We start from the raw sequence: 72,089 nt of genomic DNA on the forward strand, positions 1-72,089 counted from the left end.
CTGGGTGATAGCTTAAAGGGATTCTTGAACATCAATTGAGCCTTACATGCACAAGTGGTCCTGAATTTGACCCTCCACACCACATGCCCCTACCACTGCTTGGTGTGGCCCAAGAGCCTCAGAAGCTTCATAAGGTGACTCTGGTGATTCCCAGAGCCTTTAGACAGTACTGCATTACTGGGTTAAGCATTGAACCATCCAGCCCACATGACCAATATCAATGGGAGAGGCTCTCAGATTCCTGAACATTTCTTGGGTGGTTCTTGACAAAGGAAAATGATGTTTTCACCAGTTTTCTTCAGATCCAACATAAATATTTAATAGAACCTCTTTCACAGAAGTTGAAAATTACTGCCATTAATCTTATGTGTAAAAGAAAAATAGTAGCATTATGCGTTCCATATATAAAGGAGAATTTTAAGTGTATAACACTTACAGATTTATAATCAGATCAAAGATAATTCAGAGGTTCGTCACCTGCCTTGCATGCAGTCAACCCTGGTTCAATTTCAAGCACCTTATGTTTCCCTGAGCATGACTAGAAGTGATCCCTGAGCATAGGGCTGGAAATAAGTCCTGAGTGCCACCAAGTTGCGACCAACCTTGTGCCCCCCACTCCCCACCAAAGACAGATCCACAATATGTAATTATTATTATAAACTTATTTATTCAGAAGCCAAGTCTCAGAGATGCACATAATTTCTTAGATCAGTCAGTAGACAGGAAATATAAGAAATAGAAAAGATTTTCATCCACTATACTCCTTTCTGCAAATGTTCTTTATATTTACTTGCCGTTTGCCCAGTCATAACTTTCAAAACAACAGAAAAGGAATAATCCGCCCAAATAAGTATTATCTCTCTTCAAGAAAAAATTCATTAATGCTTGAAGGTGGTTACCATATAACATGATAGTCTTTTCTTCTTAAAATAAATTTTCTTTCTCTGTTAGCTCATTTTTTACTTGACATGTGGCTAGTTTTATGATGTGTCCACTCATCAACCTGATCATTTTTTCTGGACATGTTCCCATTTGTCCATGCCTCTTTCTAAAATTTATTGTCTTGAAATGATCAAAACACTCTTGTTATGTCAATGCTGAGCACAAAGCAGACCATTTAGAGGTCTAACTTTTAACTGGGAATAATGAGAAATTGCTGTATCTTGGCTGAACTCAAGTACCAGGAAGAGAAAAAAAACTTAGAAAAAAATATCCCTTTTCAGTTGGGTCATAATATTCTGTTTCTGACAGAAGGTGGTCCAAAATAACCACCACTTCCACTGAATTCTGAGGATATAAATATGTTGGTTATTCTGCAAGAAGGCACCAATGCTGAACCCAGGAAGTTCATGGGACAGTCACTGTAGATGGTGATTTTTCTTGAATTTACAAACAAACCTACTTTTACTACTAATGATAGGAAAATATTGCTGCATGTTTCCTTGGCATAACTCACAAGTCCCACGATTTAATGCTAACCACAAACTTTATAGCTATGGATTGTTATATTCATTTTGTGTATAATGAATTGAGAGATGGAAGAGTATAAGGACATTTATTTACCTTTACAATAGAGATCTACTAGATCCGCATAGCTGGTTACTTGAAGCATCTTAATTATGAGGTTCTACTCAAGGGTTTATACATTATTTATTGTCATGTCAATTGCCTCACTGGATTTGGAAGAATGATATCCACCCATAGTTCCCTAGTTCCCAATATTTGAGCTCCTGCATCCTTTCCTCATCTTCAGATGTATGCTGTATCTAGAGATGCCTATGAAATAAATACTGTATAACAAAAGTGATGAAATAAAATTTTCAAAATTAACATAGTATCTTTTATCTGAGATATTCCTTCTCTCTTTTGACTCACTTGATCTGAGGAAAGTGATCTGCAGTGTTGTGAACTAGCAGTCCTGTGGAAAGTTCCACCAAGCAAACGGACTGAATGAAATCACCTATACTCATGTCTCTCACCCACCAGGCATCCAGTATGCTCTAAGCATTGTTGCTAGCATTGAGCTTATTATTATTATTTTTTGCTTTTTGTGTCACACCGAGTGATGCACAGGGATTACTCATGGCTCTGCACTCAGGAATTACTCCTGGTGGTGCTCCAGGGACCATATGGGATGCTGGGAATTGAACCCAGGTTGGCTGTGTGCAAGGCAAATGCCCTACCCGCTGTGCTATCACTCCAGACCCTGAGCTTACATTATGCCACACTAATCACAATCTTTTCTTGTTTGCTTGTTTCCAGTTTAAGTTAACTCTTTTTTAAAAAAAAATATTAATTCATTGGAGTTTATAGCTTGCAATATTGTTTACAGTGGTTTCTCCTGCACAAATTCTAACACCAACCCATCACCAGTCTACCCATATCTCTTCCCCATGGACCCCAATGTCACTCCCTTCAAATATTTAATATTTTCATTCATGTTGGGGCATGCCCATCAGTGCTCAGGGCTTACTCCTGTCACTGTGCTCATAGATCACTCTTCAGTGGTGCTTGGGGACCAAATACAGTGCTGATGATCAAAGCCTGAATTTCCCATGCGCAAGCAAGCACCTTATCTGCAATACTATTTCTCTAGACCTAGACATGTATTATTTTTGCACCTTTAAAGGGAGAAAAAGGTTTTTTAACCAATATAGCTCAACATGTATATAGAGTGAACCTCGGAATTATTAAGAATGAGAAAATGTCTTCTGGTTTTGCTTAGATAGAAAACAGTAAGGAAATTTCTCTGGAAAAAAAAACCTAAGAATTGGGTTTCGACAATACCCAGAGGGTCTATTTCTTAGCATCTACCCGAGTCCAAAAATAATATTTTAAAAAGAATGTACATCCCTATGTCCATTGCTGCACAGTAACTAAGAATTGGAAATAGCCCAAGTGCCCCCAAACAGGTGAAACCATGTGATTTGCCAGCTGTGTGCATGGAGCTAACGCACATCATGCTAAGTGAAGTCAGTCCCAGTGTGAGGGTCAGTAAGGTAGCTTAGCAGGCCGAGCGTCTGCTTTGTGTATGAACGGTCTGTTTTCAATCCTTGACACCACATGGATCCCCGAGGAATGGCTGGGAGAAAAATGTAACCCTTGAATACTGCTTTGTGTAGCCTAAAAATAGAAAAATCTTAATGTGGGCCAGAGAGATAGTACAGTGGATAGGGAACTTGACCAGTCCAGGGTTTTTCTGGTTTTAATCACAGGCACTATATGCGGTCCCCAGGCACTCTCAGGAGTGATTTCTGAGCACAGAAGCAGAAGTAAACCCTGAGCACTGATGGGCATGCTTCAACATTAAGGAAAATATTAAATATTTGAAGGGTGTGGCATTGGTTTGTTGGAGAAGGGACATGGGTAGACAATGATGGTTTGGTATTGGAATTTGTGCATGAGAAATAGTGGTAAACAATATTCAGGCCATAAACTCCAATGAATTAATAAAAAAAGAGTTAACTTAAACTAAAAACAAGAAAATACTGTTTGATGTTTCCCCAAACAAACAAAAAGCATTTCTATATCTTTCTATTATTATTGATACAATAAAGATAATTCAAATGTAAATATGTAGTCTTAATAAACATGGACTTTTTAAATTCCTACTTTAAAGAATAAAAGATTTCAGACTGAAATGCTAGCTTTTTGAACACTTTTTCATGTCTTTTTTCGTAAGTGTATTCCCAGTACTGCTCAGGTTAATGCATTTTTATATAATTGGCATGCAAATTGTTTTTTAAGATTAAAATGAACATCTATGACCCACAGGCCAATGAAAACTTTCCTGTTCTTCTGAAAAGCAGAGGTAAGAAATAAAGGTGGTAAGAAATTAGAACATTCAATTTGGTCAAATGCCACTTGCCATATGTATTCATGCATTCTAGCTTTTATCAAAAGTGAGGTCAGCAGTAAATTCTAATCAAATTTGGCAATGCTAGGGTGAGTATTTTATAATTCTTAAGCAGCTGCTAAAATTTACACAACAAAGATTTTCTCTATTATATCAATTTTGAAAATAAATAATAAAAATCCTTCTTTATTCAAAATACATTAAAATAAAAATAAATGGAAAGTGTACAACTGATGAAAGATAACCAGTGAAAATATACCTATATAAACAATGGCATAAGGTTTAAATAGACAAATGTCTCAATTAAAATGTAGATTCAGGGGCTGGAGCGATAGCACAGCAGGTAGGGTGTTTGCCTTGCACGCGGCCAACCAGGGTTTGATTCCCAGCATCCCATATGGTCCCCCGAGCACCGCCAGGAGAAATTCCTGAGTGCAGAGCCAGGAGTAAAACACTGTACATCACTGGGTGTGACCCAAAAAGCAAAAATTTTTAAAAAATGTAGATTCAGAATAAAAAGCAAAGGCTGCTCATAAACTCCTTCAATTAATTCACTAAATATGGATATGCATATATTATTGAAAAGAAAAGGATGAAAATATGCTAAAATAAATTAAAGGAAAGCAGTAATAGCCATGTGAATACAAATAGATACAATACTAGGTACAGAAATGAATTGAAATTATTATATAACACAATTATTATACTGAAGACACTTTATTTTATTTAATGATATAAAAAGGTAAAGGTAAAAGTCCTCCCGTTGATCATCGATTTGCTCGAGCGGGCCCAGTAACGTCTCCATTGGAGACTTTGTTGTTACTGTGTCTGGCATATTGAATACATCACGGGGAGCTTGCCAGGCTCTGCCGTGTGGGTGAGATACTCTCGGTAGCTTGCCGGGCTCTCCAAGAGAGGCAGAGGAATCGAACTTGGGTCGGCCATGTTGGCTGCGTGCAAGGCAAAAGCCCCTACCGCTGTGCAATGCTCAATAAATTTAAAGACAAATATTGAGGACCAACTTCAACTTTCATGCATTAATACATATTCCTATCCTAATACTTTTAACTCTTTTAACTCCTTTTCTGAAGAAAAACAAAAAAGAACAAATTAACGATAGCTTAGACTTTTATTAGATAAAACTTAATATGCCTTAATTGGCAACAGTGGTAAATATTTTGAGTAGGTAAGCATGCCAATGAAATTGTTATTGTTTAAAAAACTATTCATTATACAAGATACAATGATAGCAGATAATGAATGGATGCTAAATGCACAAAAACTGAGAAGAATTTTAGGGATAATTTTCATTCATTATTTTTTATTGAATCACCATGAGATACAGTTACAAAGTTGTTCAAAATTGGGTTTTACTCATACAAATAATTTTCTTCCAGGGAATTTAAAGCTACTGAAATACCAGCAAACATTAAAAATAAATTTTATTTTTAAAGAATAACAAGTATAATGGTTATTAAAGTATTTTTTCCATTTTTTTGCTTTTGGAAGCCAAAATGTCTATTGTCCTCTAATATCTATCTTCTGTTTTGTTCTTTGAGTCATTTTCTTAAGATTAACCTACAGCTGTTTTGGTGAAATAACTTTATTTAATCTTTCTTATGACTAGATCACAGATCACAGATCACAGATCATCCTGTTATTCGTCGATTGCCTCGAGCAGGCCCCAGTAACGTCTCCTTCATCCTAGCCCTGAGATTATATTCAAGGCTCTTTAGGAGAATGAGACCCATCATTGTTACTGGTATTTGGCATATTGGGTATGCCACGGGGAGTTTGCCAGACTCTGCCGTGTGGGCAGGCTACATTCGGTAGCCTGCCAGTTTGTCAAAGTAGGAATGAGATGTCATAATAAGATATCGCGCAGCCGCGAATGCGGCTGCGCGGTTCCAGGAGCTGGATTTTATAGTCTCAGAGTCTTGGCCGCTGATGGGATTACATGGCTCCAAGGGGCCAGTTGGTGGGTGTGACCCCCACCTACTGGAATTTGGAGGATCTAGGTGGAGGATGCTCGACTCCAATCCGAGTAGGCTTGGAGATCTCGGCCCCGGAACCCACGTGGCTTTGTCCCTCTGCCGGTACCTTCAGGTGTGCGGAGACTGGTCTCAGCATGGTGGTGGCTGGTCCTTGAGGTCTTCGGCTGCCGGGGCCCTTATGACTAGGTAAAGGTAAAGGTAAAGGCCCTCCCGTTGATCGTCGATTTGCTCGAGCGGGCCCAGTAACGTCTCCATTGGAGACTTTGTTGTTACTGTGTCTGGCATATCTCCCTTTTGAAATTGCAAGAGTCATTTCTTCAATTATTTATAGGAATCCTATTACTATTTTTTTTACATACTGCAGTGTCAATAACATATCTATCATTGCAACTACACCCAACCTGACCTCCTTCCAGTGAACCTCAATGGTAAATCACTTTCACAGTAACACTGTCTCAGAGTACCTACTTCCATATGTGAGGCAATTTAAAAATCATCATCTGAGAGTTTTAAAAAAATAATCAAAACCCTCCATTTATTGAATAAGTGTGAATCAATTGGCATTCACTTCAAATTATCTGGGGCACATAATTTTTATATTTTAATCAAGTACTTGGATTTGGAAAAAAACTCTATAATTTGTAAGAGAAACTTTAAAAATACATAATTAAGAATTCCTTTAGATAATAGTATTTAACTCAAATACAGTCAGCCTCTTCAGCACCATGATCAAATTGTTCAATTTTAGCTGTATTCCACATGGGATAGTTGAGCACCATTTTCCCAGGGAATTTTTTTTAGGTCTTTGAGTAGACATCATTTATGATATAGTATAAACACAGAGACAACTAAATAACAGTATTACTTTATTTTTACTGAAACCATTTTGAAGTGTTTTTAAGAAAGCCCACATTGTTTCCATTTTTTTCATTATAACTCTCTTGCTTTAAGCTTAACATTCATTTGCATAAAATTGGACTTGGTGTTGGTCTTATTTTCTCATATAACATTCCCATTCCAGGCAGCAAATCCATTTGTCCTCTGGTAGAGATTGTGGCATTGCATACAAGACTACTGAGCTAGTCTCTGTGTCTCCTGATATTATTCATCATAGAGTTTTGTGCCAGTTTTAGTCTCCTAGGCCTTTTCAGTTTACATTCCTCATTCAAAGTAATGCCAAAAAACCAGCATGAAATCATTTATTAAGTTGGACAGTAAGACATTACAGAAATGAAGGCGCTGGATGAATGAGTATTTATCTTTTCGAGGCCTCAGCAGCAAGGCTTGTTCAGATCCTGGCGATTGCTTGGTCGTGTGTTCACGCTACTTTTCTTCTTCAACGTGCTGCAGTCCTCAGAAAAATAAAGTCAGGATTGTGAACATTATATACATGTAACCATTTCTGAGAACAAGTAAGCAGAAATAAATTCATGCATTTTAAAAAATTAAATCATGGAGCAAAACTAAGGAAGAAAAAAGTGCACTCTTGAATGTTAGGTAAACCTATATTTAAGTTTTTCAAAGATGTTTTGGTCTAATTTCTCACCACAACTCAAGAGCTACCTGAAAAGTCCTTTGCGTAGTTCCTATGGCAGAAGAGCCATGTTAATTTTTTGTGGTTCAGTAGGTGCTTCCATGGCTCAACTTCTACTGACCCTCAGCTGACTGAGAAGCTAGAACTTTCTTCACATTGATGCAGAAAGTTCCAGGTTTCCAACACCATCAGTAATGTCTTATGGATTAGCTCTAGCATTGGAAATAAGTTATACTTCTTTCAATTAGAAAATGCCAATTACATTTCTTCACTATCATTTCTCCCCAAAGGCAGAGGTGTTTGCATATATGAAAGCAAAAGCTTCCAGAGTGTTAAGAACTTTTCAGTATTGCATCTGCCTTTCCAGACCCAGTCACTGCCTGAAAATCAAATTGAATCAGCCCTGACAATGCAATATAGACACAGGTGGGGGATGCTGTATCTTTCATCCTCTGACTTGCATATTCTTCAGATTTTTATGAAATGATGTGTGATTTTAGAAGTTGTGTTGGCCAAGTAAAGGGTGTTTGGAGGACCTGATCGGGATGAAAGATGAGTGCCAAAAGTAGACTATAGACCAAACCCAATGGACACTCAACTCAATACCTCTATTGCAAACCACAACACCCAAAAGGAGAGAGAGAACAAAAGGGAATGCCCTACCACAGAGGTGGGGTGGTGAGTGGGGGTTTGGGGGTGGTGGTGGCAGGGATACTGGGATCATTGGTGGTGGAGAATGAACACTGGTGAAGGGATGGGTACTCAATCATTGTATGACTGAAACGTAAGCATGAAAGTTTGTAAGTCTATAACTGTACCTCAAGGTGATTCACTAATAAAAAATTTTTAAAAATATATAAATAAAAGTTATGCTGGTTCAGCTTCCTAATGAGGACCAGTTCTCATGTAAGGCACTGGAGCAGTGGTAGGGGAACAGATCACTACAGACAACAGTAGAGGAAGTGGTTTCTCAGAAGGACTGGGTTCTAGAAAGTGGTGAAGTGTTATGCATGAATCTATATCAGTAGCAGTATTGTAAACCACAATGCTTAAAAGGTGGGGAGAAGGTACCTGCCATAGAGGTAGAATGGGGGATGAGAGGGAATATGGGACATTGGTGGAAGGAAGTGAATACTGGTGAAGGGATTGGTGTTGGAACATTGTGTGCCTAAAACTCAATCATGAAAAACAATGTTTCAGTAATATTGGAGCCCCCTCTTCATTCTTTTCTTTTCTTTATACCTTTATGCTTACTATAGATTTCAGTTCTGTAGTCAAGTAACTTTCATCCTTTGTATACTTTGGCTTCAAGAAAATTAAGGGAAAATATCTTTAATTGGTACTGGCAGACATTTCTGGCATGCAGTTTTTGTAGTGTCAAAATTGAAGTATTTCCCAGAAAACTCACAACTAGATTGAAAGCTAATGGAAGACAAGACCTGAGTCTAATATATGTTTGTATTACCCAAAATGTTTAGTATGTGTCTGAGTATATTAGTCATTTGATGAAATCTGAATCATAGATGAGGAAATTTATTGATACCAGATTATGTGTGTGTTTCTTTTTCCCTTTTGGGTCACACGCGGCAATGCACAGGGGTTGCTCCTGGCTCTGCACTCAGGAATTACTCCTGGCGGTGCTCAGGGGACCATATGGGATGCTGGGAATTGAACCCGGGTCAACTGCGTGTAAGGCAAAAGCCCTACCCACTGTGCTATTGTTCCAGCCCCTTGATGCCAGATTATAAACAATTTCTTATGAGGGCTTAAAAACCCATAACAGACCTGTGTTACTTATTTCTTCAACTGTCCCACTCAGAATTAACTCCTTCCATCATCCCAGAAAAAAATGTATTGACTTTGTACAATGTAAAACGGAAGGAAGGAAGGAAGGAAGGAAGGAAGGAAGGAAGGAAGGAAGGAAGGAAGGAAGGGAGGGAAGAATTACACCACCTAGAGATTCCTCATAGAAGACTAAACTTGAAACAGTTTTTAATAGCTGAACACTATTTTGTTCAAGCACATTACACAGCTTGTATGTCTAGAGAATAAAACACAAGCTTATGTGTTCCCTCCTAAATCAGAAAACAGAATCAGAGAAAGTGGGCATAATATGGAGCCCTAATTTTAAGTGCTTAAGGTTTCAATAGTAAATTATTGTTTTCTGCCTTCATAGTGTTGGGGAAAAGGTTAATTATAGAACAATTAATTTCTTATTTTTCTATCTTATAATGATCTTTTCATTCGTCATCCAGTTCTTACAGATTGGGTGAGAAAGCAACCACTTGTGAGTGAGAAGGTAAAATATCATATTACACTTATAAATATAAATTGAGATATAAAGGAAGATCATTGTATCACTGTATCACTGTCATTCTGTTCTTCATTGATTTACTAAAGCGAGTGCCAATAACTATCTCCATTCATTCCAGACCTGAGAATTTAGCAGTCTCTCCTTGCTCGCCTTTCCCCATGCTGCCATATTGGAGGCTCTTGCAGGGTCAGGGGAATGAGAACCGTTATTGTTACTGCTTTGGGCATATCAAATACGACACAGGTAGTTTGCCAAGCTCTGCCATGCAGGTGGGATACTCTCGGTAGCTTGCTGGGTTCTCCGAGAGGCATACATCTATATAATTTATTTATTAATATATATATTTCCCTCTATGCTTTGTTGCCTAATGTTCCTACCTGTTTTCCATAATTACCACAGCATATTTGAAGGGGTTCAGATAGTAGACAGTATAATGGAAGATACAAGTGGAAAACATCTCAGAATAGAACTATATTCTGTGCATAAATCATTTACTTGGAGCAAGACAATTAAGTAACAGTGACAATTCCCAGAAAAAAAAACACTTTTATTCCCACAATTCCCCCTTTCAACTCTAGATGAAAATACCCTTAGTCTACATTCCAAGATGCAAATTTCAGTACATTCATCAAAAATCCCCTCTTGCTGCATGCCATTAGTGTTAAGATGGGAAAATGAGTCCAGGGAAATGCTTATGAAATTCTTTGGAATGCAGCTAAATATAGGAAAACATGAATTACATTGCCCCCTGTAAGTAGTAATTCACTGGGGGAAAATGGTGTCTAAAAACCACAAAGCATTTGATGAGTCTTAAATTTTGGCAGCAGAATCATGAGATCCTATGACATGATACTTTTCATTGGATTTCTATTACTGACATAAAAGTTAAACATCATTAGTTTCCACAAGTTACTGAAAGAGATTAATCTTAGACTCAATGTGTTTTGTTAAATAGCTTCTCTTCAGATCTTGAATTATTATCAGTCATATGTAGCAATAAAATAGATAGCAGTACTGGAAGTGGTGAAAGAATAGCAAGTTCTTGAAGGATATGTACTCTGCAAAGTACAAGATTTCCTTTCACTCTTTCATTTCTATTTTTATCATGATTTTAAGTAACGAAACTCTCTCCCTTTCACTCTCTCTTCCTCCTTCTCCCTCTCTTTTTTTCTCTCTCTATGAGAGTAACAGAACAAGGCACAGGGAAAACTAGTAGTTTTTATTCGCATGTTCATAAAAGTCTGTCTTTATGTTTTGTATATATTTTATTAACCCTTCAGAAAATGGTATATTCTATTTACTTGAGGAGTTAAAAATATCACAAAACAACATACAAGTTAATTCTGTAAGAATGTTTACACTTTTACACTAAACCTAGCACAAAATAGTATAATTTGTGACATAAGAGAAATGCAGAAGTCAAATGGGACTATCTTAAATTAAGAATCTTCTGTACCTCAAAAGAAACAGTGACCCAAATACAAAGACAGTCTACAGAATGGGAGAGGATATTCATCCAATACTGATCCAATAAGGGGTTGATATCAAGGATATACAAGGCACTGGTTGAACTCCACTAGAAGAAAACATCCAACCCCATCAAAAAATGGGACAACGGAATGAACACTTTCTCAAAGAAATCTGACTGGCTAAAAGGCACATGGGAAATGCTCTACATCACTAATCATCAGGAGATGCAGATCAAAACAACAATGAGATATCATCTCATGCCACAGCTGCATAGTATTCCATTGTGTATATGTACCAAAGTTGCTTTAACCAGTCATCTGTTCTCGGGCACTCGGTTTTTTTCCAAATTTTGGCTATTGTGAACAGTGCATCAATGATCATAGAAATGCAGATGTCATTTCGACTGTACATTTTTGCCTCTCTGGGAAGCAGCTGTGAGAAAAGATGAAGTCATGAAATTTACATACAAGTGGTTCTACATGGAAAGTATCATGTAATTTTTTTTTAAATTTTTATTAGTGAAACACCATGAGGTACAGTTTCAGACTTACAAATTTTTGTGCTTGGGTTTCGATTATACAATGATCAAATACCCATCCCTCCACCAGTGCCCATTTTCCACCACCGTGGATCCCAGGATCCCTCCCACCCCCATCCCTCCCATCCCATCCTGCCTCTGTGGCAGGGCATTCCATTTTGTTTTCTCTCTCCTTTTGGGTGTTGTGGTCTGCAAAAAGGCATTGAGTGGCAATCATGTTCAGTCCATAATCTACTTTCAACATGCATCTCCCATCCTGGGAGGATCCTTCAAACACACTTTATTTGGTGCTCCCTTTTCTATCTGGGCTGCCCTTTCCCCTAGAATGTCTAGCTGGCCTCTATGCCATGGAGTAATCCTCCTGGTACTGATATCGGCTATTCTTGAGAATTAATCCCCTAATTTGGTACTTTATGTCTCCCAGATGAATGCAATCTTTTTATGTCTATCCCTCTCTTTCTAACTCATTTCACTTAGCATGATGGAAAGTATCATGTAATTGAAATGAGCTCGAAAGAGAGGGACAGACATAGAAAGATTGCACTCATCTGGGGAATATAAAGTAACAGAATGGGAGTCAAACACCCAAGAATAATTGAGGTAAGTACCAGGAGGTCTGCTCCAGGGCTTGGAAGCTGGCCTCACATTCTGGGGTAAAAGGCAGCTCAAATAGAGAAGGGAACACCAAGTAAAGGATGTTTGGAGGACTTGCTCAGGATCTGAGATGTGTACTGAAAGTAGACTATAGACCAAACACAATAGCCACTCAAAATCTCTATTGCAAACTACAATACCCTAAAGGAAAAAGTGAGCAAAAGAGAATACCCTACCACAGAGGCGGGGTGGGAGGATGAGGTGTGGAGGTGGCAGGGCTACTAGGATCATTAGTGGTGGAGTATGGGCACTGGTGGAAGGATGGGTACTTGCTCATAGTATAACTGAAACCCAAGCACAAAAACTTGCAAGTCTACAACTGTATCTCATGGTGTTTCACTAATAAAATAAATAAATAAATAAAATAATAAAAAGACCAAAAATATGGGGAAAGCCAGAAAGGAACAGGGAATGTTACATAGAAAAAGGCATTATGTTTATGGAGTTTTGAATATTTTAATTAATGTAAAAGATGAATAGTCTAGCTAGAGTGGATCAAACACTGGCAGGTGAACAATATTTGTTTGAAAAAGAAATGTCATGTTGAATAATAGAGTATGAGAGAAAGCACATTAACCGAGAAGACAACAAATAAGGGGTGATTGTGAGAGTAAGGCTGAGTAATTCCAACTAAATATGATTTGAGTCATTTATTGACAGAGTATATAGAGTAATGATTTTAAAATGTGGACTTTAGAGAAAAATAGTACCAATTTCCAATTCTGATATTTGATTTGGATAATTATCTAATCTTTTTCATATTCAATCTTTTTTCTACAAATAATAAAATTATATATAGTATAATTTATACGGATTAAAAAAGCATGTGCACTTATGAAAAACACTTATTTTAGTGATAACAATAACTATTAGTCCATCCTTTCTTTGTTCTTTTATCAAGTGTTTAGTAAAATAAACTATTGAATAATTAATCAATAATGAATGTTAGAGATTCAATTCTATATAAATAATTGGCATACAAAATGTGCAAGAGTTGTTTTAATATGCATGATGGCTAATAAACTTTGTCATTGTCATAATTCATCATTGCCTCCAAACTATAATTTCACTGTAACAATACAAAATAGTTCTTGCTCTTTTAGCAGAGAGTTAATTTATATGACTAGGTTTTATGATCAGTATCCTTTTCTTCTTAGAAAACATAATAACTTTTGGTATTTCAGATTTTTTTTAGTAGTATAAATTATCCTTTTCAAAAATCGGTCCATAATCTTTGAATCTTAAGAAATGTCTATAGAGAACTATTCCTGCTTTTAGCACAAAATATTTCACCATTAAAAGGGTGACCTGCTTTTAATAAATCCCAATGTTATTGTTGGCTCTAAAGTCTCTATGCAACTGAATGAATATTTGTGTGTATGCAAGTTCTGAAACCTAATACAGACTATAAAATGGTCCAAATACTTTAGCAACATCTTTTGTCTACACAAATGGTGTAAAGAGAACTCAAAATATATTTCAAAACATTTACATTGTCCCTGTTATAGCATGACTTGTTAGTGTAATCATTTTATTTTACTTGGAATAGAAGTAAAAGCTGAAATTAAATAATAGAAAATTGGATGGTCTCACCATATTGTAGGTAAGAAAGTTATTCTCAACTCCCATATTTTAGAAATCTCTGAGTACCATGGAAATGAAAACAAACCTGTAGGTCAATTTTACTCAATTGGTATATTTCCTGGAACTTACTCAAGTGAATTTATATGGAATATTACTAAAAGAAATATCTTCGTTTTTAATTCAGTGTTCTGTGATAGAATTGGACTGACCAATCTCTTATTCTAAAATAATCACTTGCATATTAAAGTAGAACCATCAAATCTCCTATTGGTGTCCTTTCTATAGCTCTTCCTGGAGACAATTCTCCTCTAAGTAAATATTGAGACAACTCTGTTACAGGGCATAAAATTCAAGTTATAAAATAAATAAGCTCTAGAAATGTAAAACACAATATTTTGAATATATTAATTAACAAAACTATATTGAATATTAGAAATTTGCTTAAAGGGTATATCAATAAAGTCCTTATCAGAAGAGAAAACATTTTTGTACTATGTATACTTCTGGTCTATAGCTAAATAGGTATTGCAATGATAATCTTGTATTATATATACAAATATTGAATAACTATATTATACCCCTGAAATATAGGATGCTACATGTCAATTATACCTCAATATTTTTTCTTTTAAAAGAAACATATCTATGAATTCCCAGTTCCTGTATAAACCAACAATGTGTGCAACAGACAGCTGAGATAACCATACTTTCCACCATGGGAATGTAAAGAAAATATATAGAAAACACATTAAGCTAGTGGTGGGTTTCAGACACAGAAGGTTATGGAGGCCTGGGACAAATTTTAGGGCAGCTATAAAGGTCCATATGAATGCAGTGAAATCAAAATTGTGAGTAAAGAAGCATGAAAAAAAAATGGCCCCAGAAGGAAAGCTATCAAGAGAGTAATTGCCTTGGTTTTTTTTTTTTTAACAACATAACAGCAGTCTTCTTATTACCAAATATTTTTAAAACTCAGACCTTAAGTGTTGCTAATAAAATTTCAATGATATCTATGGAGAAAATTTTCTTACAGTAGGTAAATTACAAATATCAAGGGATATCTAAAGGTGAAGCAAGATAAAGCTTTTAAACAATAGAGAAGATTGCTATACTTTAAAAGAAAGTTTGGTTTTCTGATACTACTGGCTACTTTACTTTTATTTATTTTCCATGATAGTTATTTCTTTTCCATAATGTTGACATTCATTATATTGGTGTAAGTAATCACTTCACCTTACCACTATCTACATGCCCGTAAAACACGCTCAAATCTCCTCCCTCTTCCCTCCCTCACTGTCAGTAGCCTACTTCCATCCTAATCTGGTGCTCTCAGTTTGAACTTCCCTCCTCAGTTTATATTCTCCCAGTATAGCACAAGTAAATGAAATCATCTGATATTTGCCCTCCTGGCTTAGCAAATCATTTTGATCCCAGGCCAGCTTCTTTCATTTTGCATTACACAATGCCTCCTTGGTTTTTAGAATAAATTTAATTTATTAACTTTACCTTGAAGTAGTAATATTTGTATTAGTAGTAGTTTGGGGGAACACACATAGCAAAGCAGTGGTCAAGAGTTTTCTCCTACTTTTGTGTTCAGAGATCACTCCTGTTAGGGCTCAGGGGGTCATATGTGGTGATTAAATCAAACTTAGGTTGACCAAGTGCAAGAAAAGCACCTTACACACTCTACTATCACTCTCTCCCTAAGTCACTACTATTATTTTCTAAATTTTTTTTACATCAAATGACAACTGAGTGGAAAAAGAGGTAATAAGCAACACACAGATCTTCCGGATTTTAACTATTTAGTGGGATGATATGTTACAAAATAAATTCTGTACAAGGAAAAAAATTAGTTTAATCAGTAATCAAAATCATATAAAGTCTTGAGCAAGAAAGATAGTGCAGTGGATAAGGTGTTGTCTTGCACACAGTCTATGAAGATTCAATCCCCAGCACCTCATACAGTCCCTTTAGCCTCTCAGGAGTAAGTCCGGAGTACTGCAGGGTGCAGTTAAACAACAACAACAAAAATATCAAGGAGGCAAAAATTATAGAAAATCCTAGTTGTTTTTAAAAATCACCTTTTTCCTCTCTCATTATATTTTATAAGCAGTCTTTTACACACGCGTGCGCACGCGCGTTCGCATGCACACACGCACATGCACACACACGCACACACACCCTTTACACACAAACAGGTTCTAAGAAATTCCTGGGTACATGAATTTGAAATTAGTCGTGTAAGTCATAGAAAAATAACTATAGCCAGATATTGTCATCACCCAAAAGATAAACACTAGGGTCTTAGGAAAAAAATAAAGTATTCATTCATCAATTTATTCCACTGTAGATAACACAATGGAGTCCAATGTGCTTTCAAACTGTGGGTGGGAATCCCAGAAACCTTATGTTTGGACTAATTCCAATCTCCAGAATCTCTCTAACCAAAACTTTAGTCTAAGAAATCAAGTGTACTCTGTGAGAGAAGCAAATTATAAATAAATAGTTCACATCTTATGAAGATAAAAGTTCTATGTCAGTTCTTTTCAGAATATTTCCTGAAATCAACTACAGCCTTGCCCCGCTTTGATCGTCAGTATGGAATACAGTTTCTGAGCACTGCAAGAATGCCCTCTGAGCATAGAGCTGGTAGCAATCCCTGACAACGACCAGGTGAGGCTCTAAAACCCGAAACAATAAAGTAATAATAATAAAATAAAATTATAAACATGGTATACAATTATATCATAACACATTGCACATTATTATGCATTCATATATTAACATATTCTTTATCTTTTATGGCTGCTTCAAACTCTTCCAAGCTCTGGAGTTCCTATTGTCATGTTTTATATGCAACTGAAATAAGCTATTAGAAAAATATTCACCAGGGAAGGGTTTTGAAACATTGTATAACTGAAACCTAAACATGAACAACCTTTGTAACTGTGTTTCTCACAGTGATTCAATTAAAAAAAATCACCTTTCACCCATTTTGAAGTGAGGATTTAATTATATTAAAATAGTAGAATTGCAGGGGTTCTAGTGGTAACTGAAAATTTTTGTAATTACATGTAATCAGAAAATTTTCAAACTACTCTCTTAATGTGGTTGCAATTTTGAATACTTGGATTGGTTATGAGAGTCAGTATGGTAAAGATATGGAATATTTAAATTTCTTTCTACAATAAATATCTAGAAAAAATCCTTTAGTTGTACAATTTGTCTTGGTTACTGCTTAGAATATTTATACAACATTGAAACACTAAAAAGAATAATTTTTCTCATCTTTCAATGTAAAACATTGGAAGAATATTTTGTTAGGCTGTTTCTTCAAAGAGTAAATATTTATATGTAAACAATACCAACAGAACAAAGGGAGCTAAGTGCACATCTGGGCTGAAAACATGGCAAGGTTATTAAGGAGTTGCAGTTGGACTTATCTTTTATTGCCTAACCCAGCCTTGCTCTTCTAGGACTAATTAGCTTGAATGAGGACGTGAATCAAAAGTTCACTGCCATGCCTTTTCTCATCATTACTAAATATCTCTTACCTTTTTAAATTATGTAATTCTTTTTTTTTTTTGCTTCTCCTGCTTTATTGGTTTAATTTGTTTCATTTTCCTTTCTTTTCCTACATAGGAGTTATGACAAGACCTTCCATGACTATTATTGTCCCTATTAGCCATTAGGTGAAATATAACTATTGACTGTACATATTCCTTTCACTTGCAATTTTTGACCCAGTGAATACTCTAGTTAGAAGAATCACAAATAAAGGATGCAGGAATAAGAAAGTCATCATAACATTATTGGAAAATTCAGCTTCCAAGTCAAGAAAAATAACTGGATATAAAATTAAGAATACTATGTATTTCAAATGTATTCTTATTACTATTCCACAATAGCAAATAAGATATATGCTCATAAACTAAATAACATGAAAAGTTAAAGATCCCAAGCTGAAGAGGAGACAGGGAGGGACAGCCCATCTCCACTGCCACCATGAAGCCTGGAGTCTTAGGCCTAGAACCCGAATACCTGGGTTTTGCTTCAGGAAGCTGGTGACCATCAGGGTTTCATCTGAAATGGGTGGAGAGGGCACACCTGCTCCATCTGAGGTGCCCAGTACAGGGTCTAGAAAGACCTCCAGCGAGCTGCTGTCTTCCAGGATTCACTGCTGTGTGTTTGGATCAAGGTCAGTTTGGTTCCTGGCTGTCACGCCCACAACCACCATCTCAGTGCATCAATGGTCTTGATCCAGAGACTTCCAAATAAATCTCAAAATGAATTAGCTCTCTACAGACATGTCTCTGGACGCGAACAATTTACAATTTTAGAATTCCAGAAGCATGTGGCTGCTTTAATAACCATGCAACCTCTCATGATATTCATAATAATCAATAGAAAATAAATTATCTAGCATCTGCCCCTGGCAGGCAGGCATAAATGGTGGTAGGAAAATTTAAGCAAACCATAATGCCCAAAAGTAGAGAGAGAATATGGGGGAAATTGTCTGTCATAGAGGAAGGGGGAGGGTTGGGAAGGTTTGGGGAGGGGGGACACTGGGGACATTGGTGATTGGTGAGAATATGCACTGGTGCACTGGGATGGGTGTTTGATCGTTGTATGACTGAAGCTCAAACATGAAAGCTTTATAACTGTTTTTATGGTGATTCAATAAAAAAAGAAAAGTTATAGATGTTTGTAGTTTCAGCGTTCTGAAAATAAAAGGCAATGCAGTATTTTCAAAAGAAAATAAATGTACATCAAAACAAAATAAACATGATATAGATACTGTTTTACTCAAATAAATCCAAAATGGTAGTCACAAAATCTCAATAATTGGTTATAGACAGATGTGTACTACAAAATAGCAAAACTTTATTAATAAATTCAATGCATTGGAATTGGATTTGGATTGTATACATATAATTTATTTCTATTTTTTAAAAAACATTGAAATCTGAAATACAACCCTCAGAGAAGAAAATATAATATGGCAGAGTGTCCACTATGTACAATCTATAATTTTATAAATACCTCTTCAGAAAACCTTGACAGAGAAAAATTACATGTAAACATACTTTTGTATCACTGTATCACTGTATCACTGTCATCCCGCTGTTCATCAATTTCCTTGAGCAGGCAACAGTAATGTCTCCATTCGTCCTAGCCCTGAGATTTTAGCAAGTGCCACATTGGAGGCTCTTTCAGGGTTAGGGGAATGAGACCCATCATTGTTACTGGATTTTGGCATATCAAATATGCCACGGGGAGCTTGCCAGACTCTGCCGTGCGGGCAGGATACTCTTGTAGCCTGCTGAGTTCTCTGAGAGCGAGAACTAGACAATAAGAGGTCTTCCAGGAGATTGATTTTATAGTATCTGGATCTTGACCATTGATGGGATTACACAGCGCCTGGGGCAGTTGGCAGGTGTAACTGCCTAGCTACTGGAAGATGGGGGATCTGGGTGGAGGAGGCCCAGTCCTGATCCGAGCAGGCTTGAAGATCTTAGCCCCGGATCCCGCACACCTTGGTTCCTCTGTCGGTTCTTTCATGTGTGACGCTCATCCGAGCGTGTGGACAGTGCTTTTAAGCCTGGCTGTGGCTGGGTTCTAGAGGTCTTCTACTGTGGGCCTCTGCCCGGGGCAGGGAGGGAAACTCAACCTGCCCCCTCCAAGAAGCCCCGTGAGGGCAGCCAGTCACAAGGGAAGGAGACTCTGCCTGAGGGTGATCAATGTATCACTGTATCACTGTATTCCCATTGTTCCTCGATTTACTTCAGCAGGTGCCAGTAATGTCTCTATATGTCCCAGCCCTGATATTTTATCAGCCTCTCCAAACTCATCTTTCCCAACAATTGGAGGATCTTTTAGGGTAAGGGGAATGAGACCTGTTATAGTTATTGCTTTTGGCACATCGAACGTACCACGAGGAGCTTGTCAGGCTCTGTCTGTGCGGGCAGGACACTGTCGGTAGCCTGCTGGACTCTCTGAAAGGAATATATATATATATATATATATATATACATACATACACACATATACACATATATATACACACATATATATTTATCTCTAAATTTGTTGCCTACTGTCTGAATGTCATCAAACATGGTGTGGTAATTATGGAAAATGGATAGGAAGTGTCTTATGATGTGTCCGGAAAGCAACCTGGAGTGAGGCAGCAGGTGGGTAATGGAGGTCAGCTGCCAGAATTGGGTTACATGTGGTGGGGAAGGCTCTCACCTGCCCCCCTCTGGGGCGCCCCATACTTTTGTACATAAACATAATTTTGAAATCAGATAAAATACTGGATAATTGTAAAGAATATCTATAGAAGTTTATAAATTATTTTTTGTTTTGTTGTCTTTTGTGGTCACACCCAACTGAGCTCAGAACTTACTCTTTACTCTCAGGAATCACTCCCAGCAGGGCTCAGAGACTATATGCATTGCAAGAGATCAAACATAGGTCAGCAACATGCAAGGCAAATGTTTTATACGCTACACTATCTCCTAGTCCACTAATTAGAATTTTGCTATCCTACTTCATTAAGATATTTTTCCATAAACAAAGTGTTTTGCACTTTTTCTTATTGTCATGTCATGGGATTGCAAAAATTATAGTGAGGGAAGCAAAACCATTATGCAAAACATATTATTTGCTATTTTCTGTGGATCACAGTGAAAAGAACCAGTGAAATTTAAAGAGATTTTAATGGAAGAAAGAATATTCAATAGTGTCTAAGACGAAATGCAGCCTTTAATTTTCAGAGTCAACATGAGTGAAATTATTATAATATGTTCTGAGCATATTAGAATCTGAAAGATTACAGTGCTCCTTGACAATAGCAAATGAATCCACACCCCCCAAAAAGACTCTACATTCTGTATTAATCAAAATTGAGAGTTTTACTTTTTACTCAGATTCAATTCTGTTTAAAACCTGGAATTTTTTAAATTATTGGTAGAACAGAATTACTTAAAGCCCATGTTGTGTTGAGCTCATTTCTTTTTCCAACATTGTTGTGGAATAGATGACAAATATAATTACTTACTTAAGGTATGCAAGGATGCATGTTTATATTCATAAACTGTGAAATAATAAGATCAAGATAATTACACACTGATAACCTCACACAATATAGGCATTCTCATGTATTTGAGATGAGATAACATTATGGTTTTGAATTAAACTGAACTTTTATGTTCTTGTTAGCTTTCTTAATGTCTTATTTGAAGAAGTGTCTATTCAAATCATATGCCTTATAGATTCTTTATATCTTTTGGGTATTAATATATGTGTGATTTTGATGGTCAAATAGCTTCTTTTAGTCTGTATTTGACCTTTTCATTTTGGTAATTTATTTTACTAATTATAGGCTTTATAGTATGCTGTAGTCCTATATATTCATTCTTTTTACTTTGCTGTTGGAGTTGGGCCCACCCAAAGACATCTCCATAACCAAAATACATGTGTTAACTTACTTCTGAACTTTATTTCTGAGCTCTAAGTTCTATTCTATTGATGTATAAGACAGTTTTATTCTAATATCTAGAACTACTGCTTTTATTATTATATGATGCATAGTTTAGTATAGTATATTTATACTATTTTACATTATACAACACATAGTATAGCAATACTATAAATAATATAACATAGTACCGTACAGAAGTCAAGAATACAAATACCTCCACTTTCCCCCTTCTTTATAGCTATTGTTATTGGGGAGTCTTTTGAAACTCCCTATACATTTATTTCTATTTTATATAAAAAATTCATTTGGGTATTATAAGGATTTTCTTAAACCTGTAAATTGTTTCAGTTAATAGAGTTATTTTAGCAATTGGAATTTTTTGAATCCATGAACATGGTATATCTTTTAAAATTGCAGTGTAATCTATTTCTTTTAATTTGTGCTACATTTTCAGTGTACAAGTATTTCACTTACTTTGTTTACTTAATTCAGGTAGTTTATCCTTTTTCCAATAAGACTATTAATGGAATTGTTCTCTTAATTTATTTTTTCTTAAATTGCAAATGAAATGCAGAATAGTTTGTATACTTAGTTTTTTTATTCTTCCCTTTTACTATAATTTCTGTGGGAGGCATTTCAGTGTCAGGAATCTAACCAAGGTCTCACTAATCATCTTATATTTATGTGATCATTTGTGTGGTTTTGGTAGAATCTTTGGCATTTTACACATATTATTGTGTTATCTGTGTTTCTGGAAATACTGGTAGTTTTACTACCTTTTTCAATGTGGATTTTCTTCATGACTTCTTCTTTGATTACTCTGGTTAGAACTTGCAAAAACACCCAGGAAGGGCTCAGATTAGTACCAGGAATTTTGCTCCATGACTTGAAGGCCAGCCACATGTGCTAGGTGAGAAGGAAGCTCAGATAGAGAAGAGAGCACCAAATAAAGGGTGTTGTGAAGACCCTCCCAGGGTGGGAGAGACATGCTAAAAGTGGTCTAGACCAAACATGACTGCCACTCAATGCCTCTCTGGCAAAACACAGTACCCAAAAGAAGAGAGAGAGAACAGGGAGGAATGCCCTGCCACAGCGGCAGGGTGGGATGGGGGGGGGGGAGGATGGGGGGTCGGAGGGATGCTAGGACCTGTGGTGGGGGAGGATGGGCACTGGTGGAGGGATGGGTACTTGATCATTGTATAACTGAAACCCAAGCACAAAAATTTGTGAGTCTATAAGTGTACTTCATGGTGTTTCATTAATAAAAAAAAAGATAAAAAAAAAATAAATATAAATATAAAATTAAAAAAAAAAAAAGAACTTGCAAAACTTTGTTGAATAGTTGTGGTAAGAACGGAAATTTTTGTTTTATTCCTGCTGTTAGAAAAGGTTTTAGCTGCTAACCTTTAAGTATGATGTTAATTATGGGTTTGTTATATATTACCTGTATTACAATAGTTTAATATTGTCAAGTGCTTATTCAGCATACTAGTGTGACATTGAACCAGACAAGGACAACATACAAAGAAAATTGTAGAATAATATAGCTAATGAAAACATGCAAAAATATTCAACAAATTTTTGAAAAATAAAAATCCACCAATATATTAAGTAAATTATTTGTTTTGACCAAAAGGAATTTATTTTGGTGGTATAATAATAGATAAAAAATGTGAAATGTGATGAGATTAATACCCAAGAATAGCTGAGATCAGCACCAGGAGGATTACTCCATAGCTTAGTGGCCAGTCAGGCATTCTAGAGGAAAGGGCAGCTCAGATAGAGAAGGGAACACCAAATATAGGGTGTTTGGAGGATCCTCCCAGGAGGGGAGATGCATGTCGAAAGTGGACTATGGACTGAACATGTTTGCCATTCAATGCCTCTTTTGCACACCACAACACCCAAAAGGAGAGAGAGAACACAGGGGATTGCCCTGCCACAGAGGCAGGGGGGATGGGGGGATGGGGGTGGGGGGGATATTATCCATGGTGGTGGAAAATGGGCACTGGTGGAGGGATGGGTAGCCGATCATTGTATAATCAAAACCCAAGCACAAAAAATTGTAAATCTAAAAAAAAATGTGAAATGTGAATATTGGAGTTGTGTCATGATGGCAGAAAAAGGGATAAACTGAATGATCATCTCTGGACTTGGAAAGTGGACTGATAGCTGCCAAAATCACACCCAATGAACATATTCTTAGATAAGAAGAGGATAATGCAAAGACTTCCAAGGCTTAGGCTAGGCTCCTGGAGAGGTGTGAGTAAGCCCAACCAATACCACAATGTTTAGTTTATGGAGGCATTCACTGCAGATTCTCTACAATATGCAAAAGCAAGGTGATTTAAATTCTGTTTGAACAGAAAACTGCCAATGGAAAAAGTCACCATCCCAGTTTGAGGATTAAAAAAAAGTAGATGCAAAAGCCCAAAGCAACTGTTTCTTTCAAATCTGGCCAATGTGCACATGTCCAGCTCTAGAGTTGAACAACAGAATACTTATTAAGAGAGCAGAACTGGTCAGAATTGAAATTATTGGACCACAGATGATTCCCAGTTTAGTTTATACCTAATGAAGAACTGGTTTTGGATGGACACAGGCATGCTTAAGGATACTAGACTTCTCTGGAAGTGCAGGTATATAGGCACTGACAAGCACAGGAATTCAGTTGTGCCCCAAACTGGTGGCATGACACAACTAGAGCCAGGTACTGGCAGCTGTGAACACTGGGTGGCAGCACCGGTCTTTCGGGCCTCAGGGTTCCAACTGACCCTGTAAACTGGTGACAGCAAATACCCAGCAGCAGGGCAAAGCAACAAGCTAGTGACACACTCTCTGGGGGAGTTTGTAAATAGAATCATATATTGTCACCCAAGCCTGCACAAAACCCAGATTCTCATCCCTAGCACCTGTCATGCATCAGACACCGTGAAGAGGTGAAGGAATTTACCCACAGTAATGATTCAAGTCAAAAGCCTGGGAAGGGCCCCGAGTACACAAGATGAGGAAAAATGCTCATGGATATGATATGCAAAACCACTCAAAAAAAAAAGAAGGTAAAATAATTGAGATAAATGAAGTAAGTATAAGGAATTTATGATACAATATCATGAGAAATGACATCCTCATTGCAGAAGTTCTGAAAGGGAAGGAAAGAAAAGAAAATGGGGAAGTATTGGTAGGAGAAATTATAGCTAAGAACTTTCCCAATCTGAGGATCAAGTGATATACCCAGATGCGAGAAGCACAACAGTTCCAAAGAAACTAAAACATAAAAGCACTAAGAAACATTGTAATTAAAATAGCAACATGCAAAGATAGAGATAGAACGTTAATACAAGCTAGGACAAATTTTGCAACAGATATTCAAATTCAAAGAGCAACAGGAGTCCAAACAATATGAAAAGGAGTATCCAGGGATCACCTTAACAAAGAAAGTGAATAAATTATTTTGTGAAATCCATAAAAGACTACTAAAATTAATAAAAGTAGACACAAGGAAATGAAAGCATTACTTGTTCTAGATTAGAAGAATTAAAGTTATTATAATAACTATCATGGCATTGAAGGTAGTACAGTGGTAGTACCTGACCCCAGTTTGATTCTGGCATCATCTGGCTTTCTAATCATCTTTAGGTGTTGCTTCAATGATTTCCCAAGAATCACGTGTGATCTTAGAGGTCCCTGAGCATCACTAGCTTGGCCCAGGTGGGCCCTGAACGACAGGGTTAGAACAGCACAGAATCCCTGGGCTCTGCTATTAAAACTGATGGCTAACTCTTAATAGGATTGTCTCCCAGGAATTTGAGCACCATTTGGAAGGCCCAAAGTAAACTCCTAAGTAAAATGACTAAATAAGAATACTATCTTTCCTAAAGTACTATATAGACGCAATGTAATTCCCATAAAAAATTCCAAGACATTCTTTAAGGACATAGGACAAATATTGCTTAAATTTTTATCAAGCCAAAAAATTCCCATATCATTTAAAACTCCTCTGCAGAAAAGGTGGTGGAAGGTAGTACATTATCTGAGTTAAAATATGATATAAACATATGGTAATACAAACTGCAAGGTATTAGAATAAATGCAGATTCTCAGACCAATGGAATCAAACTGGGACTCCAGAAGGAAACCCTCAGATACACAGAAAAGGAGCTAGATTCACTAAGCAAAGGAAAAAAAAGTCTTTTCAACCCTGTTAGAAAGTTTGATTAATGACATAAAAAATATAAAACTGGATATTTATTATCACACCATACATAAATGTTGATTTAAAATTAGTTTAAGACTTTGATTTTATATCTATGTCCATAAAATACATCAAGGGAAAACAAAAGCATAACTCTCCATAATAGTAATGAAAGAAGAGCCTTCAAAAGCAAATAAAGGAAGGTCTATATCAATCTAACGTTTTTCATTGTAAAAAAATTTATAGCTCAGGTCAAAAGATACCTATGCTAAATGGGAGAAAATATGCATGTGTCATATATCTGATAAAGGGTTATTTCTATTACAATGAAACAAACCCACTGAAAAATGAAAGTTGAACTGAATCTTCCTCAAAGTATATATTATATGTGTCATATGACCAACATACATATGAGTAAGTATGCATCATCACTGCTTATCAGGGAGATGCAAGTAAAAATGACAATATCACCTCATAGAAAGATATATCAAAAAAGTTCAGTAACAGCATAGCAGTTATTCAGAGAATAAAGAATCCTATTTAATGTTGTGGAACTGTTGTCTGGTTCAGTTTTGAAAAATATTATGGATACTCCCCAAAAAGCTAGAGATATAACTTTCATATGATCAGAAAGTCTACTTCTTGGCATCTATCTCAATAAAACACATATGCACTCAAAAATCAATTATTCATAAAGACATATGTATACATATGCTCATCGTAATGCTATTTACAATAACCAAGAGCTGGAAACAACACAACAGCAAAATAAAGTGGATAAAAACATTGTGATATAAACACACAATGGAATACTAATCAATTACAAGAACAGATAAGATCTTTTATTTTAATCCAACTTACATGGAACTGGAGGTTGTTAGACTAAATAAAGTGAGTCAGAGGAGAAAGATAAATACCGGATAATCTCACTCATATGTGGAATATAAAGGAAACATCAAGGGAATAGACAATAGCCAATGTGAACAAATCCTAAAATACTGTCAGTAGAACTGAGGCTGCCAACTCGGAGAGTATGTGTGTGGCAAGAAGGCACATAGGGACAGTGGTGAAGGAATATTCACACTCTGGTTTGGGGTGTGGTGCAGTAATATTGTAAGTCTAAAACTTAACACTATTGTAATTATGATACCTCAATTTAAAAATTGGAGAATAGTAAATCATCATTATTGGGTATTAATTCCTTACTCAATATATTCTTTTCCCCCCACCCTGTAGATTGCCTCATCTCTTCCTTAATGGATTTTCTTGTTGTAAATAGTTTTGCTGTAAAAAGCTTGTTTTGATATAGTTTCATTGTCTATTTTTGCTTTTGTTGCCTTTGCAGTTGGTGTCAATCCAAAAAAACATTGCCAAGGACAACATGAAAGGGCTTATATTTTGTTGCCTTCTAAATAGTTTGCAGCTTGAGCTTTAAGTATCAATCTTTAGTGCATTTTGAGCTATTTTTTTGAGTAGTGCAAGTAGAAGTTCTTTTGCATATGGATGTTTATTTTGCCAAAATATCCTCAACTATTGAAGATAATATATTTTCCCTATCTTGGTGTTGTGGCTCTCAAGCAGTGTTCAGGAAGCCTGGGAGCCACACCAGAGATTCTCTGACAACTGAATTGATGGTTCACTGCAAGTTCATGAGACTGTGATGCTTCTGGGGTCTGGCAACACTGGGCACCTCCAGGGATGCACCTTTCTAAACTGACAAATCATGTTTTGCTAAGAATCTAAATGAGTAGGACATGTCCCTATCTGTGTGTATAGGATTATACACATATCCACTCTACTATGTCTATAGTTTCTTGACACTTGTCCAAATTAGTCAACTATTAATTGATATCTGGGCTCTCCATCTGTTCCACAGGTGGTCAGATGGATATATATTTTTGTGCCAGTGCCTTTCTGTTTTGATTATTTATATTTAATATAGCTTGAATTCAAGAAGAGGTATGTCCCTAGTTTATTCTTTCATCATCATTTATCATCCTGTTATTTGTTGATTGCCTCGAGCAGGCCTCAGTAACGTCTCTTTCATCCTAGCCCTGAGATTATATTCAAGGCTCTTTAGGAGAATGAGACCCATCATTGTTACTGGTATTTGGCATATTTGGTACGCCACGGGGAGTTTGCCAGACTCTGCCCTGTGGGCAGGCTACATTCGGTAGCCTGCCAGTTTGTCCAAAGTAGGAATGAGATAATAAGATGTCATAAAAAGATGTCCTGATAAGATGTCGCGGCCGCGCGGTTCTGGGAGCTGGATTTTATAGTCTCTGAGTCTTGGCTGTTGATGGGATTACACAGTGCCAGGGGGCCAGGTGGTGGGTGTGACCCCCGCCTACTGGAATTTGGAGGATCTGGGTGGAGGATGCTCGGCCCCAATCCGAGTAGGCTTGGAGATCTCGGCCCCGGAACCCGCGTAGCTTTGTCCCTCTGCCAGTACCTTCATGTGTGCGGAGAGTGGTCTCAGCATGGTGGTGGCTGATCCTCCAAATTCCAGTAGGCGGGGGTCACACCCACCACCTGGCCCCCTGGAGCCGTGTAATCCCATCAACGGCCAAGACTCAGAGACTATAAAATCCAGCTCCCGGATGAGAACAGTGCAGTCTTCTGCCCCCGCGCCTGGCTGTTCCTCGCTGGAGCCCCCTTGGAGGGGAGCGGGTTGAGCTTTCCTCCCCGCCCCGACCAGGGCTCTGGCAGTCAAAGTTTATTCTGTACTCTCAAAATTTCTTTGGCTACTTTGGTTCTTTTGTAATTCTACACAAATTGTACCAAATAATTTTCTGTGAAATTTTGATATATCTTGCAGTGAATTCATACATACTGGGTTGTCAGGACATTTTCATTGTATTTATTATTCCTATTTGAAATGGTGGTCTATATTTTTTCATTTATTTCTGTTCTCTTATTTTTTTTATTTTTTTAAAAACAAATTCCTGCTGTTCTCATTTTAAACTAAACTTTCTACCTCTGTCACAAATCACGAATCATGACCATCCTGTTATTCGTTGATTGCCTGGAGCAGGCCCCAGTAACGTCTTCATCATCCTAGCCCTGAGATTTTTAAGAAAGTGCTATATTCAAGGCTCTTTAGGAGAATGAGACCCATCATTGTTACTGGTATTTGGCATATTGGGTACGCCACGGGGAGTTTGCCAGACTCTGCCGTGTGGGCAGGTTACATTCGGTAGCCTGCCAGTTTGTCCAAAGTTGGAGTGAGATAATAAGATGTCATAATAAGATGTCATCTTATTGGCGTGGGGACAGGCGCAGGGGCAGGAGACTGCGCTGTTCTCTTCCGGGAGCTGGAGACGTCCAGGACCAGCCACCACCATGCTGAGACCACTCTTAGCACACCTGAAGGTACCGGCAGAGGAACAAAGGCAAGCGGGTCCCGGGGCTGAGATCTCCAAGGCTACTCGGATCGGGGCTGAGCATCCTCCACCCAGATCCTCCAAATTCCAGTAGGCAGGGTTCACACCCACCAACTGGTCCCCTGGCGCCGTGTAATCCCGTCAACAGCCAAGACTCAGAGACTATAAAAACCAGCTCTACCTCTGTACCTATACTTTTTTGGTCTGAGTTTTTTTTTTTCTTTTTGGGTCACAACAAAGTAAAATAGAAACTAATTTCGAGTATCAAAATTCAGTCTGTAAAGTTTACTCTCAATTTTACTTTGCAACTTCCTTAAAAATCTGAGATTATAGCAAATTATTTTTATATTTTATATTTATATCATTGATATTTAGAAAATATCAATGATTTATAAGGAAAGCTATTTTTATAAGACAACTTAGAAAATGGCTGAGTTACATAAACTATATTCATTGTGTAACTGTAACTATTGTTTTGCATTATGAACCCAAATATCAATTATATTTAATAATCATCTATTTTTAAAACAATGGTTTTATCTTGAGGATAAAATTAAAAAGAAAAAAATCCACCAAATCCAAATCCAAAATCCACCTTGACATTTCATGGTATTAAAGTGATAATTCTTTAAATAAAGAGGGAATTTTGAACAAAATTCAATCTTGGATAACAAATTTCAAATATACCAGTTTATTTTCCCTTTTTGTTTAAGAAAACCAGATACTAATTTAGCAATTTCCTAACTGTTCTCACAATTTTATTCTTTTCACTGTCTTTATTGATTAACTGCATTAACATATGCCTCAGAGACCTGGGCCCTACGCAAACAAGATGAGAACGTCATTCAGGTCTCCCAAAGAAGAATAGAAAGAGCTATGCTTGGAATATCACGTTTCACTCAAATGAAGGAAAGAATCTGGAGTTCTGACATCCGTCGACGATCAAGAATCAGGGACGCTGTCTCATTTGCCAAGGTGTCGAAAATCAGATAGGCTGGTCACGTAATGAGATTTAAAGACGACTGCTGGACTAGAGCTGTTACCGACTGGATTCCACGGGATGTCAAAAGAACGCGGGCCGCCCACCTACCAGATGGTCAGACTTCTTCGTCAAGATCATGAACGATCGGTTTGAGTCCCTTTATGTTCCCGGAGCGAACAGATGCCATTGGGCTACACTAGCACACGACAGGGACAAATGGAGACGTTACTGGTGCCCGCTAGAGCAAATCGACCACTAACGGGAAGTTAAGTGATTAAGTGATTAAGTGATGATTCTTAGTAACAAATCTTTGCTGTATAATAATTTTTAAGTTTGCTACAAATACTTCTTTAATTTCTTTAGTAATCTGAGATGACTATGCAGTTGCAACTTTGAGGCATGCAGTGATTTCTGATACTGGCAGTTTTCCTGAAAAGAATAAATAAAGAAAAAAATTGCCTCACTTACAAGTTACTATGAATAGTAAACCTATGACAAGTTCTAAAATTTGCATACAATTATCATTTTCCCCATTTTTTTCTAATAATTTTTTACATTTGTTATTTTTAAGGTATTTTTATTGACTATAAGATAGACCCTTACAAAGCTATTCATGATTAATTTTCAGTCATACAGTGTTCCAACACCTATCCCTCCAGTGTACATTTCCCAGCAGCATACAATTATCATTAAGTTGAAGTTTTATTAATCTGTACAAATAACCACGTTAAATTGCCAGTCTTGCTGTATAACATTTCAGAAAGTATTTTAATGACAAATCTTTAACAAATCCAAATTTAAGCTGATTTCTTTTCAAACTGGGCCTTCTCATAAACCTCAGAGAAATATAAACCTAATTAATGCCCACAGTTTGAGAACATTAATTTAAATTAGTGAATATTTCTCTTTTTTAAGATGTACTTGCATTATATTCTTCTAATATAATTCATATTTAATATTTCACTCTAATAGAAACATCATTTTTAGTGAATATTCAAGTGTTAATAACATTAACAGAAAAGGAAATAACAATATTACATTATCCTTTTTTGGAGGTATACTTAATTCAGAAATAATTTATTTAAAAAGTAGATCAACTAAATAAAACTAAATAAAAGTCTTCTTTTGGAGAAAGTATTGATCTCAAGAAAAATTTGCCTATATAAAGACTGAATATACATGGCTAGAAAATGTTTCACCAATAAGAATATGAGAGAAATATTCACAACAGTTGCCTGATTGAGAATTCCTAACCCACATACCTCAAAAAAACTTGATATAATAATGTCTTATGGACCAAAAATGCCTTTATGAGAAGTGCAGTTTTCTGGTAAGTATTTCAGTTCCCTGGATGAACACAAAAGTAATAATGGCTATTTTGAAATTAATATATAGTGACTCACTTTACCTTTATCAGCTCCCCCACACTCACACACATCTAGCACACCCCAGTGTAAGATCAATTTGGCTCACAATTTTCCCTTGGGTAAGATAAAGTGGAACATGAATTTTTGCCACAGGCTTTTAGTCAACTTGCTAGATTCTGGCTAGAAACAGTTCCGTAGTCCAGGCATTTGGGCACATTGAAGAACAAAGGAAAAATATGACTGCTAATTATTACCATTAAATCTCTATAAGACTCAAAAGGACATACAACCCAAGGTTTCTGCTACAGTAGTGAAGGATAGGAGTAGAGTGTGCACATACATAGGAAAGGTTTTAGAGGTTTTGGAATCTCTAAGCAAGCCCTGTGATAAAGACCTCTTTCTCTAGAATTTTTATAATAAATAATTTTTATAATAAATCTTTCTCTCTGAATTCAGTCTTTATAGATAATTGACCTACAAATTAAAGGAAATGTATGTGACCTGACAAACATTACAAATACTTCTCTTTTTTTAAAAATTAATTTATTTATTGAATCACAGTGAGAAAAGTTACAAAGCTTTCAGGTTTAAGTCTCAGTCATACAATGATCAAACACCCATCCCTTCACCAGTGCCTATTTTCCACCACCAAGAATCCCATTATACCCCCCATCCCACCACTCCCGATGCCTGTGAGGCAGATGATTTCCACTTAACCCTCTCTCTTCTTTAATTACATTCAGTATTTTGAAAAAATATGCACCAATATTATTTGCAATTCCCCCCCAACAATCAGACCCGCTGAAAAGGCATTGTGAAATAATTTGTTTTCTAGTGCTGGTTATGAAGACCATATGATGTCGCTTGGCACTATCGCAGCCAAGTGATTTTAGATTTCTGATATTCCACTAATTAAGTCTGGAGGGATTTCTGCCCATAGTTACGAGATTGGTTTGTGTGTCTCTGAGGCCATGGCCATGCTGGAAAGCCGCTTGTGGGGGTCAACTCTCAGCCTCGGCGTGGAGGGAAGCAAGTGCCCATTCTGCCCCCCATCTCATGAGGCTGCAGTTGCCCCGTCACCTCTGGCTCATACCTGACTGTCCAATAAGCTCTGAGGCGGCAGCCACCATGCTGATGGTGGGGGGAGGAGGGGGAGAAGAGGGAGGCAGAAGATACAGACATCCTTTCCCTCCCAGGGGGAGCATGACGCCATAGTTCAACGCATTGTCCATTCACATTTCTGCTGAAAGCTGCTGGGCTCCAAATTAGGTCCGTGTGCCTCTGGTGTCATGGCCGTGTCAGAGAGCCACTTGTGGAGGGCAACCCTTGGCCTCAGTGGGACGGGAAGCACAAATAGTTCTTAAAGAAGTTCAGTAAGATAGAACAAAGATAGACAAATAAAATCAAGAAATTATATATAAACAAAAGTTTTATTAACAAATAAATTCAAAGCATTAAAAAATCTGGAGCTAAGAAACAAAATAATTGAAACGGAAAATTTAACTATATTCTAGATTAAGCTGAATTTTACAAGTGAGCTAACCTAAATACAGTTCACTTCTACGTATCCAGTCCAAAAAAATAGGAAAGAATAAAGAGTTAAGATAGCCTGTCAAAGTTATGGGTAACTATCAAATAAATTAATAACATTCATTGTTGGTGTTCCAAATAAAAAGGAAAAGAAAAATGGACAAAAGATTATTTAAAATGAAAAATATTGAAATCCCAGGAGGAAATTAAATAAATTTATGGATCTAAAATGAATCCAAATATAAATGAACTGACAAAGTTGAACAGGTTTCATATTATAATTAACTATGAAATTTTGACAATAAGGAGCTTATTGAAAGTAGCAAGTAAAAAAGTGAGTTATAAATATAAGATCATAAATCAGAAACATTATAAAAATGTGATGAATATATTTCCATCATATTCTGAAAAAAAATCCTATGAAAAAAAATTACACTGAAACCTGAAACATTACCCATTATATGGAAAAACTACCCATCAGAAATAAACTGTCTAGAGGACTAGAGAGATACTACACCAGTTAGGGTACTTTCCTTGCATGCAGCCTGTCCATCTGTCCTTGGCACCACATAATGGTCCTCCAGCACTGCAAGAAGTGATCCCTGATCTAAAAGACTGAAGTAATCCTTGAGCACGGCTGATTGTGGCCTTCCCATGACCTATTCCTCAGTTTTAAAAATATATATAGATAAAGAGGTCAATGTCACTGTCCTCCCATTGTTCATCGATTTACTTTAGCAGGCCCAGTAATGAACCCATTGTGACACTTGTTACTGTGTTTGGCATATCGAATACGTCACAGGTAGCTTGCTAGGCTTTGCCGTGGGGGCGAGATACTCTCGGTAGCTTGCCGGGCTCTCTGAGAGGGGCAGAGGAATCGAACTCGGGTCGGCCATGTTGGCCGCAAGGCAAACGCCCTACCCACTTTGCTATCACTCCAGCCTGATAGAGAGGTATTGACAAACAAAAACGTAGGAATTAATAGCACTGGACCTGACTAGCAAGAAATACCAAAAACAGTTCTCTATGTTGATGTGACAGAACAGAAATAAGCAACATGAAAGTCAATAAAAATTATTCAACTTGAAACTTATATAAGTAAGGCAGTTCTGCAGATGGGGCTCAATGGTAGAGCGTTAGCATTGTTAACATAAGGCTACAGTTCTATTCCTTATACTGACCAACAGGTCATATGCAGTCCTGGAAGCATTAGAGATTTCTGATTCCCCAACAATATGTGAAACCTTCAGTGCACCACAATCAAGTCTGTCTGAGCATTGCAACCAAATCAAGTGAACATGACAACAAAGTGAGCACTATAACAACAATATTCCTGAACACCCCTCCTAAATCATATGACCCCCAGTGAGCACTAACAGCAGTCTGTGGTTGTTAGCTGTGTGAGCATTGTAATCAAGAGTATAATTCCCAATGATTGCAACAACAGTAAAGGAAGTGGAATAATGAAAAAATATTAATTTTTAAATATAAGTAAATCTACGTAGAATCTTATAATTGTGGCACATAAAAAATCTTTTAATTTAAAACAAAATACTAATCATATCTATGACTAAAAATGTAACATACATATGGAGCGATAGCACAGTGGTAGGGCATTTGCCTTGTGCGCAGCCAGCTTGGCTGAGCCAGGTTCGATTCCTCTGCCCCTCTCGGAGAGCCTGGCAAGCTACCGAGAGTATCTCACCCACAGGGCAAAGCCTGGAAAGCTACCCATAATGTATTCAATATACCAAACACAGTTAACAACAAGTCTCATGATGGAGACGTTACTGGGCCCGCTTGAGCAAATTAATGAACAAAGGGAGGACAGTGACAGTGACATATAAATGATGCAAATTTAGACACTCATGGGATAAAAAAGACCGAGAATACAGAAAAAGGACTGGAACACAGTTACTGACCCTGGTTTAATTTCTGATACCACATAGTGCCCTTGAGCATCAGCAGGTAATAGGGCTGGAGGCTCCTGAGCAATGTATGTGTGGACCTTACTGGGCCTCAACTGCTGCTGTAGTGGATCTGGTATCCCCCAGCACAGCAGGGCCCAAGCAACACTGTATGCTCACACCAATAGTCTGGTTGGTTGAGAATCACTGGGAGTCAACCCCAGAGCCCTTAAATACCACTCTAGAGGCCACTAAAATGGCATAAAATGAAGGGTATGAAAACATAGAGGCTTTGCATATAAGTCAAGTTAATTTATTATAAACTAAAGTGAATTATTATAACTCCATGGTAGTTCATATAATCCTCAAAATAACAGCAACACAGATAGATCTATGGATAAGGAAAATATTAATTTAAAGGGGTATAAAATTTAAGTACATCGATCACCATAAAAATAAACACTGAAGAAGAAAATTAAAGAATACAAAAGGGGAATAAAAGAATTATAAGACAGACAAAAAAATTAAAAGGTAGCATTAAATTAATACTTATCTTACCAATTATTTATTTAAATATAACAAATGAAAGCATGAAAGAACACATCTCAAGAGGGGACATGAGGGCGCCACACATTCTCTGTCACGTGGGTGCAACCAGTACACAACCTTGGACAGCATATGCCTGCCCTTTCTTTGTTCAAGTTGGCTTTTATAGGATACTTATAGGGTACTTCTCAGGATGTCTTAGTCTGGAATATTCTGAGGTCCTCTCTGGGCTGAATCACTAAAGTGTTTTTTTTTTCCCCCAAAGTGTGGATTTTTATTTTCACAAAGCGACAACAATGCCTTCCCACATACAAGTATTTACAAAACCCAACTGATTCACCAATTCAGAACCCTTCCCCCATCCCCATATCTCAATGTAGTTGGGAACATGGAAATATTAATACCCACACTTTCCCAGAGCTGGAATTTTCCCATCAAACAGTACAGCTGACCTAAAAGTGCACTTACTTGCAGTCCGGCAAGCTACCGAGAATATCTCCCCTGCATGGCAAAGCTTGGCAAGCTCCTCGTAATGTATTCGATATACCAAACACATTAACAACAAGTCTCACAATGGAGATGTTACTGGGCCCACTCAAGCAAATCAATGAACAATGGGAGGACAGTGCTACAGTGCTGCACCACTCTGGGTGCAAAACTACTGGCTAAGGTTCCCCCCCCACAGCAATCCTGGCTAGGCCTTGCAGAGCCGAACAAGCATGCCATTACACTGAACTTAGGTTTCCTTTACAATTAAAAAGGTTACCAACGGTATACAGAATATGAAAGTTTTTTTTTTAAAAAATAGTACATTTTTTAAGCCAGGATACACACAAATGCACTTAATAAACAGCATCTTCTGCAAAAATAGGTTACATAGTACTCGGAAATGCAATGAACAATCTTATTCTTTAAAAATTTAGACAGGACACCTTTGAAGCCCAGACAGCCTTCGAAATGGAGAGAAGAATTTTAGGGCCAGACACCACAAAGTTAATGCTGCAAATCAAACTATAACTGCACCACTGCACAGTTGGAAACTGCTCTTTATGTTCACACAGCATTAAACAAAATGGTTTGGATTCCAATCTTTCCAAACGCGTCTCAGTTCTGCAAGATCAAAAGCTGAATAATACACAAAACTATTAAAAGTTACAACAGAACTGTTTAAACATCTTCTCCAAAATTGAGAAAATCATGCTAAGAAAAATGTCTAACAAACTTTCAAGCAAGTCAGAGGTCCTCTTGGTAAGCAGTCAATCAAGGTCATAAAAGATTTCAATAAATTAACTTGAAACAATGTCAAAGAGCTCTTTCATAATCGTCATGAAGGCCCATCCATAAATGGCTTAAATCCAGAGCTGCTCCCTCTCAGCATGGAATTGCCACTGATTTGCACAATTCTATTAACTGGGGATGCATCGCTTCCGAGCTGGGTCATGATCCCTACCCCTTACCAGCCACCGCCCATCTGCTGTGTGTCACGGTAGTTGGGACCCTACAGGATGTCCCATGCCAACTCTTTCCTTGGTCCACTTGTGTCCCAACCATCGCCGTCAACCACATGGCATTCCTCGGAATAGTGCTGTGTCCCACCTCCTCCATCTGTGATGTTTCTTCTCTCTCTCTGCCTCTGTCCCGAAGCCTGAAGCATTGCTACCAACCCCAGGGGAGCTCCCTCTTATGTGTCTAGATACTTCTCTCCCAGACCGCTCTGCTCACTCAACCCTGGCTTCCCTTTTGTAAAAGGACATGGCACCTTCACTGTTCCAGGCTGCTGGTCCTGATTGGTTGGGGTCAGCATCTCGGGCATCTTGGGGATGCTCGGGGAGCAGGATATCTGGAGGGTCATGAAGCATTACTGTCCTCCATTGGCCCTGCTCCTCTTGCACTTCTCGCCAATCTATTTCTCTAAGTTCATTTCTTGATGGAGATCTGCTTCTTCTGGAATCACTGAAACTTTTAGGGTACCTTTCAAAGCTGACATCTCCTCTGCACGCAGGACGTGACTTTCCCCCTTCACTTTGGCCAATAAAGCATTCCCTCCTGTCAAAGGATAGAGCACAGAACTCTGGGCACACCTGTTCCTCTCTGGATGATCCAAATCGCTGAATGGGTTCTGCTGGCGACAGTCAGATTCATGGCCAAACCGTGCATCTGTATCACTGTATCACTGTCTTTCTGTTGTTCATCGATTGCCTCAAGCAGGCCCCAGTAACGTCTCCTTCGTCCTAGCTGTCAATTTTAAAAAATGCCACATTCGAAGCTCTTTCAGGGTCAGGAGAATGAGACCCATCATTGTTACTGGTTTTGGGTATATTGAATACGCCATGGGGAGTTTGCCAGACTCTTCCATGTGAGCAGGGTACTTTTGGTAGCTTGCCAGTTTCTCCAGAGTAAGAACTAGATGGATTCAGCACCATCAACCATATCCACACGATAACCAAGCTCATTGAGGTTTCTCAGGAGTTCAAGATGCCGCTCTGTTTAACGTTCATTGATTTAAAGAAGGCCTTTGATTCTGTTGAGACGGAAGCGGTCATTGAAGCCCTAGCCAATCAGGGCATTCAAGCCCAATACATCAAGGATCCTCCGTGAGCTGTATTGCGAATTCACTACCAGGATCTCACCATTCTACAAAGAAGTGATCGTTGATGTCAAGAGAGGGGTGCGGCAGGGTGATACCATTTCACCAAAACTCTTCAGTGCCACCCTCGAGAACATCATGCGACGACTGGAATGGGAAGGAATGGGAGTGAAGATAGATGGTCGGCAACTACACCACCTCCGCTTTGCTGATGACATTGTTTTCATAACACCAAACATCAGCCAAGCGGCACAAATGCTGGCCGACTTTGACCGTGAGTGTGGAAAGGTAGGACAACAGCTGAATCTCACGAAGACAATGTTTATGAGAAACAGCCTTGTTCCTGACGCCCCATTCACTCTCAACGGAACGACCATCTCCGAATGCAACAGTTATGTGTACCTAGGTCGAGAAGTCAACATGACAAATGACCTGGCACCCGAGCTGCGCAGGAGGAAGAGAGCGGCTTGGAACGCCTTCAAGAACGTCGAAGAAATAACTAAGAGGACGAAGAACCTCTGGCTCCGGGCACATCTCTTTGATTCCACTGTTCTTCCTGCATTAACATATGCCTCAGAGACCTGGGCCCTACATAAACAGGATGAGAATGCTATTTGGGTCTCCCAAAGAGGAATTGAAAGAGCTATGCTTGGAATATCACGTTTCACTCAAATGAGAGAAAGAATCCGGAGTTCCAACATCCGTCGACGATCAAGAATCAGGGATGCTGCCTCGTTTGCCAAGGTGTCTAAAATCAGATGGGCTGGTCATGTAATGAGATTTAAAGATGACCGCTGGACTAGAGCTGTTACCGACTGGATCCCACGGGGTGTCAAAAGACCGTGTGGCTGCCCACCTACCAGATGGTCAGGCTTCTTCATCAAGATCATGAACTATCGGTTTGAGTCTCTTCATGTTCCCAGAGCAAACAGATGCCATTGGGCTACACTAGCATGCAACAGGGACAAATGGAGACGTTACTGGTGCCCACTCGAACAAATCGACGACTAATGGGAAGTTACGTGATTAAGTGATTAAGTGACCTGTTTCTAGGAGCTCATCACCATCAAAATCCAGAGGATGGCTTCTTCAACCTGGACTGTGACCGAGATGTTTCATCCTCAGCTTCTCACACAGTCTCATTAGCTTCTGTCTCTTCGTGAGCTGTTTGATCAGCCTCAGCTAGTCTCCCTTCTTTTCATATTTTCTTCCTCACCATTTTGGGCAATTGGAAAGGTATCATCTTTACCTTCTTGAGCTTCAATTTCCTGACTTTTGATGTCCTCTTTTTCTATGTCTTCTATTGCTTCTACCTCTATTAATTCATGAGATCTCTATTTGTCTTCTGCTATAAATAACTCCTTGGAAACAGCATTTTTTTTCTTCATTTTCTCCAGATTCTTTAGAACCCTGTAGCTCGTCATTTCTATTTTGCTCATGTGTCTCTTGATTCTCCATTCACAGTCCTTGACAAAAGCACCATCTTTCACAGAAGCATATCCACTCAGCTCATCGCTTTCTGTTTTTACCTTTGCCTTTGGTTGATTTCTTGTTTGGAGTACAGTTGAAACAGTTAATTCAATATTATCTGAACTGTCTCCTTCCACTTCAATAGCTTGCTTGAAGTGGGATAGCAGCACTGTCCTGACACCAGTGACATCCAAGTTGGGTGCTTCAGCTATGAGGAGGTCAATGACCTGCAGGTTGCTCAGCATCTTGCCCTCAGCTGGGCCTTCAGCAGCCCAGCTAGCCACAGCCTCCGCAGTGGCAGCTATCTCCAATCAAAAATTTTAGTGTTTAAATGGCTAAATAGTATGCTCTTTACAAGAGAAACACTTTAGATTTTAGAACTTAGATATAACAAAAGGGAAATGGTATTTTATGCAAATGATAACAAAACCAGAACAGGTTTGGCTATAGTTATATCAGAAAACTTCAACTGTAACTATATCTGAGAACAACCAGGACATTTGCAGGTCAGATTATTTGACAGGTAACAAAGGAATTCTTGTAAATTTAAGAAGAAAAGAATTACTCAAAGGTTTTTTTTTTTTTCCAGGGCTGGAGTAATACAACAGCAGGTAGGGTGTTTGCTTTGCACATGGGTGACCGGGATTTGATTCCCAGCATCCCATATGGTCCCCCAAGCACCAGGAGAAATTCCTGAGTGCATGAGCCAGGAGTAACCCCTGTGCATTACTGAGTATGACTAATAAAGAAAAAAAAGCATTTTTTTGGTCACAATAAAAAATATTAATCAATAACAGAAAGAAAAACTACAAATATATACAAATTAAACAACTCATTCCTGGAGTTATTTATAGGTAGCGCTGTAGCACTGTCCTCCCTTTGTTAATCGATTTGCTAGAGCAGGCACCAGTAACGTCTCCATTGTGAGACTTGTTGTCAGTGTTTCTGGCATATTGACTATGTTATGGGAGCGTGCCAGGCTCTTCCGGACAGGCTAGATACTTTCAGTAGCTTTCTGGGGTCTCTGTGAGGACAGAGGAATTAAACCCAGGTTGGCCGCATGCAAGGCAAACACCCTTTCTGCTGTGCTATCACTCCAGCCCTTATTTATAAGTTAAAGGAAAAATCAAGGTGAAACTAAAAATATCTTAAGATAAATAAAAATATAAGAAAACTGCATGTACCAAAACTTAAGGGATACAGAAAAAGAAAAACTATAGGGAAATTGACAGTAATGAAATACTTAGATTAAATAATATTTCATATGAACAGCCTAATTTATCCCTCAAGGAATGGAAAAGAATAAATTAATCCTATATTTAGTGAAAGAAAATACGTAATAAAAATTAGAATGAAAATAGATGAAAGAAAACACAATGGAAAAGCCAGGAGAATGATTTCTAAAAGATTTTTAAAATGGCAAATTTTAAGCTGATTTAAAAGAAAAATAGCACACTCAATAAATAAAATCACAAGTTGAAAAAGAAGGCATTACAACTGGTATCACAAAATCAAAGCATGTATTTAGAAACTAATGTGAACAACTATGTCAAGTAATGATTAGGCTCTTTCTTCTCAAACTCTTGTCAAAAAAAAAAAAGAAAGAAAAAGGAGGGAACACTTCCAAACTCATTTGTTGATGACAACTTTTACTCTGGAACATAGACATAAAGAAATGAAAACTACACATTCATATACCTGTTAAATAAAAAGAAAAATTGGTGACATTTTATTTAATAACAAAGATCTATTTGAAAAGGAAATCACAAAATTCATCCTATCTAAACAATAATAAAAAAAACATAAAATACCTAGGAAATTCACCAGAAGCTGAATGACGAGTGTACTGAAAACCATAATGCACAAATAAAAAAAAGTTTATGAAAAAAATCAATATTGGAAAGAGTAATAATGTGAAAATGTGTATACTATACACAGCAATCTAGAGATTAATGTGATTTCCATCAAAAAATTCAATGGCATTTTTCACAGATGTGAAAACTCTTTAAAAATTTCTATGAAGCCACAAAGATTTTAAATAGACTAAGCAATCCTAGAAAGAACAAATTGAAGATCTTGTAATTTCTGGTTTCCAAATTCAATATTTTAAATAGTACTGCTTAGACTCAGAGAGATAATATAGTAGGGTGGGTGCTTAACTAGCATGTGACTGACCCCCTGGCACCCCATGTGGTTCCCGTAATTCATGTCATGAGTGATCCCAGAGCACCAGCCAAAAGTAAGCTCTAAGCACCACCTGGTATGTCCTCATACCAGCTGGAGCGATAGCACAGCGGGTAGGGCGTTCGCCTTACAAGCAGCCAACATGGCTGACCCGAGTTCGATTCCCCCGCCCCTCTTGGAGAGCCCAGCAAGCTACCGAGAGTATTCAATATGCCAGACACAGTAACAACAAAGTCTCCAAAACCAGAATAATAAATAAATAAAAATAAAACAGTATTGCTATTTTTATATAAAACCAAAGGAAAATATTAAAGTCAAAAAATTATCTCAGAAATATAGCTTTGTAGCACTGTCCTCCCGTTGTTCATCAATTTGCTCAAGCGGGCACCAGTAACATCTCCATTGTGAGACTTGTTACTGTGTTTGGCATATCGAATACATCACACACAGGTAGCTTGCAAGCCTTTGCCGTGCAGGTGAGATACTCTCGGTAACTTGCCAGGCTCTCCAAGAGGGGTGGAGGAATCGAACCCAGGTTAGTCAGGTTAGTGGCGTGCAAGGCAACGCTCTACTCACTGTGATATTGCTCTCGTTATATAATAAAATATATATTAATCTATGTAAATTTATCTGTGACAAGGATGACAGCATAAAACAATTAGGAAATAATTATTTCATTAACAATCTATATTAGGAAAATTGGATTCCATGTGCCACAGAATAATATTGGCCTTTGTTTTACACCCTAAAAAAATTCAACTTCAAATGTATTTAAGACATGCGTTTCTTAGAATATAGGCAATACATTGCTTGACATTTCTCTTGGCAATGTTATCTTGGATATAGCATGTAACTCATTTGTACCAAAAATGGTATTACTACATCAAACTAAACCACTCTGCACATTCTTGAAAATTATCAACCCAATGAAAAGTCAACCTATTTGAAACTTTGAATATCTGATAAGGAATCTATTTCTAGAATACATAGAAATTCGTACATTGCAGAAGTAATTATCTTATTAACATTAGGCAAAAAATACTCTGAAAAAATATGTACTTTAGACATGTGGATATTGCACAATATAGTATATATTATTTACTAAATATCATTCCAATATGTTGATTATATAGACTATGTTAAACCAGTAATTTAAAAGTAATTAAAAGGTTGATTTGTGACTTAATTTTGTGTCTCAATTTAAAAAAATTAATTCATAAGATTGAAAAAATACTGACTCTACAAAAGTGTGATTCTACAGCATGGTGCAGTGTTTCAAGCTTATTTCCATTCTATAAAGTTTGCTAATCATGTTAATGAAATATTTTGTTTTTTTCAAACTTGTCTTTAGTCTGTTATTTATGTTTTCAAAAGGCAGGTTAATATCTTGCAATGTAATATGAGTGAATTTTTGCTGTTGTTGTTTTCTTCTTTAAGTACAGAACTGGCAGTGGTGAGGGATGAAAGGGTTGTGAGGGACTAGAAATATCATTTTAACACAGGATATGAGTGAAATTTTTAAAAATTAAAATGGATAATCTTTTTCTCCTGACTTTTCCTTTTCCCATATGTCATTGTCCCACAGCGGGTAGGCTATATGCCTTGCATGCAGCCAACCAGAGTTTGATTCCTCCATCCTTCTTGGAGAACCCTGCAAACTACTGAGAGTATCCAGCCCGCATAGCAAAGCCTGGGAAACTCCCTATGACGTTTTTTATATGCGAAACACAGTAACAAAAATTCTCACAATGGAGATGTTAGTGGTGCCTGCTCAAGCAAATTGATGAATCATTTAATCACTTAACTTCCCGTTAGTCGTCGATTTGCTCGAGCGGGCGCCAGTAACGTCTCCATTTGTCCCTGTCGCGTGCTAGTGTAGCCCAATGGCATCTGTTCGCTCCGGGAACATGAAGGGCCTCAAACCGATCGTTCATGATCTTCAGGAAGAAGTCTGACCATCTGGTAGGTGGGTGGCCACGCGGTCTCTTGACATCCCGTGGAATCCAATCAGTAACAGCTCTAGTCCAACGGTCGTCTTTAAATCTCATTACGTGACCAGCCCATCTGATTTTCGACACCTTGGCAAATGAGACAGCGTCCCTGATCCTTGATCGTCGACGGATATCAGAACTCCGGATTCTTTCTCTCAATTGAGTGAAACGTGATATTCCAAGCATAGCTCTTTCTATTCTTCTTTGGGAGACCTGAATGGCGTTCTCATCTTGTTTGCGTAGGGCCCAGGTCTCTGAGGCATATGTTAATGCAGGAAGAACAGTGGAATCAAAGAGATGTGCCCGGAGCCGGAGGTTCTTCATCCTCTTAGCTATTTCTTCGACGTTCTTGAAGGCGTTCCAAGCCGCTCTCTTCCTCCTGCGCAGCTCGGGTGCCAGGTCATTTGTCATGTTGACCTCTCGACCTAGGTACACATAGCTGTTGCATTCGGAGATGGTCGTTCCATTGAGAGCGAATGGGGCGTCAGGAACAAGGCTGTTTCTCATAAACATTGTCTTCGTAAGATTCAGCTGTAGTCCTACCTTTCCACACTCACGGTCAAAGTCGGCCAGCATTTGTGCCGCTTGGCTGATGTTTGGTGTTATGAAAACAATGTCATCAGCAAAGCGGAGGTGGTGTAATTTCCGACCATCTATCTTCACTCCCATTCCTTCCCATTCCAGTCGTCGCATGATGTTCTCGAGGGTGGCACTGAAGAGTTTCGGTGAAATGGTATCACCCTGCCGCACCCCTCTCTTGACATCAACGATCACTTCTTTGTAGAATGGTGAGATCCTGGTAGTGAATCCACAATAGAGCTCACGGAGGATCCTGATGTATTGGGCTTGAATGCCCTGATTGGCTAGGGCTTCAATGACCGCTTCCGTCTCAACAGAATCAAAGGCCTTCTTTAAATCAATGAACCTTAAGCAGAGCGGCATCTTGAACTCCCGAGAAACCTCAATGAGCTTGGTTATCGTGTGGATATGGTCGATGGTGCTGAATCCTTTGCGGAACCCTGCTTGCTCGCATGGTTGTCCTTCATCTAATGCTCTGCCAATCCTATTCAGGATGACTAGACAGGTAGCGAGTGAAGAGCCGAGCCAGTGTATTGATGAGTACTGACGGCAGGTTCTTCAGGTGTTCAGGTCTGACCTTGTCTGGGCCGAGTGCTGTTTGTTTCTTTACCGACGAAATGGCGTGTCGGATTTCGGAGGGGAGAAAATTGATGAATAATGGGAGGATAATAGTGCTACAGTGCTGCAGTGCCTTATTATAATTGAATGCATGTTGGATCTTTCTACTTGAGTTCCATATTTCATCATCTTCCTACCATACTTTTACCTCTATTTCTCTAAATTATATTTTTTATGCTTTCTTCATATTTATTTACTAGTTCAAGAATCCTTTCATTGTTCTTACCTATTTTCTGTTTACGTGAAAATTATTATTATTTTGTTTGTTTTTGCTTTTTGGGTCACACCCGGTGATGCACAGGGGTTACTTCTGGATTATGCACTCAGGAATTACTCCTGAAGGTGCTTGGGGGGAATATATGGGACTCTCGGAATCGAATCTGGGTCAGCTGCATGCAAGACAAATGCCTTACCCACTGTGCTATCACTATAGCCCCTGAAAAGCAATTCTATAGGCTTCAAGAAGGTAACTTAAGTGGTAAAGCTGTGCCTATATGTGAAATATCCTAAATTTAATTCCTGCACTGTATGCTACCCCATCCCCACCCCCTGGTACTGCCAGGTAGAACCATAGCTGCACTATACCTCTCTGGATATGGCTTGGGAGTCACCCAAATACCACTGTTCTGAGCTCAAAGACCAGGACTATACCTGCGATAAAGCATATAAGGAGATCTCAGGCCCTACTAAGAAAAAGTGATTCTTAATTTTAGCTATATAATAAATAGTTTTTCATTCCAACCTCTCTAAATCCTCAACCACAATACAAGCTGTTCTAACTGGACCCAACAGGGACATGATGATTCAATTTTATAGATAGCACTCAGTGCTTATAAATGACTCATAAAACTGCTAAACAAAAAGATTCTCAACACGCAAGCTCAAAAAGAGATTAGGAACTGTGGACTTCCTGTTGCTAGATTTCCCCTACACTCATAATTTGTAAATACCTGATGCATTAAGTATCAGGATGTTGAAATAATTTTAAAATTACTGGTGTGCTCAGGAGTCTGTTTTGACATAAAGGCAAAATTAAGAAATATATACATATATTAAAATAAATTATTTTACTATTATAGCTACAACAACTTATGCTGATTCTACTGGTAGCACTTTTTTTTAACTGTAGCTACTGTACATTTTGTTAAATCTGACTCTTGTGCAAATATTGTGCTTACAAATCTAGATCTCCATTCTTTCAGATGTCACAAAGGTTTTCTGGGAATGGTGCTGTGTATTCACCAAAGGGCTGCAACACTCCATCTCTCTCTAGGCCGCCTGTGTTCAGTGGTCTCCACTTCCTCCACTCCAGGGAGGCCAATAGCTATGGGCAGGCGAAGGAAGGAACAAGGGCCAGGATGGTCGGTATCAATTACTTCACTCCAATCTTCTCTCCATCTCTTCTGATTCCCCTTCTGCTTCTCTCTCTGGATCTTCATTCGTTCTCCTTCTTGCTCCCCCTCATTCTCCTTCCGGCTTCCCCTGTCCATTCTTACAGCCTAGTTTATATAGAAATCATGTAGGGTGGGGATACAAAGGTGGGGTTGAACATTGGCAAATCAACAAAAAGAGGTAAAGCCACTCCTCCAGGAGATTAACTCAAGGACAAAATCTCATCTAAAGAGATTACTTCAGATTACTAGGAGATCTGCTCAAGTGCAGGATTCCATTCAGGGTGTGTTGCTTTCTTCTTTCCTCAGCTAGTAATCCACTTAAATAGTTGTAGTAAATTTACTTCTAATATTTCTAACAATGTCATTTTGTATAAGCACAGTAAGAGATATCAAGCTTAAAGTTTGGCTCTTTCTGAGGACATCTCACTATGTATTCCAGACTACAGTATTCAGGCCAGGTTAGTCTTGCTTGTATTCCAGACCACAGTCCTCAGGCCAGGTTAGTCTTCCTAACCCCAGCAGGGTCCTTAATCAGTTACCTCTTTTGGGTCATGACAGAGTTTGTCCATGACCATGCTCTTGACGTATGGCTGAGTATTGTGGTGCTTTGGTCTGGCCCGTTTCAATGCCAGGGTAGCTCACAGCTTGCCCTGGGTCCATTCAGTCCCTCATTGGGACCCTGCTGATGGGGTGCTAAGCAAATAAGGGCAACTGAGGCTTAAGTCAAGAGAGCAGATAACTAGGAGTGAATATTATTCAGAGTCAATTAACTCCCAAGTTATAAAAGCAAAATATTAACTGTCTTCCTATGTCCATACAAAAAGAACATTGCTTTAAAGTAAACTATACAAAAGATGGGGAAAAGCAATATTTAAATTACAATACAAGTTCAGTGTCCTTAGGAGTATCTGAGTATCCTTACAAGTTAACATAATCTAGTAGGGGAAAAAGGTGAGTAACTGGTTGAGGAGGAAAGCACAGAGAAGAGTTTACAGAAAAACACAGAGAAATGGGAGTGACTCAGGAGCACTGTAATGGGTGTAACCCAATAAACCCAAGTTCCCTGCTGCAAGGCTGAAAGGATAAACCAATGTTACCCTACAGGTGCTACATTTATTTGGTACCCAAAATGAAGGAACATATTCTGAGAAGTTAAATTTTTTGTCAAACATAATTATTTTGTTCTAGCTAAGGTCATAGTGTTCTGCATATATTATTTTAATAATTGATATCTCTACCTTATATGAAATAAAATTAGAAATACTTCAGTAATATTTCATCATACTTTCTAATCATCCTAATACATGATCTTATATTTTGTTCCAGCTAAATCTATCCACAGTGACTATTATTGCACTTACAACCAGATCATGTTGAAATCACCAATATTTCTACAAATTTCTTTTTGAAATCTTCCTTTTAGCTTCGATTTCTTCTAAATTAATACTTCAATGATTTTTCCAGTAAACTGCCAAACGTAATCAAATTTAGTCTTTGCTCACCTAATGATTCTTTATTTAAACTTCACATTTGGATGAATGTGTTTTATGTATAGTTTTAAGTTATATTTCTTCAGCAACTTAAATATATCATTGCCCTCAACAGTAGAATGGCCACAGCTGAAGACAGAATCAGTGAGCTGGAAGATCAGCTGCACAAAGCCTACAGGCAACAACAAACAATGGCAAGAGACCTCAAAATAGCTCTAGAGCGAATCAGAGGCTTAGGAGATGATTGTAAGAAGAACAATATTAGAATCACTGGAGTAACAGAAGATCAGGGAAACAATCTCAATGAAAAAGCCATTTTCTATTTATTAAGGGATATGCACAACAGGAAGAAATCACACTCTTAAATGTCTATGCACCTAATGAGGGAGCAGCAAATATATTTAAATCAACTGCTAACATATTTTAAGGAGGGCAGTGCTAGCAACACAATAGTACCCGGAGACTTCAACATCACCCTATCACCTCTGGATAGATCAACAAGAACAAAACTCAGCAAGGAAACATTGGCTTTGAGGGAAGAAATAGAAGAGAGAGGGCTCATAGTCCTATACAGGGATTTACACCCCCAAAAGAAAGAATACACATTATTCTCTAGTGCACATGGAACATTTTCCAAAATAGACCATGTGCTAGGTGACAAAAAATACCTCCATAGAATCAGGAAGATAGAACTAGTATCAACAATCTTTTCAGACCATGATGCACTGAAGATAGAAGGGAATCACACACAGACACAAAGAATGAAATCAAAGACCTGGAAGTTAAACAACTCAATGTTGAACAATGAGTGGATCAGGAAGGAAGTCAAGGACAGAATCAAAAGATACCTGGAAAGAAATGAGAGTGTAGACACAAGCTACCAGAACTTATGGGATGCAGCTAAAGCCATGCTAAGGGGAAAATTTATAGCTCTGCAAGCATATCTCAGGAAGGAAGAAGGGGCCCACAAAAACAACTTGACTTCACAGCTCAAGATCTTAGAAAAGGACCAACAAAAGGAGCCCAAACCAGGCAGAAGGAAAGAGATCATAAAACTTAGAGCAGAAATCAATGATATGGAAACCCCAAAAACAACCCAAAAAATCAATGAAACCAAGATCTGGTTATTTGAGAAAATAAACAAGATTGATAAAGCACTAGCATGACTCACAAAGAGAGAGAGAGATAACCCTAATAAACCGAATCACAAATGAGAAGGGGGAAATCACAACAGAAACCAAAGAAATTCCAAAGATCATCAGATACTACTTTGAAAATCTGTATGCCATGAAACAAGAGAACTTAGAACAAATGGATAAATTCCTGGATACCTATAATCTCCAAAGGCTGAATCAAGAAGATCTAGCGTACCTTAATAGTCCTAGTAACATCAAGGAAATTGAAACTGTAATAAACAGTCTTCCAAAAAACAAATGCTCAGGTTCAGGTGGGTTCACTAGCAAATTTTTCCAAACATTTAAAGAGGACCTATTGCCAGTTCTTCTCAAGCTTTTCCAGGATATTGAAGAAACAGAAACTCTCCCAAACAGTTTCTATGGAGCCCATATCTCTCTAATACCAAAAGAAAACAAAGACACCACAAGAAAAGAAAACTATAAGCCGATATTCCTGATGAACATGGATGCAAAGATTCTCAACAAAATACCAGCAAATAGAATTTAACAACTCATTAAAAAGATCATACACCATGACCAAGTGGGATTCATCCCAGGAATGCAAGGATGGTTTAACATTCAAAAATCAATCAACATAATCATCATATCAACAAAAGAAAAACAAAAATCATATGATCATATCAATAGGTGTAGAGAAAGCATTTGATGAGATCCAGCACCCATTTATGATGAAAACCTTTGCCAAAATGGGTATAGAAGGGTCTTTCCTCAATATAGTTAAAGTCATCTACCACAAGCCTACAGCAAGCATCATTCTCAATGGGGAGAAACCTAGAGACTTCCCCCTAAGATCAGGGACGAGACAAGGATGACCACTCTATCCACTGCTGTTTAATATAATACTGGAAGTACTTGCAATAGCAGTTAGGCAAAAAAAAAAGATATTAAGCGCATTCAGAAAGGAAGAAATCAAGCTCTTGCTATTCGCAGATGATATGATACTATACTTAGGGAACCCTAAAAGCTCTACCAAGAAACTCCTATAAACAATAGATTTCTATAGTAAAGTTGCAGGCTATAAAAGCAATACTCAAAAGTCCATGGCTTTCCTATACACAAATAATGAGAGAGAAGAAATTGACTTGAAAAAAAAGTCCGGTTCACAATTGTGCCCCAGAAAATCAAGTGCTTAGCAATCAGCTTAACTAAGGAAGTAAAAGAACTGTACAAAGAAAACTACAAAATGCTACTTCAGGAAATAAAAGAGAACACGAGAAAATTGAAAGATATCCCCTGCTCATGGACCGGGAGAATTTACATTGTCAATATGGCAATATTCCCTAAAGCATTGTACAAATTCCCTGCGATCCCTATAACGATACACATGACATTCTTCAAAGAAATGGAGCAAACACTCCTGAAATTCATATGGAACTATAAGCCCCCACAAGTAGCTAAAGAATTTCTTAGAAAAAAGAAAATGGGAAGAATCAACCTCCCCAACCTCAGACTCTACTACAAAGCAGTAATAATTAAAATAGCATGGTACTGGAACAAAGGTAGAGCCACAGACCAATGGAACAGGGTTAAATATACTGACATCTCCCCCCAAACATATTATGATCTAGTCTTTGATAAGGAAGCAAGACATGTGAAGTGGAGCAAGGAAAGCCTCTTAAACAAATTGTGCTAGCAAAACTGGACAACTACATGCAAAAAATGGGCTCAGATCTCTGACTAACACCATGTAAAAAAGTAAGATCAAAATGCCTTAAAAATCTCAACATCAGACTGGAATCCATAAAGTAAATTTAAGACAAGGTTGGCAAAACCCTCCACGATATTGAAGCAAACAGTATCTTCAAAGACAAAATGCCACTGGCCAAGCAAGTGAAAAAAGAGATAGACAAATGGGACTATCTTAAACTAAGAAGCTTCTGCACCTCAAAAGAAACAGTGACCAAAATACAAAGACAGTCTACTGAATGGGAAAGAATATTCGCCCAATACACATTCAACAAGGGGTTGTTATCAAGGATATACAAAGTACTGGTTGAACTCCACAAGAAGAAAACATCCAAACCCATCAAAAAATGGGGCAATGAAATGAACAGAAACTTTCTCAAAGAAGAAATCTGAATGGCAATAAAGCACGTGAGAAAATGCTCTACATCACTAATCATCAGAGAGATGCAGATCAAAACCACAATGAGATATCATCTCACACAACAGAGACTGGCCCACATCCAAAAGAACAAGAGTAACTGGTGTTGGTGTGAATGTGGCAAGAAATGGACCCTCTTTCACTGCTGGTGGGAATGCCGACTGGTTCAGCCCTTTTGGATAACAGTACTGACAATTCTCAAAAAATTAGAAATTCAGCCCCCATTTGACCCAGAAATACCACACCTGGGAATATATCCCGGAGAGGCAAAAAAGTACAGTCGAAATGACATCTGCACTTCTATGGTCATTGCTGCACTGTTCACAATAGCCAAAATTTGGAAAAAGATTTTGGCTATTGTGAAAATCATATGGTTTCTTTAACCATCTGTACTTGGGTGTCCGAGAATGGATGGTTAAAGAAACTTTGGTACATCTACACAATGGAGAACTATGCAGCTGTTAGAAAGGATGAAATCATGAAATTTACATGCAAGTGGCACTACATTGAAAGTATCATGCTAAGTGAAATGAGTCAGAAAGAGAGGGACAGACATAGAAAGATTGCATTCATCTGAGGAATATAAAGTAACAAAATAGGAGACTAACACACAACAATAGCCTAGATAAGTACCAGGAGGTTCAATTCATGGCTTGGAGGCCAGCCGTACATGCTAGGGGAAAAGGCAGCTTAGATAGAGAAGGAAGCACCAAGTAAAGGGTGTTGTGAGAATCCTCCCAGGATGGGAGATGCATGCTGAAAGTAGACTAAAGACCAAACATCATTGCCACTCAATGCCTCTTTTGCAAACCACAGCACCCAAAAGAAGAGAGAGAACAAAAGGGAATGCCCTGCCACAGAGGCAGGGTGAGATAGGGGGGGATGGGTGGTGGGAGGGATACTGGGATCCGTGGTGGTGGGAAATGGGCACTGGTGGAGGGATGGGTACTCGATCATTGTATAACTGAAACCCAAGCACAAAAATTTGTAAGTCTACAACTGTTCCTCATGGTGTTTCACTAGTAAAAATTTAAAAAATAAAATAAAATTTAAAAAAAAAGTAAAATTAAAAAAATCTGCAGTGATCATTCTTTCCTCTTTGATACACTGAAATTTTTGAAAAAAAATCATTAACTAAAATATGTAGTTTCTTCTACATATTTATCATAGTATGCCAAGGCAATAAAATCATATTAACCCCCCCTTAAAATAAAAATAAAAATAAAGATGACACTTTTTTTTTGTAATGGATCCCCGTGAGGTGCAGTTACAGACTTACAAACTTTCGTGGTTATATTTCAGTCATACAATGTTTAGTACCCCTCCCTCCACCAGTGCCCATTCTCCACCAACAATGATACCAGTGTGCCTCCCCCATGCCCACCTCATCTCCCCCAACCCTGCCTACCTTCTGTGGCAGGGCATACTCTTTTGTACTCTCTCTCAATTTGGATATTGTGATTTGTGATAGAGGTATTGGGTGGCCATCGTGTTCGGTCTGTAGTCCATTTTCAGAATGCATAAAGATGGCATTTTTAAAAGGCTGACATAATGATGTCGATGTTATAAGGAGTAACCTTGGCTCTGCCACCAAAAACAAAAAAGCCAAAGCAATCATAGGGAATAAATTGGATGCTTTTTTTACCCAAATTTCAATTATACTATAAAGAGTACTCAGATTATAAGGTATTGAAACTAAAAATTAAAGCATAAAAATACACTCAGACCAGAGATCCTAGAGTCAAATTTTTATATATAAGGACAAAGAGTATGAAGTGGAGCAAGCAAAGCCTCTTCAACAAATGGTGTTGAGATAACTGGCCAGACATAAGTATAACCTGAACACAGACCATATCTCAGAACATGCACAAAAGTCAATTAAAAATGGATTAAAGACCTCAATATCAGACCTGAATCCATAAATTATATTGGTGTAAATAAGGCAAAACTTTTAATAACACTGAAAGAGGCACTTGCAATGACTTAATGCCATTGACCAGGAAAATGGAATAAAAAAAAGATAAATGAAACAGAATATCAACTTAAGAAACTTCTGCACCACAAAAAAATGATGACTGGAGTTAAAAAAAACACTCCCTACACTGGGAGAAGTATTCCTCAATACTGGAATTCTAGTAGGAGCAAATCAGATTAGATAGAAAAGTAACATAGAAGCCAACTAAACTCAAAAAAACAAGAAAACTAATGGCTCAGTTAGCAACAAGCAGCTTAATAAATTCTTAGTCAACGTCTTAAAAATCCCATAATCAGATACAACAATTTTCACATTAATTTTTTATACTTATTGATTTTAATATTAGAGCTTGTTATCTAATCCATTTTAATTGTGAGATGCTGGGCTATAGATGGTAAGGTATCATTAGGGCGAATCTGAAAACAACTTCTGTCTTTTTACAGTGAAATAATGCATTCAGTTAAACACTGAATAATGCTGATACTAATCACAATTACAGAGGTTCTTATTGATCTCATATATTTCTGATCATATTAAGTTCTCAAAGACTAAAGACACAAAAGAACTATTGTATTGGAAGGCTATGCATCAGTATGTGGACAATAGTTGCATTTCTATGGTTAATTTTTTTCTTCATTTTGTTTTTCACTCTTTTAAAAGAGTATGTAGGCTAATACTAAGTAGAAAAATATAATGATTCAACTGCCCACAGAGGGTGAAGAGGGGAAAAGTTCTTACAGCACCTTCCACAAAGAGCTTGTTCTACTCTAGACAACCTTTTACCTTTACCCTAAAGAGATAAACCAAAACTCAGATTGTGCTGAAACAGTTCTTGTTCTCAAACATAATTTGTGCTGCTGGCTGCTTGCCTCTTGTAATGCATTTTCTGAAATAGCCACAAAAATATGTAGTACAAACATTATTTTTCAGAACCCATCATTCATAAGATAACCCAAATGAATTGCTCTGTAACAGACTCTCAAGGAACATTAAATTTTCATTCTGAAGTGAAATAGAAGCCTGTATTACATCAGCCTGGCATTTTTCTGACTTGCATGCTGGTAGTTGCCAATAACTTTCTTATCCTGGACTCTGAATTCAGAAGTGAATGCAAACCACAAAAGACTCCAGACAGTCCAAACTTCACTGTTCCTGGTGGAAAAAAATTAAAAAGCAAGCACAACTCTGTTAGCCTTTAATGGAACAGAGAGATGTCTCATTCTCACCACACCCTCTTCGTGGCCAGGCAACACTGTTCTTTAAGAGCACAGGCAAGAACAGCAACAATGGCAAATATTGACACAGCTTCGTATTTTTGACAGAAGTATCTGGCACAGTTAAACTATTGGTTATTGTCGTCTATTAAGGCCACCAAGCCTTTGGTTTTTACAAGCTAATGTTATTCTGTAAGGAGAACTAGTCTACATGACACTTAATCAAAAACAGCAGCTACTGAAATACTGACCTTAAAACACCCCTTGTAATACCATTTCTCTTGCTCTAGTTCTGTCTTTAGGTGTCTGTTAAGAACTCTAAAATATATTTTTCAATTGTGTCAGAGGAAAAAAAACACTGATGAAACTAGAGAGGTAGGATAAGGGTTAAGGTGCATGAGACCAACTCTGGCTTGGTCCCTGGCACCACATGAATCCCTGAGCCTCTCTGGGTAGAGACCTGAAAGCTTCCAGGATATAGCCCTGGCTCAAACACAGCTGGGATGCCTCAGAGAGTCCTCAGCAGTACAAGACTAGAGGAGCATCAGCCAAATACTCCAGCTTTTCCTACGTTAACTGAGAATCCAGGAGTGGCCCCAAGCTTCCAGAGCAGCAGTTGGAAGGCTTGATTTTTACTTACTTTTATACAAATATGTTGATTTTGCTTCATCTGGAAAATAGTTCCATGAATTTTCTTGATAGTGAAAGTCTCACTGACATTCACCAGATATTGTACTATTTTTTATTCACCAGTTCATAAATTTATTTTTATTGTTGCTGATGTAACATGATTTTAATTACAGGGAAATGTTTATGCTTTAGGTATTCAATGTTATTGTACCTCCACTACTTTCAAAGTGCCAAAGACCCTCTCTACTGTCCCTAGGTTCCTTCTGGTTTATTGGCTACTTTTATCTCCTCTAGGAAAACTCAGTTCTGTTTAAAGGAACTAAGAAAAGGAATTTGCTCTAGCGGGTCCAGTAACGTCTCCATTGGAGACTTTGTTGTTACTGTGTCTGGCATATCGAATACTCTCGGTAGCTTGCCGGGCTCTCCGAGAGGGGCGGAGGAATCGAACTCAGGTCGGCCATGTTGGCTGCGTGCAAGGCAGACACCCTACCCGCTGTGCTATAAACATAGTAAGAGAATATCAAATGATAGATCCTGAGAGTTTGTCTATAGAACCAAAAAGGAGCAAGGGGTGGATTGGTCAATGGGATATTGGAGGAGGGAAGCTGACACTTTTGTGGAAAGTATGTGGTGTTAGAGCAATATATGCATGAAACTATCATGAATAATATTACAAATCATTGGTGCCTCAATAAAAACAGAAAAAATAAAGAATAAAAATTACAACTACCTTTTGTATTTAAACTTATAGAAGAGAATACTTAAGTTTGATATATATTTAAGTTTAGGTGTTTTAAAATATATTGAAATTTGAGCGCAAGTGTCAAACTATTGTTGTGGGGAAGTACACTAATAAAATGACAAGAATATATATAAAGATCTATATTTAAACAAATGCCATAAATTGTTTGAACAAGCATATTTTTAAAATATTTTCCTTGATTAGAAAAATACTTTCACTGATATATGAAACTAAATGTTTCCTATCTACAAGTGTGTCAAATTTGGAGTCATTACTACAAAGTCTTTTTCACATTCTGTGACCCTACAACCACAAATGATGGATCACTTCCATGTTGTCTTACTTTAAAAAACATGTTTCCACAAATTGCAGAGCTTCTGAACAGCAAAAGAAACTCAAGTTAAAATAAAAAGACACCCTACTAAATGGGAAAAATTTATTTGAATGCAATACATCACATATAGGGCAAATATCCAAGATCTGTAATATTTTACTGTTACAAAGCTCAACAACAAATAATTCAACAATCCCATCCAAAAATTGGGAAAGAAAATGAATAGACACTTCCTCAAAGGAGACATAAAGATGGCCAAAAGACATATGAAAAATTTTGATCATCACTTATGATTAGGAAAATGCAAATCAAAACAATAAGATTATCTCATGCCAGTGAGAATAGCATATATCACAAAGGCTTGTTGGCAGGGTTGTGGTGAAAATGGACTCTTCCTTCACTGTTAGTGAAAATGTCATCTGCTTCAAACTCTATTGAAAATAATATGGAGAATTCTCAAAAATGTAAGAACTCACATGTGACTCAGATACCATTTCTTGGCATTTACCCCTAAAATATAAAAAATTTGAAAGGATATATAAATTCCTCTATTCATTGCAGTTCTTAGTACAATAGCCATGAAATGGAAGCAACCCAAAAGCTACAGATAAATAGATCAAGAAATGGTGATATATATATATGTATATATATATATATATATATATTCAGTAGAATATTGTTGCAGATCTCAGAAAGGACTAAATCATGAAATTTGCTATGACATGGTTGTAGCTATTGGGTATCATGCTAAGTGATATTAGTCAAAAGGAGAAAGGTAAATATAGAATGAACTCTTTTATTTGTGGGATTTAAAGATTCACAAGGGCTAAGGCAACATCACTGAAAAGTTGGTCCATGGAACTGAGTTTGCATGGACTCTGGCATGGGGATAGGGCTGAAAGGTAAGGATCATTAGGAGCTTGGTAAAGGAAATTAGGTACTCTGATGAGGGGTGCAGAAGAATATATGCATTTTCATATATTCTTATGAAATATTAACTGTAGCACTGTATCTGTAGCACTGCCCTCCCATTCATCAATTTGCTCTAATGGGCCCAGTAACATCTCCAATGTGAGTCTTTTTGTTACTGTGTTTGGCATATTAAATACGTCAAGGATAGCTTGCTAGGCTTTGCTGTGTGGGCGAGATATTCTTGGTAGCTTGCTGGGCTCTCCACGAGGGGCAGAGGAATCAAACCTGGGTCGGTCATTTCGGCCACGTGCAAGGCAAATGCCCCACCTGCTGTGCTATCGCTCCAGCCATATTTACAATTATTAACAATATTAATTTTATTATCATTAACAATTAACAATATTATTATTAATTAACATTAACAATTAACCATTAACAATATTGTAAAAGACAGTACTTCAAAAAGATTAAAATAAAAAACAAGTGACATATTTTTGGGAGGAATTAGGAATTTGAATCACACCCAGCAATTCTCAATAGGTACTTCTTGCTCTGCACTCATTAATCATTCCTGGCAGATTCTGGAGACTATAAGGGAGACTGGGGATCCAACCTGGGTCAGCCAAATACAAGATTCATGCCCTATCCAATGTAGTATCACTCCGGCCCCAAATATTAAAATCATAACCAGAAAAAAATTAATTTTGTATGTGTTTCCAATCATATGACCACATCAAATTAGTAAATATATGTTTACTTTTCCAATAGTTGTTTCTATGATAACTTCCAATAGCAGTGATTCTATACTTCACTGCCTGAATTTAGAACTATATTTTATTAAATGCTAAAAATCATGGGTTTGGAATTAGTAATTCCCTAATTTTTCTGACTCCCTAAATCTCTTAGTGTTTAAAGAATGAGAAAACATTTTGCTCAACTGCAAAGTATTCTATTACCTGAAAGTACCTGAAGTATAATAGCACTAAGTGCTTCATGTCCTCTCTAAGCAGAAATATTTTCATTAAGATCTGTTTTATACTCCCGCTTAATTCTGAACAGATTGTTTAGTAGTATAATCACCGTTCAGCTGCAGAAAACTAAAGGGCTCAAAGGACATGAATGACACTGTAAATCTGCTGAGCTATTCATTTCATACTGATTCTCAGTGTTCTTAACCTCATCAGAGAGTCTGATAATCCTCAAATAATTTTGTTGGCTTCTTCTTGCACTGTTGCCTGGTAATGAAAACAGAGCCTTTTTTTCCCAGTCATCAACCTTCATATCACCCTTTGGGAACATACATAGGCATGCACGCGCGCGCACACACACACACACACACATACACACACATTCACACCACTATAGATATGCTAATATGATTCAATGTTTATTTGGGGGCTTCAATGAGCTTATTTGGATCAAACCAGATCATCTCTTTGAGTTATTTCCCTTTGGGCTCAATAATCTAAGAAATTACACATTCACCCTTAGTCCTTTTTGCTATGAGAAGAAAACAATACAGAAAAACGGAATTTTTAATAAAATTAATCTATATCTAACTCAGCTTGCTGTCTTATGCAATACTATGAGAAACAGCTGGGGCCCACTAACCAGAAAGCACTTTTATGGTTTCTCTTAAGGGCCATTAAATCAATGTGATTAGAGCACAGCTGGATTGGATCCTGAAAAATTTATCAGATCCCACACAATACATAAAGGAAGCATGTGGTGCTATTGCAAACGGCACCAGCCTCTTGCTAAGACTGCAGGTGGAGGTTAAGAGAAAAAACAAATTTCACTATTATACTTTACCCCTCTGTATGAACGTCTTCTTAAAATATCAGTTACTCATACAACTATTAAAAATAATTTTCTTGTTGGATTTATTGTCAGGCCTAGGGTACGTAAGGACCTGCTTGGCTATCTCAATAGAGCTTTCAACACCAAGAGTGATGGTTTTTGCTATATAAATTTTAGCACTTGGTGAGGCTAAAGTTAAAGTCCCTATGAAATTTTAGAGAACAGTGACTGAACAAAAACTTCAGTGAAGGGCCAATTCATAAGTAGCAACTTCTACCTTATTAATCTGATAAATAAAATCAGATAACTTACAGAAATTGATGTTAGTGTGTCTTTTCTTATTTTAATTCATTTTTCTCTAAAAATCTATGGATAGTGAATGAAATGTAGAAATTCTTGTTGCTTAAATGGCATGGAAGATTTGGTAATAAAACAATAAGCTTATCTTAGGTAAAACAGTTGATAGAACTTAAAAATAGGCACTGGACCATCCAAATTACTTGGTAATTAGATGAAATTGTTTAGGGTCCCATTATCTTTGTTATCCTTGTGTCCTGTTGAGAAATAGAGGAGTATTTGTAGGATAACACTGTTTTGTCTTCCACAGGTAGCTTAGTTTTATCTGGTCACACCCAACCCAGTGTTCCCAGTAACTCTCAGTCTTTTGTTTATTTGTAACTACGTCTCTATGCTCTTCTCCCTAGCCAGTTAATCACCTTTTCTCCCTAATCAGATTCTGTTAGCTTGTAAGATCAGATCTTTCTAAGAACACTGAACTTGTATTGTAAGCAATGTCCTTTCTGTATGAACACAGGAAGACAGTCAATATTATGCTTTGTAACTTGGGAGTTGATTGACTCTGAATAATATTTACTCCTGGGAATCTACTTTCTTGACTCAGTTGCCCTTAGTTCCTAGCACCCCAAAAGAGGGTCCCAGTGAGGAACTGAATGGACCCACGTCAAGCTGTGAGCTACCCTGGCATCGAAATGGGCCAGGCCAAAGCACCACGATACTCAACTATAAGTTGAGGGCATGATCATGAACAAATACTGTCATGATCCAAAGTAAGTAACAACGAGACTAGGACCCTGCTGGGGCTAGGAAGACTAATCTGGCCTGAGTACTGCGGAATGTATAATGGGATGTTTATATCTCTTACTGTGCTCACACAGAACGACATTGCTAGAAATATTAGAAGTAGATTTACTAGACTATTTAAGTAGATTACTAGCTGAGGAAAGAACACACCCTTGTTAGGATCCTACCCTTGAGCGGGATCTCCTAGTAATCTGGAGTAATCTCTTTAGATGAGATTTTATCCTTGAGTTAATCTGGAGGAGTGGTCTTACCTCTCTTTGTTGATTTGTCAATGTGCAACCCACCTTTGTGTCACCACCCTACGTCACTGCTATATTAACTAAGAATGTAAGCTCGCAGAGAGCAGAGTCAGAAGTGAGAGGGCTCGGGCTCCAGAGATCGAGAGTCAGGAGAAAGAGCTTCAGATTGAGACCCAGGAGAGAAGGAGGCAGAGGAGAGACAGGAGCGAAGAGGATTGGAATGAACTACAATTGATACCGACCAGCCTGGCCCTCGTTTCTTCCTTCGTCTGCCCTTGGCCAACAGCCCTCTTGATCCAGGCCATACACAGCAGCTCAAGAGCACCGAACGCTAGTGGTGAGATAGAGCCATCCAGAGAGCCCGTGAACACACAACCTTCGGCATGCTAAGATTTCACAGGTATTCATTGAAATAATGTATTGAGAAAGAGGGGGGTATCCAAGACAGAGAATGAATTTAAATCTAACCTCCTATTATTCTTCTTTTACAACTGATAAGAATGGGATTTAAGGATCAAATAAGTTACTTAAACTACAAAGTTTTCAGTTAACACTAAGTAATTTGGTTAAATCTTGAAGCTTCTTTTATTCATGTGTAAAAAGATAATAATGAGAGACTCCTTCATATGGAGTATTAAAATGCAAAAATATTTTTTCTTGAAATATTCAGTTCAGTGATCAACACAATGCATGATTTGTTTTTTAATCTCTATCATCAATTTTATTTTTAATTTTTAAACTTTCATTCAAACACCATGATTTAAGTTATTCATAGCTGAATTTTATATATACTATGTTCCAGCCCCAATCCCCCACCAGTGTCTTCTTTCCTCCACTAGGTTCCCCAGGTTCCTACCCACCCCTGCCCTCAAACCACCCCCAGTTTAACACCTTGACAGGTAATTCTTTTTAATTTTTTATTTTACAAGATAGTTCACAATATTTTATTGCATTTAATATTCAGACACCAATCCCCACCATTACACCTTCCCACCACCATATTTGGTATGCTTCCATCCCAAACCCCAATCCCTGTCCCAAAGCACAACCGAAATAATATATTTTGTATTGTCTGTTATGGAAAACCGCTGAAAATGCTACAAAAAAGGAAACAGTGTGAAGATTGTTCTATTTTGGCAGGGGCCATTAAGACATTCTTTAGGCTTTCACTAACATGTTGTTAAAAGTTGAGTGATGTGAGCTTTTGTATATATATCAGAAAATATGTATATATGCATATGTATATATATATATATATTTCCCTCTATGATTGGTTGCCTACTATTTGAATCTCATCACATGTGGTATGGTACTCTTGGAGAATGGGTAGGGAGTGTCTTATAATGTGTTGCGTGGCCGCAAATGCAGCCACATGGTCCAGGAACACATTCACCTGTGCATGAGGCTTGGCCCGAGCATGTGGGGAGCAGTTGGGTTGTGGAGGTTTTCGACTGCCAGGGCTGTGTCCGTTGGGGCAGGGAGGGCTCTCACCCAACCCCCTCTGTAGAGCTCTGAGTTAAAAAGCCTGGCATGGGGTGTGGTGGCATGGCTATGGCAGGTGTCATGTTATTCCCTTCCAGGAGAAAAAGTCCTGTGATCTGGATGGTGGCTGATGACAAGATTATCTGGCGCTGGCAGAAGGTAGCTTATGGGCGTGGCCCATGGGTCACCGGAGACAGGGGGAAACTGGCAGAGGATCTTTGCTCCTGGTCCCGTTGAACTTAGAGTCCAAAGTCACAAAGTTTTGCATTACCTGGATTTTGAAAGGCAGTTTTAAGTTTGGTTGTTGGAGTTTGTAGCTCTTATTTTCAGTATTGTTGTCTCTGTAGTTTGTATATTTAGATATAACACTACCTTACACCAGCAATGTACTTGAATACCCTCCACCCCTACTCCCTATCACTTCCTGTCTTTCTCTCCCTTACTTCTCTATTTCTTTCCTTCTCATCCATTTCCTCAGTATATTCTGTAACAAGGGTTACCTTAAAAACAACATTTAAAAAATTGCATTCCCTGTCCAATTAGTCTATATATCACACATATCAATCATGTCATCTCATGTTTATCCTTCTTCTGACCTACTTTATCTAACATGATATCTTACAGTTCCATCCATGCTACAGAAAATTGCATGATTTAGTCTTCCGTTAAAGATGTTCAGTATTGCATTTTGTATACATATATATGTATACAAATATATATCACGTCTTACTGATCCACTTATCTATTGGTGAAATTCCAAATATTAGCTATCATAGTAAGTACTGCACTGTAAAGAGTGATAGTGTATATATGTCCATTTGAATGAATGTTTTTGTGTCCTGGGTATAGATATTGATAAGGGAAATTGCTGGGTCATATGGCAGTTCAGTTCTTAGATTACTGAGATATATCCATACTATTTTCCATAAAGACTGAATCAGACAACATTGTTACCAGAAGGAAATGAGGGTTCCTTTTATCCACCAACATTCCCACCAACACAGATCGTTCCCACTATTTTTGATATGTTCCTTTCTCACTAGTGTGAGATAGTAGCTGATTGTCATCTTGATTTGTATTTACCTAATAATAAATGACAATGAGCATTTTCTCATAAACTTATTGGCCATCCATTGGTCTTCCAAAAGATGAAAGTTCCTATTGATTTTCCACTCCCTTTTAGGTAGTTTTTTATGGATTATTGTTATTTGTGAGAAGTTTTATATATTCTGGATGTCAACCCTTTATCTAATGTGTTGAATGCAAATATTTTCTACCATTCAGTTGATTGTCTTTTAGTTTCAGTCTGTGTTTCTTTTGCCATGTAAAAATTCTTTAACTTGATGTAAACCTTTTTAAAAAAATTCTGTTGTTTTTACCAATTTTCACTGTAGTATTCATTACCCTCAAATGATTAAGAATTTCTCTTATTTATTTATAAAAATATTGTTTCTATATTCTCATAGAAACTTTATTGTTGAATATATGAAAACATTACTTAATCAAGATCCGGATGATAAATACTTGTTTGACCTTCCTGGATGAAAGTTTCCTAAACTCAATATCAAATCTCATACCTAAATCTTTGACATGTTTGAAGTGTTGTCCATACTACATAATGGACAAGCTTCTTTTAAAATCTACGCATCTCAATGCAAAAAAATTCATTTTGTAACAAATAGAATTGACATATGTCATGGTTATTTATATGAACATAGTTTTAGTCAAAATCAGTTGGCAAATGCTACCACACGGCATAAGTAAATCAACTATTTTGTGTAATATAGTCATTCTAATGGTAGGCACTCATATCTGCAGAGTCTCAAGAATTTGCTCTGGGGTAATTTACAGTCAAAACAAAAGTATTACATGAGATATAAAATTAAAAAATAGCAACCAAAATTCATCCAGGGGGTAAAAATCAGACAAATAAGCTTAGTAAGATTATCTTCCAAAAAAGACTAATGATATTTTGCCTATTATGGGCAGTTTAGAAACATAGGGTTTTTTTCCTTCTTCTTTCTTCCCTTATATTAAGATCAAAAGTACACTCCTACTTCCTTTCCTCTCATAGTTATTTTAAGCCTAGCCAGATATAATAAGGGCACCCTCAAGCAATAACAATGAACAAACTTAAATTTCAGAGGTTTACATTTTTTTTATTCAAGTTGATTTGTTCAACAACTTCCAGAAAGCTCGAGTTAAAATTACTTACATTGAACTTTTCATACCTTCTTCTAACACTTCCCACTACTTCCCAAACACATGCACGTATCATATTATAGCTAAAAATATGAAGGTGAGATACATATCTTGTGACATTACTCCCTCTACAAATGGGGGTCCAGCAATCATAATATTAGATTCTTCTTATTTATTTTATGCTTTAAAAACATACAAACCCTGGTTTAACCATCTGAGTACTAATCATTCATGTATGATTTATGTTTATAACATAGCTTACCCTATTTAAGTTTGGCACAGAATGAAGGCTAAAACCAAAGTCTGTTTCCAATTCCAATCTAGCTAGTGTCTCTGGGAATTATGATTTTGGGATACTCCTATAATTTTTCTCATTTCATTCTGCAGCATTTTATGTGAATTCTATATTTTGTTGTTGGAATTTTTCAGAGAATAGTTAAGGAAAAGAAGTAATTAAGTAATAATATATAGGAATTGAAATAATTAATCTGACTTTTTCAAATTCATAACCCTACAATAAAAAGTTATAGTATTGTTGGAGTTTAATAACTGAGTATCTAATTGAACTAAAAATTGAACTGGACAAATAATCAATATATTGCCTTGTTTTTCACTTGAGGTTAATCTGTTGTTGTCCCCATTAAATTTAAGTGAGAAAAACAATAATAGATTTACTAAGTAAATAAATTGCATGTTAGCAGTATATTTAAAAATAATAGTAATTAGTTCTAATCTCCTTTGTGTGTTTGAGGGAAACCTCTAAGTTAAGAAATATGGTGCTATATAAAAGGGGTAAACCATATATCTAATTAAGGCTTGTTACATCCACCTTGTAGGCTAAACTTATTTTTTTAAATTCACTTCAGAGAATAATTGAAGGCAATATGAACTCACATATGAACCTCTTTATGAACCTTAATAAACGTCCAGACTCCTTGTATAAGTCATAGAGATCTCCCCATTCCTACTAAAGCAGTGATATTGCAGACTCCACCATGTCTCAGTTCACTCATTCCTCTTCATTTCAATAAAGCTTGGAGTAATTTCTCACAGGATCTTTGTGTTCCCCTCCACTGGAGTAGTCTCCCACAAAGCTCTAATAGCTGTTTGGTATGCTCATAAATAATTGGTTGAGATCTTTGAATACCTCTTCCAACAAGCTGGGAGATGGCCAAGATATCTTCTAATTTGTGAGATCACCATTGACTCTTTGAGGGTCTACCTCCAGGCAGAAGCAAGTTTTCCTTCAATGTCTTTGCTAAAGGAACCTAGTTTGAACTTAGTCTCCATTGTCATCCTCAGCCCAGTGTCCCTTAATCACCAAGTTTCACAAACTGATAGCAGAAGTGTTGATGCCTAGCAGTAATTGTAATTCTACCCATCATATGATATTACACTTGATTTTAGCCAAAAGACCGAGAAGCGATAAGTAATAAAAGGGTTGGAGTGATAGCATAGCATGTAGGGCATTTGCCTTGCACATGGCCAACCTGAGTTCAATTCCTCCACTCCTCTCGGAGAGCCTGGCAAGCTACCAAGAGTATCTCACCCATATGGCAAAGCCTGGCAAGCTACCCATGACGTGTATGATATGCCAAAAACAGTAACAACAAGTCTCACAATGGAGATGTTACTGGGCCCGCTCGAGCAAATCAATAAACAATGGAAGGACAGTCTACAATGCTACCCATTGTACAATAATGCCATAGGACTCCAGATTAACATTTCATGATTTCTCAGATGACTGTTATAATCACTGTAAATCTACTATTTAGCGAGATACAGTAAATTTATCCTGAAACACTTACCAGAATATCAGATAAAGAACTCATTGGAAAGACCCACCTTCATTGATTCCTGGACATAGAGTGGTTATAGTTTCAATAAAGAACAGAAAATAAACCTGAAATGATGGAAGGCAGAGAAAAAAGTGTTGTAAATGAAGCATCAAAGTTTGCCTAAGTGGGTATTTTACAATTTTAAAGTAAGTTTGGTGAAGTCTTCAAATATTAAAAATCAACTTTTGGGACATAAAAACTTTAAACAGAATGAAATATTAGCACTGAAAATCTCAGGCCTTGGCCTGGACTTGCTTAGAAGATGAGAACAATAATGTCCAATAAGTCTCTTCTCTTACTTAGTAGAATTGATAACTGCACTGCTGAAAGTTGAAACAGCATGAAAAGCTACTCTGTCTCTGGAATCCAGTCATTTTCACAATAGTAAAAACTGACATAATATATGTGTGGTTATATCAAAGAAATTATTACACTTCATAAATACTCTGCTTCATAGAAAGCACGGTGAAGCTAATTCTGGAGAAGCATGAATATATGAACACTGTAAGAAGATGGCATGGTTATAAAAGAATAACTGCTATTGGTTCTACAACACTTGTAATTTTCTGCCTCTTAGCTAGAGTATTTTTTTAAAAATAACAACTTTCGGGAGAATATAATTTAAATCTGTGAAGAATCTAAAGAGTTAAGTTACTAGTATTAAAATGTTAAAGGGTTAATTTATTGTTGATAATTCTCTGAGAGCTAACAGAATGAGGGAGAAGAAAGAAAGAGAAAAAGAGAAGAGAGAAAAGAGAATAATTTGATTTTGATTAAATATTTTAATATCTTGGGCACTTTAAAAAAATTTATTGAATCATGAGATATTATGTAATCACCACGAGTCAGTCCATTAAAAAGCTGCTCATGATTGGGTTTCAGTCATACAGTGTTCCAATACCCACCCCTCCATCACTGTATGTTTCCCAGCAACAATGTCCCCAGTTTCCCTCCAACCACCACCCAACTTCCTACCCAGCCTGCCTCTATGGCAGGAAACTTTATTCTCTCTCTCTCCCTGTGTCTCTCTCACCTCTATTTCTCTCTCTCCTTTTGGGCATTGTGGTTTTCAATACAGATACTGAAAGGCTGTCACGTATATAGCAGGTAAAGGTATCTTGGACTCTTTACTATGGTTGCTGCCTTTGACAGTACAATATTCAGTTTTTAAAAAGAAACAAACATAATAACATTAACATTTTTGTTGTTGCTTGTTGCAATTGTTATAGTTTTTGTTTCTTTTGAATGCTTTGAAAGAAGAGTACTTTCAAAGAGCAACAGATATTCATTTTACCCATTTTTATTTATGTAATAATTTTTACTAATTGTTCACTTGTAGAATACATTAAGCGCAGACAAGATAGAAAACAATACACATACCTCTAGATTGCCTGACTTTGGTAATACTTTTGGTTTTTATAACATTATAAAGTTAAAAGGACATTTGAAGTTTAAATGTATTTTGAAACATTGTTATGCTGAATACACCTTGAATTTACTGATGATTTGTTGACACCATTTCCATTCAGGCTACCATAAATTCTCACATTATTTTCTCTTCCCATACCTCAATTTATTTTCTATATCCAAAACATTCTTACACTGACATATTTTTCTTTTATATATCCCTCATCCTTCAAATTTTAACTGAAATATTAATTATTTAGTTAATATTAGATCTCTACAGATCTTTTCTCTCTCATTCACTGTAGAGCACTTGTCACTTTATTTTATCCCATCATTTAGGGTGATGGATCCATAATCAAGGTAACCAGTCAAAACATGAGTATTTATTCTCAATTTTTTTATTTAGTAACCATACATTGGCAGCTTGAAACTGGAACATGCAGAATTATTCTAATCATATAAATTGCAAAATGCTACAAATGAGAACTCCTACCTGCTCATACACATTAGATTCATTTTTTATTATATATTATAATGTTCTGTTTTTTGTTTAATAATGTCACTTCCTTTTCTGTGACTGTAAATAACCATGCCCTTTATAACATATTTCCTAATGAGTAGTAGGATATACCAAATGCCAAATGCACATTTCATAAAAAATAATAAAACACTTATTCATACAAATATTGTGAAATATTCATTCCAAGTTGAATCCATGACTATCACAGAAAAATTATAAAATACTACTACCATACAATCAGTTTAGAATTTGCTAAACAACATTTAAGATTTCCTCCTATTTAAAAAATACACGATACAAGTATATTTATGGGTTTTGTGCTTTTTTGATGGGAAGGCCATCTTAAGCAATGCTTAGGAGGACCTCACAGTGATCCTTTGCACCCAGGCCTCTGGCTCAGTGCAAAGATTTAAGTAAATGGCACTTCTTAGCCTCTTCTTGGCAAGGATTATATACACCCAGGAAGCAGTAGGGGCCTCCAGGGCCACAAATGGTGGTTCTCAAAGGCCTCCAGGTCTCCACCCAGAATTTCTTAGTGCTTCATGTGGTGCTGGGAATTGAATCCAGTATGGGTTAATTGCTACATTATCTCCTGCCCTGTGTTTTACGATATTATACAAAAAAAATACCTTTTAAAATACATTTTAAAATGGTTTTACATGAGGTATATTCCCTCTGAAGCATTATTTATGGTCTAACATTTGTTATTTAGTGCCCTTTTTACATACCACAGTGGCTATTTACAATAAAGCTAATTTTAATACAACAAGTGTATAATTCATGTTTATATTCACCTTTTCTTTTATACTCCTGATAATTTAAAAAAGAGTACAGTAGTTATCAGTTTAATAGTTTTTTTACATGAATTTCCTAAACATTTTATAGCATTTTATATAGCCTCTTAATATCATTACCCTTACTACATGCAGGCAACAGTTCCAAATCCTATCAATCATTCCATATTACCAGCATGTCTACCAAACAGATATCCAACCACAGCAAATTTGTTTTGATTAACATTTGTTTAAGCTGATCAAAGATTGAGTACATCTTCTAAAGATACAAGTTCAAACAACAGTTGCCCTAGATTATAAATCATCCCATTAATTGAAAAATAAGTCTTTTTGTTTCCAAACAATTCTAAGAAATTCCTTAGAGCCAAAGACTGTTAAACACTGTCAGATTTAAATATATAGACATAAATATTTTTATGAGAAATACAAATGTTAGTAAAATGAAATAGGATTGATAATCTACCACTCAATGACTAAACAGAGCATTTGCAGAGAACCTATAGTGACCTCAATAAAACCATAGACTATAGGGCTATTGCCATCCCTGGGAGCTATCCAGGGTACTGGATTGAAACTGACCTATAGGACACTATGAGTGAAACTACCCTGAATCTCCAAATTTCAACATTTCAAAACCATAACGTTTTTGTACAAAACTAAGTTTAAATATGTTTTCAACTGGTTTTTAATCATATTTGATGTCTTACCTAATCATTATGCTTACTAAATGTCCCTATAACGTGTCATTTACATCCCTGACTATCTTACTGAGTAGCTAAAACAAGCACCTTAGTAGTGGCAGAATTTTATTTTTTCTTTATTTTGGGGGGACTAGGGCCACATCTAGAGATGATTAAGGCTTAATTTCTTGCTCTGAACCCACGGATCACTCCTGGTTAGATTCTGGGGATAACATCGGGTGCAGGGATTGAACCTAGGTTAGCCCTATGCAAGGCAAGTGTCCTTCCCACTGTACTGTCTCTGTGGCCCTATGACTGCATGATTTTCAATGGAAACAAACATTGTACTTTGTTCACATCAACTTGGGAAGAAAGTCTGAGATATCTGAGAACCTTTACAGAGATTAAGAAAGCTCAGTTGTATCATGGGTTTCCTTTGCTTTCTGTTTCACCATAAACAAACATTTCTCCATGAATTTGACTTTTGATATTATGTTCATTTCCTTTTACAAACAAGTATAGTTCTTCATTGCCTTCAAGTTGACCTTCTCTGACATTTAAAGACATAATTGTTTTTTTTGATAACACTTTCAAATTCTTACAGATTAGTTGTATTCTGAAACCGATTAGAACGGGTAGAAGACCCAAAGTAGTGAACTCATGGTTGAAGCAAAAGTACATGTGTTTCAGGTATTTAGTAACGTGGTTGAGAAATGGCTCTGCTAGGATTTGGGAATTTTACTTAGCATAGCTGGTAGGGTGTTTGCCTTGCATGTGGCTGACCCGGTTTCGATTTCTCTGCCCTCTTGGAGAGCCCAGAAAGCTACTGAGAGTAGCTTTGCCACAGGGCAAAGTCCGGCAAGTTCCCTGTGGCGTATTCAATATGCCAAAAACCGTAACAGCAAGTCTCAAAATGGAGACGTTACTGGTGCCTGCTCAAGCAAATCGATGAACAATGGGAGGACAGTGCTACAGTGCAGTGCTATTTAACTATACCAGCAAATTTTCTCAAAGGAGGTAAAGTTGGCATAATAGATATGAATAAAAGGAGTTTTACTAAACTAATGTTGCATAATTACCATGGAATTTTTAGGAACCAATCACAAAGAGAATAGGATCATCAAAGATGATCTTGGGTAATAAAATTTATTTTATTGGGACAATATTTTATCTTAAGACACAAATGACATAATTAGAAATAGATTTCATGTTAACGCTACAAAAAAAAGCTGTACTAGATATATATTTCCTTATATAACACAACCTAAGTATATAGGCACCTCTGTTATTCACAGTTTATCTACATAGTCAGCACTCCATCCATGTCAAAATAAAGCCTACCAAATGACAATATCTATACATATTTGAAGTTCATAAATTGCTTTTTAAATGTTTCACTATTTTAAAATTTAAAAGGAAGATATATAATAAAAAATTTGAGAGAGTTTAGGATCAGAAATATCAAAGATGATCTTGGGTAATAAAATTTATTTTATTGGGACAATATTTTATCTTAAGACACAAATGACACATAATGAAAACAGTTTAAAATTAACTTTGAGAATTTGAAAAACTGAAATTCTATAGAAAAATTGGAAATAAATGTGGAAGAAATTTCTCAGATGTTAGAATTAAAATTAAGTCAGATCAAATTTAAGTTCAAAAAGTTAAAACATAAGAATTATTATACCAATATCCAAATGATAAAGCTTCCAAAAGGAAATATTGCAAATGGAGATTTATATGTGACTAATGGAGATTGCCATATTTTTTGAAGAAGTTAAAGACAACTTTCTAATAGTTAAATGGTACAAACTGTATATCATAAAGACTGCCAAGTTTCAGAATGGTTCAGAGCTGAAATTAATAATAAAATAAAAAGTATTACATTAAAATATCAAAAAGTTTTTAAGATCTTGCAGAAGAGAGTGATGCAGTTTTTCAAAACCTAAATTAATAAATTATGTTGATGACTTTACTGATAAAGAATTATAAATATTAGTACCAAGAATTTTGCTCCATGACTTGGAGGCCAGCCACACGTGCTAGGGGAAAAGGAAGCTCAGATAGAGAAGAGAGCACCAAGTAAAGGGTGTTGTGAGGATCCTCCCAGGGTGGGAGAAGCATGCTGAAAGTAGACTATAGACCAAGTATGATTGCCACTCAATGCCCCTCTTGTAAAACACAGGACCCAAAAGAAAAGAGAGAGAACAAGGGGGAATGCCCTGCCACAGAGGCAGGGTGGGATGTGGGGGCTGGGGGCTGGGAGGGATGCTGGGACCCGTGGTGGTGGAGGATGGGAGCTGGTGGAGGGATGGGTACTTGATCATTGTATAACTGAAATCCAAGCACAAAAATTTGTAAGTCTGTAACTGTACCTCATGGTATTTCACTAATAAAAAAATTTAAAAAGAGAGAAAGCAAAAGGGAATGCCCTGCCACAGAGGCGGGATGGGGTGGGGGATATAGGGTGGGGGGGTGGAAGGGCTACTAGGATCATTGGTGATGCAGAATGGGCACTGATGGAGGGATGGGTACTTGATCATTGTATAACTGAAACCCAAGCATGAAAGTTTGTAAGTCTACAACTGTACCTCATGGTATTTCACTAATAAAAAGTAAAATAATAATAAAAAATTATAAATCTTATTACTGTTTTAGAAGCTCATTGAATATACATGCCATTAAAGAATAAAATACTAAAAACAATAATAAAAAAAGGTTACACCAAATTCAGAAAATAATATCTAGGATAACACCTACATTTTATCTGATAATAACCACTGAGATCGTTACAGTCAACAAGATGGCTCCTGGCAGGTTCCAGGGACCCCATAGAGTGCTGGAGAGAAAGCCAGTCTTGGTCTCACGCAAGGCAAGGGTCCTACCTGCTGAACTACTGCTTTGGACCCCAAGGGAAATAAATTCTTAATGAACAAATTACTTTTTGTTGTATGAGACTGCCACACTTAATACAAAACATTTAGCAGCATTCTTTTTTTCCCCCCCAGGTAAACCATCAGGTTTGTTTTCAGTTCTGGTTCTTATTCCTCAAAGTGCCATAGGTTTGGGGCAGAGACGAAAGAGAATGTAAACTTTGGGGTCCACCCCTGTAGCTCAAGAGATGACCCATGGCAGCCTCCGGGGACCCCATAGAGTTCTGGGGATAAAAACAAGGTGGGTTTTATCAGTCCATACAGAGAGGGGCTAGAGGAGGGTTGCTAGAAAATAGGTGAAAGATGGGGATGCTGGTGAGATAAAGC

The 72,089-nt window shown here is 37.3% G+C and overlaps 1 pseudogene; it reads right to left on the reverse strand.

Annotated features, from left to right (window-relative positions):
• Positions 1 to 36,667: 36,667 nt before the first annotated feature.
• On the reverse strand, positions 36,668 to 46,262 carry LOC130034758 (SAFB-like transcription modulator; annotated as a pseudogene).
• Positions 46,263 to 72,089: the final 25,827 nt, after the last annotated feature.

The sequence above is a fragment of the Sorex fumeus genome, unplaced genomic scaffold (assembly GCF_029834395.1).
Source record: "Sorex fumeus unplaced genomic scaffold, SorFum_2.1 ptg000061l, whole genome shotgun sequence".
In the NCBI taxonomy this organism is placed as follows: Eukaryota; Metazoa; Chordata; class Mammalia; order Eulipotyphla; family Soricidae; genus Sorex; species Sorex fumeus.